A 72,089-nucleotide genomic window follows, 5' to 3' on the forward strand; every position below is an offset into this window, starting at 1 on the left:
GGGGAAGAGAACTTTGGGAATGAGGCATAAAAATCTCCAGTACAGAAGAATGTTATTGCTATTGGTGAAATCTGTTTTGTTTGCATTCATGTCCAGCATCTACAGTTAGAGATGAGTGATCATAAAGGAACCAAATAACTAGAGTTAGGTAAATCTTAAAAAAATTCCATGAGCACTCCCTTAACTTTGAATCTGAATTGGTCTTTTGCTCCTTTTGTGTTTGTTTTCTGCTAATATTTGAGTTATCGAGTTTTACAAATCCAAAGTCAGAAACAGATTCTTACAGGTACACATCTGAGTATTCACTCTAGAAATGGCATGTTCTAGTTGGAATAGGAGACTGCTTTCACAAAACAAGGGGAAAAGTTCTCAAGATGTCTCATTAGAGGACATGAGCCAGGCAGGGTCACACTGGGCCTTCCCAACCACGATCATACATTTGAAAATTCTTTGGGACAAATTCACCTCTGGGGTAATCCCAGTGATGTCACTGGGGTTATACCAGGAATGAATTTAGCCTTTTGTGTCTGTAGACCTGCCTACACTTTTTGAAATAGTACAACCTCCTCCCAACCCCACCCCACAAGTGTACATGTAGTTATACCACTATATAGATAATTATATCTGTATAGTTTCTTTCTGTAAATAGCTGACAAGAGAATATTAATTTTAAGCTCCACACCCAGCCAATGTAATTTATAGTAGTCTGATTCTGATAGGCATGGTCTGTGTGGTTCATAAACCAGGGATTTTTATTTTTTTCCTTTACCTGCTACCTCTTCCTGAATCATTCTCATCCAATCAGACAAGAGAAATGATACTTTGGGATTTATATGACCCATCATCCTTAACTGATACATTCATATTTTAAATTGCAAGTAGACTGAACTGTTTATGATCAAACTATGGAGTATTAAAACCTGCTAAAATTAATTGACTAAAACTAAATAACAAATAAACTTGCAGAAATCATGATTTGCTTGCAGCCATTCCACCACTGGGAGAAGCGGGGCAAAATGAAATTTTTGACTGCATTATTAGCTACAAATTATTCCCCAGCTCCATTTTATAATTCAACCTGCACAGATGCCCAGGGTGACCCTTCAAGACTGATTTATTCTTGGACACATTTAAGAACCTGTTCTCTGGTGTCTGTGCCTTGTCATGGTAGGACAGCTTGTGTGCTCTATTGATCCCCAGAGTCTGTGTCCGCGGGGGCCTTTTGCGCCTCGTTGGTTCAACTATGCTGGATTGGTCTGTGGGGGAGGGGCCAGACAAAACAGATACCCTAGTCCTCCAGGTTGGGTGTTAGGGTTATTAGCCCTGTGCCTGTCCCATAAAAAACAAAATATGTTGCAGAAACAGCGACGGTGAAATTAACCTTTACTGTGTGTGATAGCCTTCAGGAGTCAATGACCCATATGACTGCCAGTGATGAAAGCCAAAAGGAAGCCACTGGCGTGAAGACGGAAGTGCTCAACCCCAAGACAAAAAACAAACTTGGTTTTTGGAATGTATGGACAATGTGCAAAACACGGAAGCTAGCTCAGGTCACAGCAGAGATGAAATGCTACAGCTTACACATCCTGTTTGTCAGCGAGAGCAGATGGATGGGATCAGGAAGATAAACAGCAGCCTCGGGAGAAATTTTGCTGTTTTCTGGGTGGGATGATGACAACACCTTGAGGGTGTTGCCATCCTTTAGAAGAAGGTACTGAAGCATTCCCTGCTTGAATGGAAGTCCATCAGCAGCAGACTTATGAGTGGTAAACAGAAGACACCAACAAACACTCTCATCAGGGACAAACAAGGCCACCTACTAACAACTGAAAAAGAACAAGAAATGCGCTGGACAGAGCATTTCAAAGAATTGCTGAACAGGGAGCCACCTAAAGAGGAAACAGACATCCAGAAGGAAGAAGAAAATCTTGATATCAACACAGATACCTCAACTAAGGAAGAGATCATTCAAGCCATCAAATCCTTAAAAAATGGGAAAGATCCTGGTAAGGATAACTTGAATGCAGAATTGTTCAAGGTAAATTCTGAGTTAGCAGCATCTATCCTGCCCCCCCCCCTATTTACATCAGTGTGGGAAAGTGGAAGAGTGCCAGATGAATGAACCAATGGGGTTATAGTGAAGATACCAAAGAAAGGAAGGAACTCTCAGTGATTGTAATAACTGGCGTGGTATCAGACTTTTATCTGTGCCAAGCAAAGTATTGTGTAAGATCATGGTCCAGGGTATATCAGAGGCAGTTGATAGCATTCTCAGAAAAGAGCAAGCTGGTGTTTGGAAAGGGCATGGATGCACAGACCAGATCTTAACTCTATGAAACATAATAGAACAATGCTTAGAATGGCAGCGGCAACTCTACATAAATTTCATAGACATTGAGAAGGCTTTTGATAGCATTCATAGGACCAGCCTATGGCACATTCTGCAGGAATATGGAATCGCTCTCCGTATAATCAACATAATCAAAAGCTTTTATTTCAACTTTACAGGCAGTGTTGATCACAGCGAACTCTGTTTTGAAGTCAAAACAGGAGTATGTCAGGGGTGTGTCATGCCTGCAATCCTCGTCAACATTGCCATCAACTGGGTAATACGACGTACAACAGAAGACATGCCAGAAGGCATTAAATGGACACTCTTCTTATCCATTGAAGACCTGGACTTCACAGATGATCTTGCTCTCCTATCACTTACCCAGCACTAAATACAAGAAAAAACAACTCAACTCAACACATTCAGCCAGCAAATTGGACTGAAAAATCAACCACAATAAGACAGATATTCTGACCTGTAATATTACCTCACCATCGCCAGTACGGATAGAGGATTATGTTCTCACCAATGTAGAAACATTCACATACTTGGGCAACACCAACATACAAAACCAAAACCAAACTCAAGATTTATCAGAGCTGCTTACTTTCAACATTACTTTATAGTGAAGAATGCTGGGGAATGAGAAAGTATGACATGCCCAAACTGTCTTCATTCCATAGAACCTGCATCAGAAAACTCCTCTGTATCTTTTGGCCCAGAACAATCTCATACCAAGATCTATTAATACCATGCAGCCAAGAAGATGAGAGTACCATCATTATCAGGAGTCATTGGAGATGGATTGGCCATGTGCTTTGGATGAAAACTGATTCCATCACCAGAGTAGTAATAAGACGGACACCTGAAGGCAAGTCAAAATGAGGCTGCCTGAAAACAACATGGCAAAGAGCTGTGGAAGCCAAGCTGAAAAACCTAGGGCATAGCTGGGGAAAGACTTGCCAGAAACAGACACGAGTGGAAGAGCTTCGTCACTGCCAGAGGCATAATGGGAACATCATGATGATGATGATGATGATGACATGTAAGAACTGTCATGTTGTTGCATCTCTCACTGTAAGCATTAGTTCTAAACAGCAGCATTTCCAGAAATGTGCACAACAAAATCAGTCAATTCTGTCATGTCACTTTTAGGCAAAGTATGAGTGTGGTGCGGGGGGTGGTAAAAAGGAAGGTGTGCTTTTGGGACATTGGGGACTGTAGTTTCCAAAGGACAGGAGTGTAGATAGGAACACAACAGGAGTTAGAAGGTAACTTATTCAAACTATCTGATCTGCTAACACCTCTTAACATCATCTTCTTTGTTTTTTTGTGATACTAACATCTTGCAGTTGAGCTCATCTCTACTTATATTATTATTGTTATTTATACAATGCCATAAGTGCTCATGACACTTCATAGACAGAAGATAAGACAAGGTCTGAACCCAAGGAGCTTCTGACTTAGTTGAATATTCTCCCAAAGTTCAAATCAAGGTCACCGTATGGCAAAGCTTTTATAAATTCTGAGCTAGTCAGTGTAAGCTACAACTGCATTATATGTGTATTAATTAAAGTTCAAATGGTCTTTGAGTTTTGTGCTCCAGGCTGAGATTGGTAAGTCAATATTTTGCTATCTCTAGAACAGAGCTTCAGATGCAGTGCAGTCCTGATTTTAATATTGATTTCTCCATTGTATGGGAATTAACATATGTCTCTCTTCCTGAATCACAGATCTTATTTCCTGTGTATACTTCACAGGAGAACTTTAGAACATCAGTGAGCAGTTCATTATTTTAACAGTTTGTATCAGAGCTGGGGATATGGCAAATACATACAATGTAGCAATATATGGGTTCCCCTAAATGTATCATGGACTCACATTGCATGTTAGCTACTGGAATAAATAACATTTCTAAACCTGGCATAATGATGTGGGACAATTCATTTAGAGGGGGAAATGTGGTGGATTGAACAAGGTTCATTTGTTGTTTAATCTTTACTTTGAATGTCTTCATTTCTAAGGGAAAAAGAGAGATTCATTAATAATGGTTTAATATTCTGAGCAATGTTTTAGTTCTGCTATAGACTATTGATATGACATTGTGATTTTTAACCAGTTTGTTTGCTTCTGCTGTCAACCACAGTATATTAGAAGGGTAGATTATGTAGCTTTTATCATTATCCATTTGAGACTAAGGCTGTCTCTGGCAAGTTTCCACACTGGATATGGGCTCAAACCAAAACTTTAGATCTAAACATCTTTGGGGGGAAAGCTTTGACCCTATATTCATAATGGTATAAATCAGAGCTATGGATCTGAACACTCCCAAGCTACAGGGTTGTAGGTATCTCTTTCTGAATATTCTGGCTTGTAATGTCTCTATCCCAAAATAAGTTTTGCCCTGTGAAACTCAATCCTTAATAGAACCTGCTAACAGTCTGGTCCCATAAAGCTTTATACTGCCTATAAGTAGGCAGCAGATTGAAATTAAATTCTGCAGTTAAATTCTTGGGTTTTGTTTTATCACACCATGCACTAAATTGACATCTCCCAATCTTCTCTCCACCCAGTCTACTCAGATGTTGTCATCTTATGGATCAGTCAGGGTATCGATACACCTGCTCTGAGGAAGTGTGGGAGTCTCTAGCCCCCTGCAACATTTTGGTGTTTTGCCACTTTAAAAAGATAAACAAGACGGAGTTTCTGCCCCAGAATGCCCTGGAGGCTACTGAAAGTCCACCTTCCATTCCAGTGAGAACAGCTACTCTTCTGGGGATGAAGGGAAAGAAGAGAGTAGAAATAAAATGAATTGTTCTAGAATCACCTCCTGGAGACACCATGTGAATGGTGCATCTGGAGTTAAATACATTTGGGAGCCTGGAAGACTCCCAAAGAGAAATAGTTTAGTATTTTAAACACAACAAGCCTCACTCAAGTCACTTGTCAGAGGTAATTCTATTGTCAAAGCTGTAGATGTATTTCCGCTCATCACTCCAGAGTTTATATTGTGGAATGCTAACAGGATGGTAGCTTTCATATAGCTTAATGTTTCAATCCAAGAATGCCTTGGTTCTATAATTGGCACTACACATTAGATACTTTCAAACATACTTCTTTATTGTATCTCTTGTTTGTTTTTCATTAGGTTGTTATGGAAATCAATGATTCATAATGGTTTTCTTTCTGAAGCTCCGCAGATATGTAAACAGAGGTTGAGAAGTATCCTGGTTATGATTGATTCGACTATACTATACAATGCTACCCCCTAGTTCTTTTACAGTACAATAGCACTTTGGTTTAATTCATTGTCCAGGCTTAACATTTCAAACACCATATTTAATAGTCCTGGAGTGACTGTTGTTGTCTTCCCAGGGATTTTGGCTATCAAAGCTATGGACAAAATTCAGGCCTGCTTGGTGCACCTTGACAAGGAAGGCAATGTGCCCCAAGAGGGTTTGACCTTATTTACAAATTACTGGCACCTACTGTGGGATGGCAGCTTGAAGTCGCTGTCAGGGTTTCACTGTCAGAGATTGCCTGAGGGGACGCACTGACCCAAGTCAGTGCAGTCACTTTAGGAGCTGTGCTGAATTCTGGGTATCTTGCTCCTCTGCAATCCCCTCTCCTGTCTGACATTCTGATGCAAGACACAATTACCTAGGCTTGTAAGTGGGAAATGTGTAAACACAGTAATGTTTAGTTTTGTTTAATATAATCAAAATATTTTTGTCAAGGCTTATTATATAGGGCTCTATTTATGGAGTGCTACAGATGGAATTATGACTAAATTATCTTGTGCCCATGACCAGTGCTACCCCCATAGTGGTTCTGCTCTGGTCTTATTCCCCCTTGCCATTGATTCAGTATCCCAGAACTGTGGCCGATCAGTGCACATACATATAATGCAACTTGAAATGTTAAGGGTGCACGCCCCTGGAGTGGTCTCCCTGGTCAAAAGCTTGTCATTTCATTTTGTTCATAAACCAGAACTGATAGGATATATTAACAAACTTAGTTCAGAAGTACTATTTCCAGTTACAAAAAGAGCAGAGCAAATATACAGCAATTACAATGAAATAATCACATTGGCTTATCCAGACACACACTCAATATATTGGTGTGTAGAAAATTTTGTGTGTAAAGATAGATCTTTAAAACACAGACACAACGGTCACCATGTTAGCTTTTACTGTAAATACCATAGACATTTCCTGTTCCAAGTAAAACATAGTACTATACCTGTGATACCATTGTATGAAAACTGATAGCAAATGCTGACAATTTAAAGATAAAATCTGCCTTCTCTCTTTCTCTGGATATATACACATATTAATATCAGCAGTACTCCCAAGAAGGTAAACAATTTATTGCACATCTTCTATTCTATTAAATTTCAGAAGACTTAAATCAATATCATAAATTTGATGGTTTACCCATCACTATTATAAGTAATAGTGATGGGTAAACCTCAGTTTCAAGTTTGTCTCAAACGTTTGTCTGAAGTTTATTCAAATTCTCTAAACCTCTTTGGACTGATCATTTTACAACAAGAGACTTTGTTATGAGATTTCCAGTGCTTCCTGCATCTACCTGAACTGGAAATTGCATGTTAGAAATTCAGAAACTTTTTTTTATAATAGGAGGTGGAGGAAATTTCATCTCCATAAATTTACAACTGATCTATTTACAAAGAATAACACATTTTTAAAACACAACTGGATATGAAAAAGCATCATAGAAATGTACACATAGGAGGGACCTCAAGAGGTCATCTACTCCATCCCCTGCACTAAGATAGAATTAAGTATGCCTAGACCACCCCTGACAAATGTTTGTCTAACCTCTTCTTTGGAAGATACGTGAGAATTCTTCAGAAACTGTCATGTGAGCATGTAGAATTTCTTAGAATAAAAATTCTGCTAGAGCAAAGGATCTTCAAAATAGTTTGATTTATCACCACTAGAGGTTGTGAGATTGCTTCCAACTGAGAAATGATGAGATAACTCTGAGAACTATCATGGTAACTTGTAATTCATTAGCAATAAAGAATAAGTGCCAAATCTTGGGGAAAGACTAATGCTCACATAGAAGGGGTTTGCTCAGTGCTAACACACCACAGGGCCAAAGGACAGCATCATTAGCCCAAGCTGCTTGTGCAGTAAGGTTGCAGGCACTAGTATAAATTGTAAGAAGAAGATAGGCTCTTTTCCTTGAGCTGAAACCTCCCACCTTATTCTCCTTTCAAGCCCACCTTAAAAACTATTGCTATATGAGGACCAACAAATGACTGACTGATTGGTATTTGTTGAGTAAGTTGCATAACTTGATTTCTTTTTTTCCTGCTAAACTTTGTTTATTTTGTGAACTTTTCCTTCCACTTAACCCATTCCCATTTATCTGTGCATGTAGTACAATTGGTTGATCCTTGACTGAAATTCCTAGGCACTGTCCTAACAATACAGAATTTGTTTAAATACCACAGCTTGATTGTAGAACCTACCTTCGTAGTATATAAGAAAGAAACTGATAATTACTGCCTGCAACAATTTCCTTTATCTCCTGCCCCCAACTTATAAATATGATCATGTGCTTAATTGTGGCAATTCTTGATCATATATAAATGGTCAAACAAGATCTCTATCTATGGGGTCCAGAAAGAATTGTTGCCTTTGGCATATTAGCAGTAACCTTTGGGTTTTTGGCTTCCTTTGGAGCACTGAGTGGGGATCAGATGGGCATATAGCCCGTGGTAACTTGTCTGTGATTGCAAGGGGCAGGATCAGGTAGACCTAAGTCAATGAGGGTCTTTCCATTGACTTCAATGGATTTTTCATCAGGCTGTAGTTGAACGCTGAAGTTTAACATGTCTTCTCAGTCCCATGACATAATGATTTATTTAAATAATTTCAGACATCTCTTATTAATTCTTCCATGTGGGGATCACTAAGATTTATAGACCTATTGGAAAAAGGTGTTCTAAGGATGAATCTGAAGGAGAGAGTAGAGAGATGGTGGACAGGGCAATATATCATAGCATCAATAATACTTTATATGTAGTTCTAATGTTCACTTTTCTTCATTTTTTGTTTATGAAATCACTTCTTTACAGGACGATATTCAATATGCCACATTCTAAAGCATTTCAAGAATCATAATGTAAAAAACCAAGTGTCTTGCCTGAAAATGGATTGCAGGACTGGTCTTTACATCTTACTTTTTGTATCTTGCACAAAGGTAAATACTTGTTAATAATATCAACAATACTAATTGTAATACTATGGTGAATAAGGAGAAACTGCAGTATTCTAGACAATGATATTACAATGCCTGCAAAATTCAGATGGCTTTGCAGCTTCATTTTTCTCTCTCAAATCTCTGCCATCTGGGCCTGCTCTGACAGTAAAGTACATCTCGTCTCAGTTTACTAGACAGCATCCTGGCATCTCAGCTTATTGTACATTTGTGATATTTTGCATTCATTGGCAGTATTGCTAATGCTTAATTTCCATTTTTTTCATTAACAGTACAGACCAGACTGTTTCCTGACCCCTGGATTATTCCGTTACAAACTCCTCTTGAAGGTAATCAGAGTTTTGCCTGAGTAAAGACTGCATGATCAGGCATAATATGAGTAACTAATTGCAGGATGTGCTAAACATTGTGCCAAAATATTTTTGAATTAAGACTTCACTGAGTAGGAGGCCAATAATTTTCCTCCATTGGTGGAAAGGACTAACCCTTAGTAGAACTGAACCAGGGAGTGAAGAAGTGGGGAGTGCTAACTCCCCAAATCCTGCTGTCACCCTTTTAAGGGTTTTTTTGTGACTTCAGGCTTTGCATTGTGGGAGGGCATGGTCCAGTACCAAGGATACAATTACTTTTCTCTGCCCCTATTCCTCCAAACTATAGTAGGTAAATTGATTATGACCTCAATATGGCTAAATCCTCTGAAATGTCTAACAATCATGTTTTACAATTTAAATCAAAACATTTGTCATTTTTATGAATCTTGATCATCAAATATTCACTGGAGTTTACATAGGTCCAGATTCTAGTAAATGTGATGCATTATCCACAGTTGTAATGATTTCTATTTTATTCCAGGTTATCAGACTCTTGCAAATTGCTCTAGATAAAAGGTAATGATCCCTTAGTCTTGGATATATATCGACTCCTTTTAAAAATGTGCTAATTGTCAAAGAAGATTACTTCAGTGCTTGTAGTAGTCCCTGAGCTCGGGAAGTACAGGAAATACTACAAATTCTGAGGCAACATTATCAGTTCATCTGAGACCATATTGTTACATTTGTAAATGTGACCATTGTATATGCATGTACCTATAGCACAGTGCCAGTTTAAAGTAACATTATCATTGGTACATCCTGTTTCCATACCTACAATATTGTAAATTGTTTCTTAAGATAGAAGGTTCAACCACGAAACTGAACAAAACCAAAGATGATGTTTCTTCCCGTATTTAAAAAAAAATCCAGAAAATAAGTGGGTATTTTTTTTATATTGCATTTTAACTGTGTGTGTTTTGCAAAGAACCCCTGGTCACTATTGAAAAAGATTGTAATCTCAATGTGTTTCTACCTAGATAAAAAAGATAAGAGTGATCAATAAGTGGGTATCTTAGGACAAAACCTAAATAACAGATAGACTAGTTGATGAGGCAAACGTGAACAGAAAACACAAATTAACAATCTGTGACAGGAGTTGAATTAGTTTGTATCGTATTTGAGATATTGATCCTGAAGTCTGATTCATGTGATTCTGGTGTCCGCAGATTGGATTGTAGAATCAGGCCCTAAATGCTGACAGATAAAACATGGGAGACTAGTTATTGTGGCAAAATATTTTGATGCTGTGTTTGTCAGCAGGAAAAAATAATTAGGAAGTTACAGTAACTCCTCACTGAACGTTATAGTGATGTTCCTGAAAAAATCAACTTTAAGTGAAACGATGTTAAGCGAATCTAATTTCCCCATAAGAATTAATGTAAATAGGGGGGTTAGGTTCCAGGGAAATTTTTTGCCAGACAAAAGGCAGTATATACATTTTAAACAATTTTAAATAAGCAATTTAATACTACGCTGAGGGGGAATAGTGTGCACATGCTGTGTGTTTACAAACATACTGTACATACAGTACAGTACTGTAGTTGGGAGGTGCCCCTGCCTTACCCCACACAGGCACAGCCCACTGGCACTGGAGATGAGGTAGGCAAGGAGGCTGAAGGTGCTGTAGGCTAGAAGAAGCACATTGTGCAGCAGCAGCAGCTTCCCCTACTCTGCAAGCACCAGGGCTGGGGGTGGGAGCTCAACCCTCAGCCCACCCACTCTCCTCACCCTTGACCTGCCTCTTCTCCCTCCACCTCCTCCCCTTTCCTTCTCATGCTGCATCCTTGATCCTCCCCCCTCACTCCCCTCCCTTCTAAATGATGCAAGCCAGCTGATTGCCACCAACAGGAGGCAGGGGAGGGAGGGGGAGCCTTCGCGCCAAGTCCTCGCTCCTCCCCCCTCTCTCCTGCCCCTGAAACGCCGCAAGCCAGCTGATTGCCATGGGCGGCGGAGGAGGAGGGGGAAGGTGCTGATCCGCGGGGTTTGCCAGAAGGCAGAAGGCGCTGGCGGGGGGAGGGGTGTAGGGAGGCTGCCTGATTAAGAGTGTAGCATTGCACAACTTTAAATGAGCATGTTCCCTAATTGATCAGCAATGTAACAACGTTAACCGTTCTTGCAGGTATTTTTCTGTGATTGGCAAAGTACTAAGCATTGTATTTACAAAAACTTATAAAGAACTTTTCCTATATACACTCTTCCCGTGGTGTGTCTGGGATTGGGGTCCCGGAGAGTGCACCAGGTTTGGCAAGATTCTTCCAAGGTACGTGCGCAATCGAGCTCTGAAACCTTATGAGTCTCATTTTAAAATGTTGTATCCTTTCCCAGGTGGTAACTAGATGTTTTGATCCTAGAGGAGCAAGTAACGATTTTTGGTCAGTTTCCACATGAAATTTTGTGCCCACTAGAAAGTCTCTGAAATGTTCACAAACCCACGTAGGAGGTAGGGCTTCTTTTTCTATTTGTAAGTAGCACTTCTCTGCATTGGTGAGTGCTTGTGAGGCTACTGGGTGCCACAGGGACGTTGATTATTCCTGAAGGACTGCTCCTATCCTATAGAATGAGGCTTTAGCTGAAACTGTGGTAGTTTTATTTGATTTATTTGAAGGACCAAAACTAGTGGAGAGCTCAGGTCTTACTTTATTTCTCTGAGTGCCTAACTGTTTAGTTCCCCTATATTTGGGATTTTGTGGACTCAGGAGATCTTGTAGTGGCTTTGACTTCTCTGCCAAGTGACGTAGGAATTTTTCCTGGTGCATCACCATGCCCATGAATCAACATACTTCACTGACAATCTGAGGCTCATCCATCTGTGTAATCACTTAGATTGTTTCTGGATCTGTTCTGGCCCCTGCTTCGTAAATGATCTGGCCTACCACCTTGATTCTATCTCTGGAAATTCACACTGTCATTAATTGCTACGCCTGCTTTCTACAGCCTTTCCAGGACTGCTAACAGATGTTGGGTTTGAGTTGATTTGTAGATAAAGAGAACCTCTTCCAGGCCCTCTGTCACATTTTCCTCTGGAAGTGTTCAGGAGCAGATGATATACCAAATAAAAGAGTATTGAAACTAAACCATCCAAACTCTGTGATGAAGGTCATTAATAGAGGAGATTCTGGAGCAAGTGGTATCTGTCAAAACCCAGAGGGCATCCAGTTTTGAGAAGACTTTGCTTCACTAAATTTTGGAACAACTACCATTCCTGCACACCATTCAGTGGCAGTGTCTATTCTGGAAATGAGACACTTGCCCCATGAGGCCGAGCTCTGCTTTCACCCTGGGTGGTTGTAGAGCAAATGGCTTTGCATTTGTTATAGGCTGAATGTTGTATACTTCCTCTAATTTCCCCATTCCTGGGAATAATTTTCAGTCTCTTCCTGATCTCAGGTTCTATGTCTATGATGACTGCTTCTACTATTATAACCAAGCCTAGGGAATGTGATTGATGGGTGGACAAGTAAAGCATGGTGTAAGCCATGTACAACATAGATCTCTTGGGATTTAGTCTTCTCTCTGAGTTTTAGAATGGGCAAACATTTTCCTTTGACATTGAATGGAGACTGTCCTAGCCTCTAAATATCCTTTTCAGCTCTTGAAGTGTAGGTGCTTTCATCATTCTATAAAGTGATTCTGGAATCGCTGTTACACCAGTGCCTGTATTTGTTTTGAAGTCTATTTTATATTTTCCCAAGGTAATTGTGGTGACACATGATGTTCCTTTTGGTCATCTCTTGTGGCTCCCAGGTGTGCAATCTCAGTGTCTTTTAGGTCCTCTTCATGAAAGACATGTACTATGATGCACTTAGAGTGGGAGCCAGCTGTATTGTCCAATTTTTAGACATTTTCTTCTTGTAATGTCCATTGCTGGAGAAAGCCGTTTGTTGTGAGGGGTAGTTTGCCAGATCATGGGCATTCTTTCATACTCTTGTATTCCTTTTCTTTACTCCATTTTAGCATAGCCCTCCTGGATCCTTTTGTGCTTGTACTGGTCTGAGTGAGTAATGTTTCTCGGCATCATGAGCTACTTTCCTTCCCATGTCTATGGCTTCTACAGAAGGTTCCTCCTCAGAGTTATTCCTGAGAAGAATCTGTTGCTTCTTTACATAATGACTGTGGAGTTTTATGTTCTTGGCTGTCTAGTGTGAGTTAGGGATCATTTTGGAGACTTTCTGATAGTTGGCTGCCCCTAAAACAAGCCTGTCTCTGCTAAATTCTTCACTCCTCTCCCCAGAGACAGTGTTGGATTAGGTTGTACAGAGTTGTTATTAAATAATTTGCTGACTCACCCTTCTCTTGATTGTTAAGTGAAATCACATGTGCTCAAAAATCACATTGGCATGATATTCTTATCCAGTCCTTCTTCAACTGTATTGAACTGTTTCATTTGAGCAGCTTGAAGCTTCTGGAAAGGATAATTACCTCTGCTGCAAAGAGCAAGGTATTAACTTGTTTCTCCTCTGATTGCTGATCTAAACCAGAAGCCTGATAGAAGCTATGGAATGTGTTTATCCATAGTGGCCAACCCACAGAGTGCTGGAAATCAAATTCTGTTAAGGATGGTATTAGGAAAAAGCCTGGGTGAGATGTATCCATCTCTGCTTTTTACCAGACTGTAGATCTCCTCCCCTTTGTTGCTTCTGTGTGGAGTAGTGATGTGATGTGGCCCTTGCCTTTAAGGAAGCAAACTGGTGTTGCTGTGGGCTTAGCTTTGGCTTCCATGACCCTTACTTTCCTACCCTCACTCCCTGTTACAGCCTGGATTCACCATAGCAGTTCTTTCTGGGATTTCTGTGTTTTCAGGCCTCTTCTCTGCATTTTTTGCTGCTAGCTCTGTGCAGCTTTTTGGCTGTTCTGGTGGGCTGTTTTCCTGCCCCCCTTTTCTCTATTTGCATGAGTGTCCTATGATTGGTTATATCTTTATTCAATTCCACTCTGATACCATATAGAGATGAGAGACCCAGCACACCTTGGCTGGGGTGATTGCAAGGCTGGGGTTTTATTTTCTATTTACACAGGCCTGGTCTACACTAGAAAATGAGGTTGGCATAACTAAGTCACTAAAGTGTGTGAAAAATCCACCCCTCTGAGCAGTGTTGTTAAGCCAACCTAAATCCCCATGTAGACAGTGCTAGGTTGATGGAAGAATTCTCTGTCAACCTGGCTACCATCTCTCAGAGAGTTGATTACTTATGCTGCTGGGAGAACCCCTTCCATCTACGTAGGTAGTGCCTACACTGAATCACTACAGTGGAGCAGTTGTGCTGCTGTATCATTTTAAGTGTAGAAAAGCCCTCAGACACTTATGTCCTTGCCCTATGCCCATTTGTGGCAGCTCTAAAATTCACAAATAACACCACTGTGCCAAGATGTCCCCATTGCACATAACTCTGGATATTTGCTCCACTTTTAGGTTATTGGTGTTTATTGCTTATGAGCACAATACTCACTTCTGCTTCCGTTTGAAGAAGAAACAATGATTGGCTGGATCCTAGCTGAGGGGCACATACAAAATGGAGTGCCAGCTCCACTGTATCCTCCCCCCAAGTATTCTAAAGAAGAATCTTTAGTAGAAGTATGCATGATCGGGTCTTCAGAGGGTTTTAGAGGTGATAGAGGAAGGGAGAGGAACACATGCTGTCTGTGACATTTTCCCCTGAATTCATAGCAGATACCTGAATAACTATCCATGCTCAAGTCAGTGCAGTAAAACTGCAAAACCACAAACTGGCCAGGCATGGGAACAGAGCTGCCTATAGATTTCTACTCCACGCTGGGGAGCTCCAGAATGGGTTAAGCCACTGGAGGCTGTGCATATGACAAAATGCATATGACATTTTCCTGCTGACAATGTGGTGTACTGGGCTATGAGGTAGTCATTCAAAGGAAGTAGTAGAATTTCTATAGACTGAGTCATTTGAAACTTTTAACAGGAGAAAACACTCTCCTGTTTAAAATTAAATATACTGAAAGGGAAAAACCCTGCATTATTAGGGGGTTGATCAATATGACTTAATAAATTGGCTTATATTGTATTTCTCTGTCTTTGATTCTACGGGGTTTTTTTTCTGTAGTACTGTGTAGCTAATCAGCCTGTCTTCTCCAGACCATCACAGCTGTTGGAATTGTCATAAGCCTCCCTTTATGGAGTTTCTTCTGGATTATCCCCTCAAAGGATGGAGGTTATCTTCAGAAGAAAGTGGGGTGTTCTGCTTCCAAAACCCAACAGTCTTAGGGGAACAAAGTGGTGATAATAATAGAATAGGAGGGTTGGAAGGGACCTCAGGAGGTCATCTAGTCTAACCCCCTGATTAAAGCAGGACCAGTCCCCAGACAGATTTTTGCCCTAGATCCCTAAATGGCCCCCTCAAGGATTGAACTCACAACTCTGGGTTTAGCAGGCCAATGCTCAAACCACTGAGCTCTCCCTCTAATTTGACTCTGTATTCCCCTCCAGCATTTCCCTGTGGCTGTACAGAACCTGATTTTTCCTCTCTAATCTTGGAAAACAATACCAACCACTGGGTGCAATCCTCTTGGAATTGTCAGGAGATAGTGCAGTGTGTCCAGCTTTCCAGTCATATCTTCCTGTTGACTTGAGAAGACTTCTGTGCAAGCTAAGGGGAGTGGGCTGAACAATGCAGAAATGACATATTCCCCCAACTCCCTTATGCAGCCCCAGGTAGGACTCAGCTGGCTTTTAAATTGCAAAGTCTTTGAGAAACTGTCTTGCTATGTGATAAGTTTGTAAAGGACAGAATTAACATACAGTTCTGGATGCATGTTTTTTTATGAATAATAACAAACTCTTTCAGTCCTTTGGCTGCCAAATTAAAGATATTCCATTCAGTTCATCTGAAGGACACAGTGGAATGAGATAGATAATGAGCCATCTGTGCATATAGATAACACTTTTTTAAAAGTATATTTACTCCCTTAGGTTGAGTCATCAGTGGAGACGTGTATCACTCTGATGGTTAGAAAAGAGATTGATGAGGTCTCTAAATATAAAAATAAAGGAATTTGGGGATTAATATTTTTAAAGGAATGGAAATTATCTAATGAGTGAGGTATTATAAAACAATGGTTTGCAGCTACACCAGCTTTGTCTGTGATCCTGTCAGATCTTACAAGCCAAACAGGGTCAAATTGTGGTAGTATTTGGATGGGAGACCTTCGAGGAAAAATGTTATTACTGAAGTATGTGTTAATTGTGATTCAGTAGGTGCTACTGTTCTGTTTGACTCAATGCCTTGGTATGGTGTGGTTTTCTAGTCAACAATACCATGGTGGTTGTTTGTTTGTTTGTTTTTTGCAAAATGAGATATAAAACCAAAGACTTGACTACTTGTGATCCCTGAAGGCTCCAGGGGACCTTTTCTAATGGTAATTCCTACTTGGTTAATTATATTTTGCTTACCTAAAATTACCTATTTAGTTTCATTTGCTTAAGCCATTCTTCACATTCTTCCATAAAGGTTTGTGTAGTGTTGCTGTGCACTGATGAAGGGCTTCCATGTTTCATCCAAGAGGCAATTGTATTTAGTGGATCAAGGGATCCTTTTATTTATCTGTCAGTTCAGTTTGGATAGTACTCTGATATTTTTCCTGTTTAAAGGTGCTGCTGTATAAATGTAAGATATTATTACTATTGTATTTTTAATTAGTTTTTAAAAGAGGAGCACCATGAAGCACCAAATCGCAAGTTATTGTAGCAAAATAATGAAGCAATTGATGGATGAGAAGACAGTAGAAAAATACGGGGTAAATTAATCCTGGATGAAATATACTCCTATGCAAGAGGGCAGCTCCAGGTCTATGCATCACTTCTATTTCACATACACCATGTTTTGAGGATTTAACTTGAACTTAAAATAGTATATACACCTTGTCCTCTCTGGAGCACCAGCAGAATTTCACCTAGTGTAAATTAGTGAAACTCTACTGAGGTAACTGTAGTTGCAACCACTTATGCCAACAGTGAATTTGACCTCATTTCTTGGATCCAGAATTTGTGGGTTCCCTTGTAAAATCTATTAGTTGAATGATATTATTAGTTCAGTATAAAAGAACTTTATATCTATGTTATTCAGAAACTTTTTACGTGCAGAAAATTGGCACCAAGGATAGGTTATGATTTAGCCTAGCTTTATGTGAATTTTATACATGGAACAAGGGGAAAGCACTTATTTCTGTGAACGTGGAATCATTTCTACTCTAATTTGGTTTGGATCAAAGGTACAAACAATATTTTTTTTTCTCAAAGAGAAGTCAAGATAGTCCAACCTGAATAGTTCATGGGTTATTTAAATAATATACATCAATCACATTTGCTATCTCATTTAATCCCACTGAAGCAAATTGTCTGGATTTAATACCAAGAAATGTAAATGGACAAACTAAGTGTGAGAATATTCCTTAAAATATCAGACAGAAACAATATTCTAAATGCTACTTCTTTTCACTACAACCTACTAATTAATGGTCTGCCATATAGCAGATTTTTCAGGGGCAAGAGGATTATTAAGAATCCCCAAGAATGCCCATTAAAATTAAAGACAACGACAGATACTTTTTATCCTGAGGGGTTATACATAAAGCAGATTGTTAGAGCAGTAGTGAAACTAGAAAATATAGCCTGAGAAATGATAGTCTAAAGAAGCCATAGGAGAGAGAGAGGAATTCCCTTTTCCCACTGTAGCAACATTAACCCTTTTAACAAAACAAACTGAGATAATTTCCAATTACTGTCATTCTGACATAAGGATTGAAAGGATGCCATATATTCTATGATGCTGTAATACAGGTATATTGCCTTGTTTAAACTGCTACAGCCTTAACAATATGCTGAAAGAGGATGTTTTCCCTTATCCGCACAGGGACATAAACAGTGGATGACATCTGAAAGATATTTGTCATATATTTTATGAAATGTCAATGCTGATTTAATTATGTGTGAGAGACACTGAGACTTCTGAAGATGAAGACTACACAGTCTCTAGCAAAAAAATGTGATAAGGAAAGGGAAGTCCAAATGCAAGCATAAAAGGGGGGGGAAAGGCAGTACATTTCATCCTCTTTAATTTTGTCTCCTTGCTTGTACCTTTATGTGTTCAAAATGGAATCCATCTATGGTGAAATTAAATAGAATGAAACTCTGAACCTGAGACATTGTTTATTATATACTGCATTGCAATATATAAAACACAATTCTGATGACAGAGACCCTTCTCTTATAGTGAAATTTTTCTGTGCAAATGCGTTCACTATGGCTCCTCTGTCCCTGCATCTGTATCAGATAGCTAGACCCAACCATGAGGCAGATTCTCAGGGAGAGTGATGTGGAGAAATACACTGGCACCATAGTTGTTCCCAGAGCCTATTCCTACTTAATGGCTGAAGTAGCTTCCATAAGCCATGCAGTGGCTGCTACAGCTCATCCTGGCATGCTTCAAACAATCTGTGCTCTGTTTCCTGGAAGTCGCTGAGTGGGAGAGTCTGGGTGGGAGAGATTTACCGGATAGAGTGCATATGCACTAGAAAAATATGATGATACATTCTTGAGACTAGAGTCAACAGTGATATGAAGTTGAATATGTGAGTAGAGGGAAAGGAACACTTGGTAACTGCACTAATTAATTTGGGTATTTGCTTTAGAGTCTGCAATGACAAATTATAACACAGAGGAAGTGTAACATATCATCAACCCTTTCTCTCTGGTAGAAATGACATAGCATGAATGAAATATTAATTTTAGATTTCTGTGGATTATGCTACGAGGACTGCAAATTGGACAACAGGGAGAGTTCAAGCCACAAAAGGTGAGGGAATAAAGGTCCCATCTAGGATGTTAGGAAAAGCCTCAAGTGATACTGTAAGGTAAACTAAGGATCTCCCATTGTTTCTTAAGGGGAGAAACTTTGATGTGTTTCACATTAGATGGATATATATATATTTGGGAACCATGTAGAAATCTGAAAAGTAACATATTTCCAGCTTTGCATCTGTACTCTCCTTAGTGGTCTGAGTTTGAGTTCTCTGTTAGTCCAGTTTTTCTTTTCATTCTTACATGTGCAGTATCTGAATGTTTGGATATAGCTTATTGAACATTTACCCTGTTTTAGACCCTCTCTGTACCTCCCTTTTTGGCTGTGACCCCTATACTTTTTGTGTGGATTAGCAATGTGTGACCTGCTTTTGGATAAAATAAGAACTGGCTAAACAACCTTGCCTACAGTTAGAATTGTATCAGTTTCTATGATTAAAAAAGGATTGGCTAACTCTTTTCCTCATTATTTTTTACTTTAATTCTCCTTAGCATTCCTGGTTCTGCTTGTGGCTGGAACTGAAACTTCTGCAATACCATAAGGGAGGCTGGTCTTGTGGTGTGTATTTATAATCTGACTAGAATTAGGAAGAAATAGATAGATATAATTATATTGACATAACCTCCTATGTGGACACTCTTATTTCACTACAAAAGTGGCTTATTTGGCTTAGTTTAAACAGCCTCCCAAATAACATGTTTGTTTATTTTTTTATTTTAAAAAAAAATACATCACTCACATCATAGTACAAGTGTCTACACAGGGTACAATTATATTGGTTTCAAATCACACCTTAGCTTATACTGAAAAAAAAATCCACGTACACAAGACTTAATTCTCTTTCCCAGATGATAAAAATATCTCCTAGTTAAGTACATTCTGTGACTCTCATTTAAATATTAAGGTTCATTTGAAATATAGTATGGTAATGCCGTTATTGACAGAATTTTTGTTAACTGAAATGCCTCGAGTCATATTTGATTATGCCCGCCCTCCCCCCAAGGTTGAATTTTACCCATGGATAACAATGATAAGCAGATTTGTCAACTGAATGATTTTACAGGGGCCACGTTCCCTTCATAGCCCCTCTAAATACAGCCATCTTGCAGTATGGGCTGGCGTTCCCTTTACTATCTGGGTTCCAAGTTCCTTGAAAATGTCCAGCCTTTCCAAAGCCTGCCCTTTGGAAAGGCTGGACATTTCTCTTCACTATACTGTCGTCTTGGGAATTAGGAAGCCATAATTTTCAGAGCCTCCTGTCTGGGTTGCTGTGATAAGGTATTTACCCCATGTATGTCATGAAAGTTTTTCTATGGGCCTGCGAAGCTAATTAACCTGCCTGCTTGCACCTGGAGGGCGAACCAGGCCTAATTAGAGATGAAGCCCAGCTGGAGAAAAGCCTCACCCCACACATGTTCACAATAAAGAGCTGGGTGAGCTAGCTGTGAGATGGAATCTGATGGGAGATAGGGGTCCTGAGGAACTGCAACCTGCCTGAACCACTGAGTGAGGAGAGGAGAGGAGAGGAGAGAGTGTGGTATAGTATGCCAACCCCTTTGACCTGGAATTGATCAAGGCACAGAAGCCAAGTGTTAGAGAGGAGGGTGGTTTAGAGCAGCAGAGCACATGTGTGATGAGGTGACTGCCAGCTGAGCCCAAATGGGGTAAAGGTTTTGTATACATTTCGGTTGGACTTTGGAAAAGGACTCTGGGATCCCCAGAAAGGGGAAGGACTTTGTAAAGTGGCATGGCTGGGGGAACAAGACTCTCCTATAGCTGGAGTAGGCCAAAGGACATTGAGGGACACTGAGACAAGGGTGCTGCAATGCCACAGCCAGCCAGAGAGGAGGTGAGTTGGGTTGGCAACTTTGTTACACTTTCCTACTGAGGTTTTGCTGCTGACTCACTGAAAGTTTTGGAGGCCTCCTGGAGTTTTTGGGAAATTGGGAATGAACACGTGTATTTCCTTTACACTAGAATAGAATTGGGTATTAGAGCATTTGGATGGTCAATTACTTCAAAGATATAAGAAGATTATAGATTATAATAGCATATTGCTCATGTGTTAACTAAGTATTTATCGATATGGAAAGTGGTGGGACTGGCTGGAGGAAATTGCTCAAGGTGTTTTTTTTTTGTTTTGTTTTGTTTTTTACTGCTCTACATCACTAAATTGTGGTTTGGCCACTCTGTCTCAGAATCACTGTCTATCTCCCTGTTTTCCATCTACTTGGCGTGGCATGTATCGTGTGCCAGCCTTATACACAGACACAGCATACATCCCCCGGCATGCCAACGCAACTGCAATGGATGGTACACTGAGGAGGTGGAGCCGCTGCTCTGCCCACTCCCCACCTACCTGTACTGGAGGCAGAGTAACAGCTCTGTTGAAGGGGCATATAAAGACGTACTTAATGCTCCTGCATGGACATGCCATAATCTGACCATAGGTAACAGATGCCTGGTATTTTTGGAAGATTTTCCTAGGAGGTTTATATAGGCTTTTTTTTTTTCAAGGAAAGCTAGGAAATAATAAGCTTTTTATTAAACAGGAGGAAGAGAAGACACCGCTCTTCCTGCATTTATCATTTGATTGTGTGCAGACTTGTTCAGTGTTCAGATAAACACAGTCACGTTAAATTTGCTGTGAGTTCAACCTTCCCAGCCTGTGACAGTGCTCATTTTATCAACAAAGACAAATGAAGGGGCAGAAATTGTAGCCTGGTCCCTTCCATTTCATCATTGTCAACCTTAAATGAAATAATTCACTGAAGATGGGTGTTTTGGTTTGGTTTTTTTTCCTTTTTTCTTTTTTCCCTTCACCCTCCAACACTAAACTGTGAGGCTCTCTCCTGATACGGTGAAGAGCTCCAGTAGCACTAATGTAGAAAAAAAAAAAGACAAAAAAGACTTACATTAGCTTTTTAACCTCATTCTCCATAAATATTCTATTCTCACAGAAGCAGCTCTGAAATTGTATGGGTATTTCCTATTGTAGATGCCATTTTTCTTATAAAGGAAATGAGGGGAGGGTTTTCCATTTTTAATGGAAAAAAGACAGAGTTTCTATTAAAAATAGCTCAGTATTTTTTAAATATAGTGAATACTAGGCAGCTAAAATTCATCTATAAGAAGAAATCGTTTTCTCTATGGCTTTGCATATGCAACTCAATTCATACAGAGTTATGAAGGGCCAGACTTTGACCAGCCTCGCTGACCTATTGGCTGCAGTGGGATTACTCATGTAAAAGCTCCCCGGTCTGAGTAAGGAGGTTGCAATCTGATACTAAATAAAAGTGTTTAAACTAAACTTTAAAATATTCTTGGTTAGAACGTCAGGGATTGCATAGGAAATAACCACATTGTTATTCAGCATTTGTGAGTAGGTTTTGCTGAGTGGTGATCTTAATGATAAAAAGTACACTGTTTGCCCATAAAACAGCTTCAAATATTTACATGATCTGAACAGCTATTAAGCCTTGCAATTTGATACTTAGTTGCATAAAGGAGGTTTGATTAGGTCAAATTTGAGATGAGGCAGATTAAATTAGGTCAGGCAGATTTCAGAGATACCTGCCTTTCTTTTCCTTGCAAAATAGGATTAGATTACCCATCAAATTGCTCTTGTCTTGTATGAAATGACTAATCTACAACCCAAGGAGAATGATTTATGTAAGCAAAGCAATTTATAACAGAATAAAACATGCACAGTGAGATACAATGAAAGTTAGAAAATGTGCGCACGTTTTGCAAATCTGAGGAAAGGTCAAAGGAGCATCCACTGGAAGGACAGTAAGATTGCCGGGGTAAACTACTATATCCCATAAATTATGATTTAGTAATACGGTATCAGAATACAATATAATTTAACTCATCAATCATTACTGAGAATATTTGGAGGATTTTTCCTTCACAAATTACCAGATGTTGGTGTAAAATGGATTTCTGCAAATGGCATATTACTCAAATTTGTAATCTATTTGATTAAGATTAAATACAGCATTATTTCAGTTGTTAATGTTTAATTTATAGTAGTTTCAAAAATACAAGACAAAGGGAATAGTAGTGATGCAATGCAGATACACTACAGTTGCATACTGGCTTTTAGTAATGCAATCCACCATATTTTGACAGAGCAGAGGAGTCCTGGCAAACTTTATTGTAACTATTTCACTAGAGAGTAGAACTAATAAAGTTACAATAACTCTTTCCTTCAAAGATTTACAGAGATTGAACAGATTAGGGATGACATTCACCCCTTGTGCATAAGGCCCATAAGGCTGCACACCACATAAATCCCACTTAAACTTTCTCAGTCAGGTTTAAGTGACATATAGGCCTTGTACAGGCCCAGTGCACTGGCGTGGATTTCACTTGAAGGGCCTGATTCTCAGTGGAATCGCACTGTAGAAATATTGCTGTAACAGAGTGGAGAACCAATCCCAAGGTCATAGTTACTGTGAATCAATGCTTATGTAAGAAGGGTGTGAATGAATGCTCCCCTGATAGCTAGCTGGGAGCAGGGGAGACTTTGGGTGTGTTTATGTAAATAAAGTTTGTTCCTGCTCTGCTTAGATATTCAGCACATAGAGCGGTGCCAAAGCAATCAATTTTGGCTGGTGTTGGGTACAAATCACATTAGTACTGAATGCAGGGATAGTGAAATGCTGTTACAAAAATGTTGTAATTATTGTAGGAATACAGGGAAGCAGGACTGTGCTTAACCTGTCCCAAATGAGAGGGGGTCACTTTCAGTGGAAAGTACCTCGTTCCCCAGACTGGTTTGACCTGTTCCTTCCCACTGTTCAAAGAATAGAGCTAAATAGTCTTCATTAGGAGCCCCTTTGTTATTTGAAATGCTCAATTCAAGCTACAAATCAGTTGTGGTGGGACTGTGTTTCTGCCCAGAGCTGAAAATCACTGAGGGCTTGGCTACACTTACGGTTTGCAGCGCTGGTCATCCAGCTGTGTAGGAGCAGCGCTGGTGTGTGGCCACACTCACAGCTACCAGCGCTGGTGTGTGACCACATTTGCAGCAATTCCAGCGCTGTTGGGAGTGACATTCAAGTGGCCGCAACGTGCTTTTCAAAAGAGGGGGTGGAGTGGGGTCTAGGGGGACCGGGAGCGGGGGGAGAGAGAGAGTGGATTTTTGGAGCCAACACTGTGTGTTAGCTTCCTGACTTGAACTATTTGATTGTTTACAGCCAGGTACAGATGATCACAGCAAACAGGAGCTTTGTTTGTTTTTTAGATAGCAGCAGCGGCAACGGAGGAGCTCCACAGAGCTCGTTCACAACAGGGAGGAGGATCTCATTTGATTGTTCACAGATTGATCACAGCAAACAGGAGCTGATAAACAGCTCCGGTAGAAACGGAGCTCCGGAGGTTCACAACAAAACAAAGAGAGGCTGCATAACAAAACAAAGGGAGTAATTTAGTTAAAAGCATTCTGGGATATCTCCTTATTCCCTGGAGGCCAATAAAAGCGCTGGTGTGTGTCCACACTTGATGAGCAGCGCTGGATCACCAGCGCTGCAATCGCTACACCCCAACCCGGCCAGGTGTACAGCCAGCGCTGCAGCCAGGGAGTTGCAGCGCTGGATGTGCCTTGCAGGTGTGGACGGTTACTAATTGCAGCGCTGGAAAGCCTCTACCAGCGCTGCAACTTGCAAGTGTAGCCAAGCCCTGAGAGATGAAAACACTTAAGATGGGGCAGTGTTTCTGCCCAGCCAACAAAGAGCTGAAAATCACTAAGAGACTGATGTGCAGAGGTCACAGCAGAGAGAGTCAGGTGGCAGAAGAAGGTGACTGACAGTTGGCTGATGAATGAGGGACTGGTGAGGCGGAGAGGCGCAGCGAGCAGCAGAGCGAATAAGGTGCCTCCTTCCTTCCACCCAGGGTGGGAGGTGAACTCTGCAGATGCACCTTTGAACTCTGGGGCTGCACTAACCAAGGACAGCAACTGTGATTGGGGTGCAGAGAAGGGACAGGCACGCTAAAGGGCCTTTTGGGTTGCTTGTCTTAAAAACCTGATGGGAAAAGGACACTTACTTTGGGGTGGGTCTTGTTCATGGTTTATGAACCCTGTTTGTGGTATTTTCCCAAATTAATGCCAAGTTACTTCCCTCCTTTTATTAAAAGTTTCTTTTCTACACTCAAATTCTGTGCTTGTGAGAGGTGAAGTATTGCCTCTCAGAGGCACCCAGGGTGGTGTGTAATTTTCCCAGGTTACTAGGTGGGGGCTCGAGCTGGTTCTGTGTTGTATCGATGGAAAGGAACCCCTAGATATAGAACCTGGCCCTAGTTGCTGCTGGCTTCACCTGGCAGAAGGGTTACACTTATTATTTAAACAGTTGTAATATGACTACACAGCAATAAACTGTAGTTATGTAAAAAGGTTTTAAGGGAATTTACAAGAGCATGAAGTTCATCTGATTTCAGGTTTCATAATTAATTCAAAGATCAAATCATAAACAAACCTAGGCTAACTTACAGTTGTACATCAATATCATGTAAAAATGGTATTCTCACATGGCTTGAACATATCAGTTTCAGATTTTTGGATGACCAGAACTTGAAATGTAAAACCTTTAGAGGGCAAGTTCCTCAACTGTTGTAAATACTACAGTAATTTCTTCATTTAAATCAGAGCTGTGTTGATTTACACCAACTGAGAAACTGACTCAGAGGGTGTAAACCCATGTGAATCAAAACTGAATACAATGTTCCCATGTAGCCATGTAAAGTTACGCTGCTGACTTTTACCCAAACTAATGAATGTTTGGTAGGTGAAATAAACACGGAAGTGAAACAGATCCATTTACCATATCTGAAATCAATCTACTAATAGTATATTACTAGTTTCTGAATATTTTTACACAAGGCAGCACCAGAATCTTATCTGATTTTTCTTCCCATTTGCCTAAGGTTATAATTGATCAAAGGCAAAGTGTCAAACCGAATAAAGGATCAAAGGTGTGGCTTCTGCTGAAAAAAGTGATGCAGTTGTTCAAGAGAAGTGTCTGTCTGTCAGATTTTAGTCAAGGTCTGAGAGGACAGGACCTTTTCTAGCCTTGTGATTGGCTAATGGGAGCCTTTTCATACTGATGCAGTGATTCCACTGGAAATATGGTCATTAAGTAGAATCATGATTGTAACTACCAACAGCAGACATGGAAATCATGTGGGTAATTGTAGACTGGGGTTAATAAGTTGTATGTGCTGAATTCAGCACACCAGCCCATAAATCTTTATGGGCTGATATCAAATTTTGCACATAAATACATATGCAGTGCAGACTTCGACCTGATTCTGGGTGTAACCACCATCCTAATTAAACGTAGGGAGGATAGTTAGAAAATGTTAAAATAGGGTGTCTTTGATCACTGCAAACTTTTTGGAATTACTTGAGTTCTAAAGAATTTTAGCCATTACTGTAGCTCTAGGTTTATATTAAGGGCAATAAATAGATAAGACTATGCAAAGCGTCCTACAGAAAATTAAAGTGAGATGCATGGTTGGAGAGACAAGGGTAAGCAAGGTGTAAGAAGAGACAATTAAGAAAGAAAGCTGGGATAAGAATGAATGGATGCAACCAGGAGTGAAAGAGAGTTGGGCAGAAGAAAATAAGTGGAAATAAAGAGATAAAAAGGGTGGGAGGAGGAACAGATTGAGAGAAAGGAAGGTAGTGTTTAAAGAAATATTCGGGCATTTGAGGATGTATCCAGTCAGACTGTTTCCCTTTCAAAGCAAGAAGATTTAGTAGCACAGCTTCACATTAATAGACGTACATCATGCACAACATTACAATAAGCCTGTAGCTTGAGCTGACATTACACAGTATTACACACTTCCCCTACTCTTCAGTGCCATTTATGAGATTTTTTTATACCTATATAAGTCTTGTTATCCATAAAATTGTGGGTCTATGAGCCTGCAAAGAAGCATGATTTTGTAGCATGGCTATTGAAAGATGACCTGAAGAAGCTGTGTAAGCTCAAAAGCTTCTGTTTCTTACTAACAGAAGCTGGTCCAATAAAAGATATTACCTCACCCACCTAGTCTCTTAAAGAGATAGTGTCATAGAAATGCAGTTTTGATTTAGAACGATTAGCCTGACTTCAGACTCTCTCATTCATAATATTCTGCCTTATTCCCCAGCAAGAGAGTCCACACATTTCAGATCCAAATTTTATATACCCAAATTTCAGGGATGTTTAGATATGGGTTATTTAATTAATGTACTGTATTCAGTTGAGCCATTTCTAAAGGAATACTTTCTGAAAACTAGAGTTACTGATGTACTAAGAGGAGGCCCTGAGATATAAACCTTGGTATCAGAGGCCTGGTATGAGGCCTAAGACCTGAACTAAAGTAATGGTCAAGACTTTGCTAACATAAAGCAAAGTTAAGCTGTGAGCCAGAGGCAGGCCCTGCTCACAGAAGCTGGCAAGGAAAGGGCTGATGCTGCAAACAGAGACATACCTAAAAGGTACTGGACATCAGATATCAGAACATTTGCATACTTGTACACTCCACACAGATAACAAGGAACAAGCTGATCCATCCCAATGACAGGGCCAAAAGGGTAATATGATGGATAGAGTTGTTTTGTTCGAACCAACATGTACAAGGTGAGAGGCGGCACCTTACTGTGTAGAGGGGTTATACCTTGCTACGTAGAAGGGTTGCACCTCAATATGTCAGGAGTGATGTGTAACTTGTTTGTACCTGTGTATAAGAATGCATCCCTGGGGCAGTGTCTTTGTCCAGCCTAGGGGGCAGTGGAAAGTCCCGCCACTGACTGAGCTGAGTCCATTGCCAGGGGGCACATACTCGTAATATGTCCTGTAGAGTAAAATCTAGAGGGAACTATCATTGTGCTTCGTTTGACAATAAACCTGGCCGAACTGCCTCCGTACCTTACTAGACTCTGTGGTCATTGGGGGTTCTCTCAGGATCTGCTGTGTCAGCTATCTGCGCAGAGCTGGGACAGCACACAGAGGGAACACACACACGCAGCCGATTGATATCAACATTGAACAGAGCAGAGCACCACACCGATAGCATCTGACAACAACTGAAACCACAGCTTTGTAGTAGAAAAGTGTGTTTGTAGTCATAGTAACCCAAAACACACAAAATCCAGGTTACTCTCTCTCTCTAAATTACTTCCATATGTAAGAGCTACTCCTCCCATGCCCTAAGTCTAAATAAAGTGGCATCCAAAATAAATATACCAATAACTTTGTTTAAATTAAGTTTTATGTATTGCAAAGACAGTGTATTATAATGGAGATTTTAGGCCCCTGTAACTATAGCACGTCTCAGCAACTCTTTTAACATTTGATCTTGCAATGTGCTGAGCACACACTGAATTTGGTGGGAGATGAAGCCAACCTGCATTTTGCAAGGTCAAGCCCTTAAAGCAGCTTTTGTTTTTTTGCTGCTGAGCCTCTCACCATTGACCAGACTTTGCAATGCAGTAGACAACATTGATGTCATTTAATAATAATACAAAATTACTGAATTTGAAACAATAAACAAATTGTACAAAAGACACTGAAGAAATTGCAAAGCTCATATTCAGTGTGGTATTGGATCTCCTTTACCTTGTAGGTCCCTCTTGGCTTAAAAAAAATGCTGAAAGTAGTTTTGCCTGCATTGGGACTGCAGAATCAGACCCAAGGTGAACACTACCCAAGATGTCAAAACATTTTGAATGAAAATGTTTGTTAAAAAATAGTCTGTTGTGGGGGGAGATTATACTTTTTATTTATTTTGGTGACAATTTTAATGAACATTTTTTATGAAACACATTATCAAAATGATCATCAACATTTTTTGTCAGACTCCAGATTTTGATTAAACTATCTACTGAAAACTGGTTTTTCTGTAAATGAAAATTGTATATGAGCACTCTGGATCCAAAATTGTATCTGAACTCTGGATCCAAAGTTCACAAAATCATTTTAACGATGTCCATTTTGATGCTTTCACATAAAAACAAATTGAAAACTTCAACTTTGTGAAATTGTTTCTCCATTTTCTAACATGCTCTTAAAACAATGGGCCAGATTCTGGGGCTTTGAGCTGTGACTAGTGCAGGATCCAGAATGGGTGGGAAGAGAGGTGTCCCAAAGTCCTCTTTCCAGTCCCTTCCTCTGTTCAGTTGGACATCACCCAGCATTGGCCTAATTTAGACTAGGTAGGTTATGCTCTACTAGTCAGGGCTATAATACAGTGGCAATTGGCTCTAGCATCTTCCTCCTTCTCCCAGCCCAGCTATGCCTGTGAACAACCCATTTGTCTTGGTTAGGGAGTCAAATGACTGACTATGTTAGCTTTATGCTTCCTGGGGATTTCTCCTACATGAAGGGTTTCCTCATTAATGGAACCTCTATGTCTCCTCTTTTTTTGCTGCCAGAAAGCACATGGGCTAGTTCTCCACTACCTTGTACACCTCTACCCTGATATAACATGACCCGATAGAACATGAATTTGGATATAATGCGAATTTGGATATAACGCGTACTTTGTGTAGTCATTTTCACCTGTGCTAAGTGAAAGCAAAGTTGTGGTGCACTCTGATTTGGCAGCATTTTAAACCTACTTAGCACTGCCGTAAATCACTACATGAGGTACAAGGCAATGGAGAATCAGATACACTGTGTTATGCATTTTGATAGTCCAAATAACCTCTTAAGTCTGGCCAGAAATGTGGCATGTTTCCTCATTCTTTCTGTTGTTTTGCAGCCAAATTCTGCAAAATCTTTATGCATGGGAAAATCTAACTCCCTTCAAACCCATGCTCACTACCAAATAGTGCAACTCACCTAAGTCAGGGCAATGTGTGAATTGCTTTGGTTGTTGTATAGTTTTCAAAGACTCTATTGACAAGAAAACATTTTTGCTGTATCTACCTTCAGCATTGAAAGAAAGTCAATAAAAGCAATTTAACATTTTCATCTTATGTCTCAGGGTATTATTTCTTGCTTAAAAAAAATAAATGTTAAAAATTGTAGTTAAATGTGTAACAAGTCCCCATTCAACTGTTCTCTGGGGAGGCAAAAACGTGACAGAAACTGTCTAGTACTTTCAGCTAGAAATGTTGTGGCCATGACTTAAAAACTGTAAACTCAGATACTGTTGCATTTAGGGTGACCAGATAGCAAGTGTGAAAAATTGGGACAGAGGGAATAACAGGCACCTATGTAAGACACAGCCCCCAGTATCAGGACTGTTCCCGTAAAACTGGGACATCTGGTCACCCTAGTTGCACTCCATAATGGTGATAAAATGTGGATGTTGAAAATGACTTTGGCTTCAAATGGAACCTGCGCAGGGGCGACTCTAGACATTTTGCCACCCCAAGCACGGTGGCATGCTGCAGGGGGTGCTCTGCTGGTCGCCGGTCCCGCGGCTCCGGTGGACCTCCTGCAGGCGTGCCTGCGGAGGGTCCGCTGGTCCCACGGCTCCACCGAAGCCGCAGGACCAGCAGACCCTCCGCAGGCATGCCGCCGCAGGCATGCCGCCGTAGGCTGCCTGCCTGCCGCCCTCCCGGCGACCGGCAGAGCGCCCCCCCGCAGCATGCTGCCCCAAGCACGCGCTTGGCATGCTGGGGCCTGGAGCCGCCCCTGGACCTGTGTGCTCTAATATCTCTTGTTATGTTAAATACAGAATGAGATCTTCAGCTAGTGTAAACTGACAAAGCTTCACTGATACCAACAGAGCTATGCTAATTTGCATCAACTGAGGATCTGGCCTGTGCAATGCATTGTAAAGACCAGAGAAATTTTCATATTTCAAGCCTTTTCACCCCCTCCGAGAACCATCTCATTATCTATCTATTTCTCCCTTCCTATGACAATATCTAGTTGTGTTTGGTTTTTGTTACGTGTAAAACTCCAGCAAAAACAGCATAAAGCGAGCCCATGAAAACAAATACACCTCTATAATGTAACACCCATTTCCCCAATGAGATGATTTTTGGTTTGTCAGAGTGTCTGTTTTGGAGAGAATCTTCAGGGTCATCGTCCTAGTGTCAGAGCAGAGGTTATCTCCGTTCCCCTAGTGGAATGACACTCACAAGAAGAGGTCGGAGGCATCGGTGTTAAAACTAGGGGTGCAGTGGTGCTGTAGCACTCCCTGGCTTGAAGTGGTTTCCATTATATACAGGGTTTTACAGTTTGATTCAATGGCTCTCAGCACCCCCACCCTCCTGGTGGGAGGAAGCATCTGGGACACAAGGAATGGGGCCCTCACCAGGTGAGGACTGGGACAGAAGGCAGCAATGTAAGGGACAGAGGATAGCACATGGAAATGAAACTGATCTGAGAGATTAGCCAGCATGAAAGCAAGGGCATGACAGTGATGAGCAATAGGCAGAGGCAGTAGCACTTCCTGACTCAAGTTGGAGTGCTGCCACCTTTGCCAGCTCTTTGCTCCATTTGAAGACCTACCTCCCATGGCACAGTGTAGTATTCAGGGACCTGATTAGATCCATACTGGGTTTTATCAGAACACCCTATACGCATGTTCCTGTAAAATCTGCATATACACACTTATGATCATGACTAGCAACTTAAGCATCAAACCATGTGACCCACAATCTCTGGGGGTTCAGAAATTATAAGTGCTGTGGTATACAAGTCAGGCTAGATGATGATTGGGATTCTTTCCTATAAAATCTATGCAACTGCAGTTGCTGGAATAGAAAGAGAAGTGGCTTGGTGAATGTAGTGTGTTGGGAAACCACAAGTAAGCTGGCCCAGTATAAGCTCTGCTTTGGGCCAGCACAGCATGTTTACAATGGGGGTTTGTACTGGGATAGCCCCTTCTGTGTAGTTACACCAATATGAATTTCCGTAATATAGACAGAGCCTCAACCTCTTCTAAATAGGAAGAAGATTAAAGAAATATCTGGGTAATGACACAGACTGATTTGACACAAACGTAAGTATGTGTAATACATTAATCAGTAGGTGTTATGTCTCCCCCTCTGTGTCCAATCCCAGAAGATAAAAGTCTCTGACAGCTCTTGGCTTGAGAAGTGGCTGTTTAGCTCGTAAGATTATTTCTTTTTTATGAACCAAAGAAATCATCCATACAAAAGTACACGGAATACAAATTGAAAGGACATTGCAAGTACCACTGAATACACAAGGCTTTTTTGAATGCATGTGTGCAGATTTTTTTATTTTATTTTATTTTGGAGGAACTTTCCCACTTCCAGTGGGGGGGAGACTTTGGTCTCATTTACACAAGATTTTGAAAGAAGAATAGAAAAGTAGAATTGTTTGGATCAATGTGTTTCACCATCAAGAAGAGAAAGAGAACTTCCCTTCACAATATATGAGGTGAAAGCAGGAAAATTTACCAGATTCTTATTAGCTGGAATTATTTGCTGCTGCTTTATTACACCACAAAATGTTTCAGCTTGAAAGAGAATAAGTGCCACTCTCTTCAAATCACTCTGGCTTTTTATCTAACGATCCAATAAATTAGTGATTGTTTGAGTATGTATTGTGTTTCAGGACTTAGTGGGAAGTTGCCAAGACTTTTATTGGGTGGCAATATTTTCTTCTGGTTCTGTGTTTCTCAGAGGATCAGCAGTTAATATAGCATTTTGTGTTACAATTAAATTAAAGTGCTGGAGATATGTTTCTTTCTACCTTCAATCTTTTTAATTGAGTAATGTCTTAAAAGACCATTTTAATATAGTAAGTGCACTACTTGAATGAATGAGGCTTCACATGTTAAATTATGTGTGGGTTTCTGCTATTAGGGCTTCTAAAAAGGGCTTATTATTATAACATTTACATATTGACAAAAGAAATACATCTAAAAAAATCTATTTTGGAGTGAATTATACTGTGTGCTGTTCAGCAGAAATAGAATTGCTGGCATCAAACCTTTTAAAATCACCCCAATAAAGAAAGAGAGTTTAAACTGGTATATCTCTACTTCAGTCAATGGAGCTATGCAGATTTATGCCAGCTAAGGACTTATCACAGTGTCCAATGCAAATGATTGTTTCACCTTCAGTCTGCCTGGATTCCATTTCAACCTGTGAATAAATCCTAACATTCAAAACAAAACTCATTTGTAACCTGCTTTTACATCTAGGACACTGGCAGACTAGGTGTCAGATGAGAACTGACAAACTCACAGATGGAAGCCAGGCTAATTCACTTGTATATTAGTGTAGATCAAAGTGATTGTTAAATGTGTAAGAATGTATTTGGTGTTTAATCTTAATGAAACTACTGGAAGGTTGTAAGCATTGTTTTCATGTGTCTGTATCCTGGTAGAATGTAATAGCAAATATTTTCATTCTGTACACCCCCGTACCTAAATAGCCCATCAAACAAGAAAGAAATCTTGTGTAATGCAGATGAAGAATGTTAGCAAGTCCTAGAGGAAGGGCTAGTTTTAGAGCATTGTGGGTTTCATTAGTTTTATTTAAGTAATGTGCATTTTCTGGCACATCTAAGAAGACTCAAGAAAGGGAGGGAAGAAACAAAGACACAATACTCCAGCTACCTATGTAGACTCCATTCGAATTTCACTATTCCTGAGATAAACTATGATCCATATTTCCCCTTCCTGTGGAGAACCCCATATAAGGGGGACAGGAATATGTTACATCCTTCTGACTAATTTTCCTACAAAACATCTTCGTAGGATGAGATCTTTGCCTTGTGGCAATTTTCCACAGACCAACTCCCAACTGCATAGATACTGAGGAGCCACAGAGGCAGAAACTGGCTGTATGATGGTTGTTTCTTCATAGGCTTCACTGCCCCTTTCTCCATGGTAACTCTATGGAGCTCTGCTGCCATTGGCGGGGTCTGTCTTTGGTTGTGCAGTAGCAACCATAGCATGGAGAATTAAGAGGGGCCCCGGTTTAAATTTCTGACCCAAATTCTGTGAAAAAATCAGACCGACCACTGATGGGTGGTGCCAGCCAAGCTGGTATCACTTACAAAACCCTGCAGCCCAAAAGGTTCCAGTAATGGTGGGAGGGCAATGCCACTGAGACAAAAATTCCCAGTCCTTCCATGTAAATCAGCATGCTTCCACTTAAGTGAACAGATTTAGGGTTAGGGAACAGATTTATGCTGAGTTACACCATCTGAAGATCTGGCCTTTATACTGTAAAAGGTTATTAAGCAAGTAAAGAATTTTATGGCTGATCATAAGGGGAGTCTGCTTAGAATGTTATATGCTTAGAATTATACACTAAAACTAATACAATAGTTTAAAACCTCCTACCAAGTTTAGGAAAAACTTGACACTAAAAGCCTTCTGGATATTTTTCATGTAATTTAGCTGTGCTGGATGGGGCTATTGTAAGTGACACGCAGATATTTTCTTCCATGTGATGCCCATCTTATATTAAGGAAGTAAACAGATTTGAGTGGTATTGAGTGGTAGTATTTCATATTTTTGTCATATTATATTGCAACTTGGAAAGACAGAGAAATCATCTTCAGGTGAAAGGCATCTGAAGGATATTGTTTTCAAGATAAATTAGAAAGTGTGTTCAGCATAAGGTTAAATCTTACAGTATCTATTACCACTATTAATACCCTGTAGCAGGTTTCTGCTCCTCACAGCAATAGCCAGAGGTTCAGTAGTTATAATAAACTGTAGAGAAGGTGGGCACAACAGTTAAAACAAATAGATAGCAACCTTCTTTAGTGCATCTGCTGAGAAGGGACCAGGATCATGTAATACCATTTATGTGTAATTTGGTAATCAGACTGGAGAAAAGTAGTCAAAAAAGAGTCTATTAATTTAGAGCTAAGCCATTTTAATATTTAAAAAATAGACGCTGCCACTAACTAAGCCTTGACAGCACTAAGTGATATCACATCACCAGGAGGGATATTGCTGTTTGATGCCTGATGAATAGCATTAGAGAAGTTGAGTGTTATCAGTTGAAAATAATAAAAGACTTGATCTTTAGTCTAAGTTCCCTGTAAGCTGCATGGTCATGCAGCAGCCTATTTAGGGCCATGCAGGTGCTCAAGGAACCCACCCCGGGGACCTGCCACGGCTAGGGGAGGGGCACCTATCCTCCAGCCCCAGAGCTGCCACGGTGCAGAGAGGCGCCTCTTCCCAGCAGCACAGGTGCTGCTGCAGGGAAAGAGAGATGGGAGAGTCTTTTCTCTCCCTGCCGTAGCCCCTGAGCACACTTCTGCACCCCAAACTTCTCATCCCTGGCCCCACCCCAGAGCCCGCACCCCCAGCCCTCACACCTCTGCACCCCAACCCTCTGCCCCAGCCCTGAGCCCCATCCCACACTCTGAACCCCTCGGCCCCACCTCCACCACATGAATTTTGTTATGCACACAATATGAAGGTGATGTGTCTAGAGGCAGTCTTTGGGTGACTTACTAATGGGGCCAGAAACAAAGAAGCTGACTCATATTCCATCTGTGGTCCATTATAACTCCCAGATTCTTTTCAGCAGTTTATCCCCATTTTGTAGTTGTGCATTTGATTTTTCCTACCTAACCAATCACTGAAGCTTTTAAAAACAATTTGGACAAACACCTGTCGGGAGTGGTCTAGGTTTACTTGGTCCTGCCACAGTTCAAGGGACTGGACAGATGACTTCTCAAGGGCCCTTCCAGCCCTACATTTCTATGATTCAAGCCCAGCCCAGGGGAGTTGCAAGCTACAGTTACACAGAACAGTAGGGGATTTTGTTATTTCATTGCTATAGTTATCTGTTCACAACAGAAGGTTTATCTTGGATCCAGTCTACTTGTCAGTAAGGTACTACATGGTATGAAGAGTGGCAGGTACGGTGTGCTGGAAGACCCAGTGAGAGGTGACATTGAATTGGCTGTTACAGAGCTGGTGCAACTGCACATAACTCCCCCCGCCCCCCAAGCCCTGAGAATCAGGGGAAATGTTGCATGTGCCTAGAAATAGTTCAAACAATAATTTGAGCTGTATATAAATGCCAAAGGGACAAATAAACTGGAGGGTGAGCGAAAGATTGCTCCGCTCTTAACAGTGGCAGGCACAGACACCCTAGATGGGTACAATGCATTTCACACAGACTGAGGGGAAGGGAGAGAGAAAGAGGAAAGCTTTGCAGATATAATTAATATATTGAGGAGCACTATATCCCTAGAGAAAAAGTTACATTTTGAAAGATATATATTCAGGATGAGAACACAGAATGCAGGGAAGACAACAGAAGAGTTTGTCAGAGATTTAAAAAAATAAAGCATCAGTCCTGTAAATATGGAATATTAAAAGACTCTCATTAAAGACCAGATTGTCCTGGAGTAACAATAAAACAGTCTCTGAATGATTGCTAAGGGAGATGGAGTTGATGCTAGAAAGGGCAATATGCATATGCCAAGCAGCAGAACAAATAGAAAATAAATAAAAAGCCTTGAAAAAATGTACAGAGCACATTACTGTGAGTACTATAGCTAAACCAGCAAGGGAAAAGTTAACAGAAATTACATTGGCCAAGTACAGAAACATAAAAAGCAGGAAACAATTGCCAGCAATGTGGCAACCAGCATGAGTATAGGAAATGTGCAGCTCTCAGGCAAATATGTGGAAAATGTAATAAACCCAACCATTACGCTGAAATATGCAGAGAAGCAGGAAAGTGCATGTATTAAGCACAGAATGGGATTCCTCAGGTGAAGAGGACGAGCTGTTCTTAAGTCCAATAATGGAGAAGGCAGAAAATCAAGATTGGCTAATTAAAATTGTGTACAAATGGCACTTACATGACATACAAAATAGACATGGGGGCAGAAGTAGATGTTATAACAGAGATTGGAAGAAGCACATAAAAGAGGAAGAGTCAAAAATGTCTTTGAAAGACTATAATCGAGGGACAGTTCCTGAGCTGGAAGAGTACAAAAGGAAAACGATAAGCAAAGAGTTTGTGGTGGTACAGAAAGACAAGCAAACCGTCTTGGATCTATACACATGAGGTGCTTGGTCTCATTAAGTCAGCGTACACCATAGCGAGACAGAAAGACAACATAGAACCAGATATGGAAGTATTAATAACGTCATATGAAGATCTATTCACAGGAAGTGGGTGCCTCCCAATAACATAAACATTATGATTAAGTGAAAACACAGAACCTATGGCATATGCTACACAAAACAATTACACAAGCCTTAAGAAAGAGGGTAGAAAAAGAGCTGCAAAACATGACAGCAAGTGGTATCATTTAGAGAACAGAAGACCCAAAAGATTGGGTTCACTCAGTAATTGCAGAGGAAAAAAGGAAAAGGACTATGGCTGTGTAATGCAGTCAACAAAAACATAAAAAGAAAACACTTCCAGCTACCCACAAGAAGTGAGCTGTCAGGAGCCAACTACTTCAACAAGTGAGATGTGTGGCCTGGATTTTGGCAGATTCCCCTTGAACATTGAGAGCTCCAAGATCTGCACTTTCAAGACACCCCGTTTGTCCAATACCATTTCCTAAAACTGCTTCTTGGAATGTGTCTCCCGAAGTATTTCTGTGCTAAAGGGTCTAGATGGCATGAAAGGGTACATTGATTGTGACATTTGGGGCAGCAGTGCTACTGAACATCAGGAAAAATTGAGAGGAGAACTGGAAATTGCAAAAGCTAATATCCTTAAACTGAATAAAGCCAAATGATATCTTCAAACAACGGAAATATCACATTTGTGGGAGAAACTGACTTGCAATGGAACCTTGCCACTGTGTCAAAGAGTCAAGAAATACTGAACATACCAAGACAGGAAGATTAAAAAGGGAATTAAAAGGCTTCTTGGAATATTGAATTACATTAGCAAATCATACATAACTATACATCTGGTACAAATCACCTAAAACTTCTCCTCCACGTGGTTACTGACTGGACATGGATGCCAGAGCATAAATGAGAGTTTGGTGATTTAAAGCAAATTCTGATATAAGGTCCAGGGCTACAATTTTTTGACCCACTGAAAGACATCACACTGTCCCTGGAGGCCTCAAAAGGAGGACTGGGAGCAGTACTTTTACAGTGTCAGGAAACCTGATTGGTGGCATACACAACTAGGGCTGTTACAGCCGCAGAGAATATTTATGCACAAATTAAAAAACAAACAAACAAACAAACAAAAACAGACATTAGATCTGGCAAATGTCATAACTTTATGGTCATAGCTTCAAAGCAGAAGCTGAGCACAGGCCACTGATTGCAGAAAATATGGAAGTATGATGTGACCCTGGAGTTCCAACCTGGATGCCACCTATTAATGGCAGACACACACTCAAGAGCATATGCTCCCTCTGACAATACACAGTCACATGACCTACAACTAGCATTAAACATACATGTGAACACGATGAGTCATATGCTGTTATCTCCAGGCATATGCGATGAATTGGAGACAGAAACAGCTAAAGATGAAATGATGCAAGCAGTGATGCAAGTAATAAGAAAAAGAGGGAAAAATCAACATTTCCCACCCACGTATTCCTATTATAAAATGAGCTATCAGTGATCTTAGAAGTGCTCTTGAAGGAAACGTAGATCATGGTTCTTACAGTGATGAGAAGGAAAATTAATAAGTACATGAAGGGCTCCTGGGAATGACCAAATCAAAAGGAGAGCAAGAGAAGTTGTATTCTGGCCACAGATGACTAGCGGCATCAAAGAAATGGTGAGTATGTGTGGTACATATCAGTACGGAGATTTCCAATAGAAAAAAACAATACCACATAAACAACTCTCAGTTCCAAGGGACAAAATTGAAATTGGCATGTTCAATTTGAAAGACATGATCACCTAGTTATAATACTGGACTAATTAATCAATTTCCCAGAAGTAGTCACACTTGAAGATACCACTGCAGCAACAGTTGTTAGGCACATTAAATCTGTATTTGCATGTCATGGAATTCAAAGAACAGTAACAGATGACAACATAACATAGTTCAAAAATGGGGAATTCCTGGACTTTGCTATAATGTACAACCAGGGGTGGCTCTAGGAATTTGGCCGCCCCAAGCAGGGCAGCACGCCGTAGGGGGCGTGCTGCCGGTCGCCGGTCCCGTGGCTCCGGGGGACCTCTTGCAGACGTGCCTGCGGAGGGTCTGCTGGTCCCGCGGCTCCGGTGGCACATCCGCAGGCACGTCTGCGGGAGGTCCACCCAAGCCGCGGGACCAGCGGACCCTCCGCAGTCATGCCTGCTGGAGGTCCACCGGAGCCGTGGGACCAGCGCACCCTCCGCAGTCATGCCTGCGGGAGGTCCGCTGGTCCCGCGGCTCCGGTGGACCTCCCGCAGGCATGACTGCGGAAGGTCCGCCGGAGCCGCCTGCCGCCCTGCCGGCAAAATGCTGCCCCAAGCGCGCGCTTGGCGCGCTGGGGTCTGGAGCCGGCCCTGTGTACAACTTTCATCATGAGACATGTAGCCTCAAATAGCCTCAGGATAATGGATTAGCTGAATGTGGAGCATGCATAGTGAAGAACTTGCTCAAAAAAGGAATGGATGCAATAGAAAATCCGTATTTAGCACTACTCAGCTATAGAGCAACATTACTGCAATGTGGAAAGTCATCTACTGAAATACTCTACAGTAGAAGTATATATTGAATTACCAGATATGGGACCAAAAATGACTGATTTAAAATAAAATCTCTGGAGAAAATGAAATGAATACCAAATCAAAACACTTGAACATTTTCGTTTGAACAGTATGTTAAATTTTGTGCATGGGAATCCTCTTGAAATTCAAAATAACACTTCACACCTATCTTGCATATGGTCTGCTGACATTGATACTTAATTGGAATATTTACAGATGGGAGTGAAGAATTAATGGATTCTTGGTAATACAAATTAATATCCACGAGTCATAAAAGACTGTGTTGGAAAAAAAATAAAACAGGGCCAAATTCCGCCTTCCAATATGCACATGGAATTCCATTGATGTGCAATGTACATCTGAAGGCAGACTCTTGTTTACATTCTGTGAAAGTAGTATTCTAAGTCTACCTGTTAATGAAAAAACAGTTGACCTTATTCTCCTCTCATATATCTCTCTCTATACATATCTCTCTATATATCTATATATATCAGGTTACACTAGACTACCTAGAAAGATTTCAGTTAAGTTACTTCTGAATTAAATAAATGTGAAAGAGAGGAAAATCAGGCCCTCAATATATTGAACCAAATTCAATCATTGTATAATTACACTGACTTCAGTCATGTGGTATTAGGGATGAATTCTGCCCTCAGCTGGGCCTGTTCAATCCCACTAAATTCAGTGCATTTCTTGAGTGTAAACAAATTTGATTCAGTATTTTAAAGTAAGTATTACCAGAGACTACTAAGGGTCAGATTCTGTCTTCATTTACAGCAGTATAAATCTGGAAATTAAAGTCAAGGAATTTACTCATGAATTATTTTTGTGCGGCTGTGATCAGAACCTGCCCCTAAAATATTTTACATTACAAGGTAGTCCACTCAATTTTAGCTTCATTTGTACATTGGGATACCTTACTCCTATAAAAATGTCATTGTTTTTGCTCACATTTCATAGTTTGTCTGCCACAATGGTAAATTGTTCTAACAGAATAAACTTAATCTGTACATAAGAACTCGGGTATTCACCTACAGGAAATTGCTCTTGGCAATGTCCCAGAAAACAGAGTATTTTATCGCACAATTAAACTGCGGCATAGACATTATTCTTTTATTCATTAATATTGTGATAGTATCCAAAATATATTAGGTTCTTTGTGGACTCAGAGGACTAGACACGTGAATGGTGAAGTTTCGTAAAGACAGGTACACAAGAGATCTGTTCATGAGAATCAATAAGTTCTTGAGAAAAGCCCTCAGCTCTTAATTAAGTTTACTTTGTAATGGATAGAAAATAAGATGGCTAGGTTATAATTTAGCTTCTAGTTTTGATTAAAAGTTAGGGATGTAAAATGTATAATAATCAAATTTAAAAGTCCTTTAATTTACCATATGTGTTCGAAGTGTAATCATAGAGATGGAACGTACTTAACATCTAGTTCACCTCCCTGCCAAAAAAGGATTTCATGTGATGCATTTCTAGTGTTTTGTCCAGACTAGTTTTGAAATTCCCAACAGATGGAGGTTTCTCTTTTGGGAGACTATTCCATAAATTATTTATAAACCCATGCTACCGATTGCCTATTGCTTCTGGTGACTTTATCTTCTAGATGTTAAGTGATCTTTTTCATTTTCATATTCATACTGTTGTTTTACTAGGGAAGGAAGTTAGATTTATAGGACAGTAATTTACAGGTTCACACTTCTTTTCCTATTTCTAAATTGGTATTATATTTGCTTCCCTGCATTCTTCTGGTTCCTCCCCTGTTGTTCATGTTCCCGCCCCCCCCAAAAAATAATCATCAGAGGTTAAGTAACAGGGACGGTTCTGGGTATTTTGCCGCCCCAAGCACGGCAGGCAGGCTGCCTTCGGCGGCTTGCCTGCGGGAGGTCCCCGGTCTTGCGGATTCGGCGGCACGCCTGCGGGAGGTCCACCGAAGCTGCGGGACCAGCGGACCCTCCACAGGCATGCCGCCGAAGGCAACCTGCCTGCTGCCCTCGCAGCAACCGGCTGAGCGCCCCTGTTCAGTAAGTCCCAGTAGCCAGTTCCTCTTATGGCCTAGGTTGCACATCATTCAAACAAGCCAAATTATTTCCTCCTCTTCTTGTAATATAAAGAGGGAAATATTCCCCTTTTTACCATTACTTATTGAAAAGGCAGATGGAAAATTTGATCTTCATTTCTCAAAAGAAATGTAAGTATATGTGCCCAATGTAAACGAGCAGTGTAGTTTTGTTTAAGAAATTTATAATTTGGAAGATAATTTCTCTCAGTACCTTATTTCTTATGGGAAAGGTTACCTATATGCTTTAAAGAGTTATTTCTTATTTTCCCAATATCTATTATTTTTGTTATATTTTTCTTAAATTGATCCCAATTTAGTTTATTTAATATGATGTTATCTTCGTTTAAATGTACACTGCATCTAGAAGGTATTCTAGGATTTTGAGGTAATTGTTAGACATCTCTATACAACTATCTTCAGAACAAAGAAAGAAGAAATATAGTGTGGCTAGGCCATGTTATCTATATAAACAATTCAGGTACTGGATGATTCAAGGTGATAAGCCCTTGAGAGCACCATAATGTGATTATTCTGCAGAGAGGTAGTAAAGTAAACAAGATTATCAATAACAAGCTTATCCACTGACGAGTTCACACTGTGCTGATACAGAAAGTCCTGACACAATTGTAAGGTAATAGAAAAAAAGTGTATGTTTGCAAGGGAAGACTTGTGCTTGAACTATGAAACTTGCAGTGATCAGTGCAACATCAGCTAGACCCCTTTGTACACTAGCTTCATAACATTTTATGAACTCTTCACAATGTATAAACTAACCAGGCCTTAAAAATCTCCTAACTTATGTCTCATGTTAAGCCTATTTATTTTAAACTTCCTATCATTCTTAGGGAACTTTGCTTATTTGGTTGGTTTTAAGAGTCTTTTAACATTTCTTTTAACTTGATTTATCACTGAGCTGTGATTGAGATGTGTCACAAACACTCTCACAATCATTCACACCTCCATGCCACAAGTATACTAGCCCTGGTGGCTTAGTCTGTCCTTCCCTTGGGCAAGTAGCTAACTCATACCCTCATTCACCCTAACCTTATATCATGGTAAAGGATTTATGGAGTCTGTTCTATTCTGGAGACATAATGTTATATTTAATTGATTATTCATTAGGTAAAATCTCTTTCAATTAGATGTCTGTTTTTGAAGCCCTCTTGGTCCCAGAAAACATCACAGACCTTGTTTCTTTTCTGTTATCTTTCCTGCTCCTACTGTGTAGATGCTGGTAATAAAATTGTTTCCTTAAATATATAGTCTAATCTGCACCATCTAATTGAGCCTATGGATAATAGGGGATGTTCTCAACCTGGGATTTATTTCAGATAATGCACTGAGCTGGCTTTAAATCTGTTTTATTGGAATACGTGTGAGGCCTCATGATGGATAATAGGGCAAGTTATAAGCTGATTTTTTAATAAGCCTTTTACAAGTGTTGATGCAAAAACAAAATACACAGAAAAAGTTCCATAAATACCAAAAGGAAGTATATAAGTTCAGACTATACCAAATGCAGTATCCTAAGAGAGTTTTCCAGGTCAAGATTTTAAAGACTGCCTAGTGATTTTGGGTGTTCAACTTTAGACACCTTAAAGGGGCTTGATTATCAGTGGGTGATTGCTCTACTTTCTAAAAATATTGGCCCATTTAAGGTGTGCCAAGTTGGATACGCAGAATCACAAATCAGTTTTGAAACTCTTGCCCACACAGTCCAGTTTTGAGTAATTGGAATACAGCAGATAATCCTCCAAGTCATAATGCAATTGGTCAGGTTTTTCTAGCTAAATGATAGCTAAACTGGGAACCATTTATTTTGAAGACATTGCTGCCTTAGGCAAAATATCCAGTAAATTGTGCCATTAGTAGAAAGTATTTAATTAATAGAAACAATTGCTCTACGGTTGGACTATGTGCCTAAATCCAACATTTGAGAATACATCTATTAGTGATTATAATAAAATGTAATGCAATTTTTTCATCAGTGCTTCAATCCATTTGCCCAGAAATCCACCTGAAGAGAAAGTTTGGGATCCATCTTAAAGAAAAAAATGAAAATAATCAATATTATGTTGTTCAATGTTCCACAAATCTTTTTCCAAAAGCTTTGGCTATTATGACATTGTTATATCAATTGACAGAAAGAGGGGGACATATTTACATGCTGTAAAAAAAACAAATAAATTCATGATGAAATAAACTACCTGTAAACTGTGGACTTTTGTGTCTGTCACAAGTTTTATGCGCAGCTTTCGGGCACATAAACAGCATCCTCAATTAATGCTTCCACAGTTTATATTTAGATCACCCATGTATGCTAGTTTGGGTTTTCAGGGAAATCAAAACCCCTAAGGGCCTGATACCATACCAAATGTATTTCATTTTGTTGTCTGGGAGCTGATAGCAGTTTCTCCAATAGGTTTACAAAGATTAGAGATTTGCTAATAAGAAAAAAAGAACCAATCTGCAGATTTGGAGATTCCCAAACCTGAGCCAGCTTTTGTAGGTGACAAATCTGAGGAACTGTCACAGATTGAAGTGTCACTAGGGGAGGTTTTGGAATTAATTGATAAACTCAACATTAACAAGTCACCGGGACCAGATGGCATTCACCCAAGAGTTCTGAAACAACTCAAATGTGAAGTTGCAGAACTATTAAAGGACAGGTTACAAACCCTAGTTAAATCGGCTTCTGTACCCAGTGACTGGAAGATAACGCCAATATTTAAAAAGGGCTCTAGAGGTGATCCCTCCTTACAGAGCGGCAAGTCTAATGTCAGTACAGGGCAAATTAGTTGAAACAGTAGTAAAGAATAAAATTGTCAGACACATAGAAGAACATAAATTGTTGGGCAAAAGTCAACATGGTTTCTGGAAAGGGAAATCGTGTCTTACTAATCTATTAGAGTACTTTGAAGGGATCAACAAACATGTGGACAAGGGGGATCCTGTGGACATAGTGTACTTAGATTTCCAGAAAGCCTTTGACAAGGTCCCTCACCAAAGGCTCTTACGTAAATTAAGCTCTCATGGGATAAAAGAGAAGGTCCTTTCATGGATTGAGAACTGGTTAAAAGACAGGGAACAAAGGATAGGAATAAATGGTAAATTCTCAGAAAGGAGAGAGGTAAATAGTGGTGTTCCCCAAGGGTCAGTCCTAGGACCAATCCTATTCAACTTATTCATAAATGATCTGGCGAAAGGGGTAAAAAGTGAGGTGGCAAACTTTGCAGATGATACTAAACTGCTCAAGATAGTTAAGACCAAAGCAGACTGTGAAGAACTTCAAAAAGATCTCACAAAACTAAGTGATTGGGCAACAAAATGGCAAATGAAATTTAATGTGGATAAATGTAAAGTAATGCACATTGGAAAAAATAACCCCAACTATACATATAATATGATGGGGGCTAATTTAGCTACAACTAATCAGGAAAAAGATCTTGGAGTCATCGTGGATAGTTCTCTGAAGACGTCCATGCAATGTGCAGAGGTGGTCAAAAAAGCAAACAGGATGTTAGGAATCATTTAAAAGGGGATAGAGAATAAGATGGAGAATATCTTATTGCCCTTATATAAATCGATGGTATGCCCACATCTTGAATACTGCGTACAGATGTGGTCTCCTCATCTCAAAAAAGATATGCTGGCACTAGAAAAAGTTCAGAGAAGGGCAACTAAAATGATTACGGGTTTGGAACGGGTCCCATCTGAGGAGAGATTAAAGAGGCTAGAACTTTTCAACTTGGAAAAGGGGAGACTAAGGGGGGATATCATATGATAGAGGTATATAAAATCATGAGTGATGTGGAGAAAGTAGATAAGGAAAAGTTATTTACTTGTTCCCATAATACAAGAACTAGGGGCCACCAAATGAAATGAATGGGCAGCAGGTTTAAAACAAATAAAAGGAAGTTCTTCTTCACAAAACGCACAGTCAACTTGTGGAACTCCTTACCTGAGGAGGTTGTGAAGGCTAGGACTATAACAGCATTTAAAAGAGAACTGAATAAATTCATGGAGGTTAAGTCCGTTAATGGCTGTTAGCCAGGATGGGTAAGGATTGGTGTCCCTAGCCTCTGTTTGTCAGAGGATGGAGATGGATGGCAGGAGAGAGATCACTTGATCATTACCTGTTAGGTTCACTTCCTCTGGGGCACCTGGCATTGGCCACTGTTGGTAGACAGGATAATGGGATAGATGGACCATTGGTCTGACCTAGTATGGCCATTCTTATAATAAAAAAAAACCAAAAAACATGATCATGCAGGCCAGAATTATTTCACTTTAAAATGAGAGATTATCTTTTCATTAAGTAGGGGATCTTTGCAGTGGCATATTCCTTTCTTAAATCAAAATTTGTTCAATCTTTTCTGGTTGGCTTCTGTGCAGATTTACTGCTGGCAGCCCCTGGAATTTGGCAGTCCCATAGTTAAACATATGGTGGTGCTCTATTATGATTGACCCAGTCTTGCTTTTTAAAACTGTCTTTACCACAATCATGTAGGGAAGCAAACCTCTTTTAGGGCTAACATTGTTTTGAGGGGAGAATTGAGAAGAAAAACTGGGCAGAGGCAATGGGTACAGGAGATCTCCAGGAGCATTTTCTACCTTGATATCCTCCCATATGCCCCTGGAAATCCTGTGTGCAAATAGAAGAGAAATGAAGTAGAATTGTAATTTCTAAAATATATGATAGAGACTCTGACAGGCTCACATATATAAAATGCATGAGACAAAGTAGGTTATAAACTGATAGTATGATCTGGCCCAAGGACCTGCGTGCGATTACTCTAGATTAATTCTATTGTAAGTGAGATCATAATCAGGCTCCACCTATACAAATCAGTTAACAAGATACACTTCGTGGATCACTTCTAGGGCCGGCTCCAAGATTTTTGCTGCCCCAAGCAAAAAAAAAAAAAAAGGAGCCGGTGTGCCGCCCCTTGGAAAGTGCCGCCCCAAGCACTTGCTTGGAGCACTGGTGCCTAGAGCCGGGCATATGATGCCTGTTCATTAGTGTTTCTAGAGAAACATATTATATAGATGACATAACTGCCATCTGGTAATCTAATGAGATAGAGAGTAATTAAAAATAATTACTTCTGCAATCTCATTAGAAATCTGTAAGGCTGTTCAACTTTGGCCACCGTAATCTACTGCAGTCCATTTTAAATACACTTCACTCAGACATTAAAATAAAACTTAGATCCCAAGTTTCAAATAAGAAAGAGAGAGTAAGTGCCCAAAATTCATGTTGAGTAGGCGGATGAATCACAAAGTAATACTAAAATTTTATGCTGAGGGACAAAAATCAATGAGGGACAAAAATCATCTAACCAAATTAAAAACACTGACCATATCCATTGTCCTTGTTCCCTGATTAGCAGCATATATATATTTGGTCTGTCTACCTGGAAAAGTAAACTTTCAAGAAAATATAACAATTATTTTCCTAGTTTCTGCAGATAAGAAAAAAATGCAATTAAAAAAAATAGTGTGTACACTTTACCATAGTAGTCACTATTAAAATCTTTACAACTACCCTTTGCAAGTAATGTTACCAATGTGTTCATAGTTCTCCCCTGTGTAAAGCTAGATTAAAACTAATCCTGACAGAGCCACAAAAGGGAGTAATGAATGTGTAAGGATTTTGATGATGACCACACTAGATAGCAAAAAAGTACTGTAAGAGCTGTGCTCCCAATTCCTCTTACAATTAATTAATAAGACGTGGTTAAATAATATAATAAATTATTCATAGTAAATGTGAGTGTTCATCATACTGCTCTTCAGGGGTCATATTATTTATTCATTTGTAAGTATTAGGATGACCACTGGTTTATTTATGAAGACATCTACTGATTCTAGAGGACTCTTTTATCTAGCAGGCAAAGGTATTACAAGAGCCAATGACTGGAAGTTAAAGTCAGCAGTCTATGGCCTGTGTTATGCATGATCTCAGACTAGATGATCATAATTTTTCCTTCTGGCTTTTACAGTCTATATTTCTATGCAAATCTCAGAAGTTTGAGCATCTGAAAATTGAAGTGCAATATATCATTTTTATTCTTTTATTCTTGTTTAAAAAATCATTCTCTAGTCAGGGAAAAGAAAATACACCATGTGGTTAAGGTGATAAAATATACATTGTGAATTGTGACTAGTCAAAGGCATAATTGAAATTAATAGTCTGAAACAACTGTACACTGAAATTTGTGAACTGAAATTATTCAGTTTTTGAAAAATTGCAAAAAGCAAAATTAGGCTAAATTTGTTGGATGACTTAATTTAACCAGGTCCAATAATAACTAAATAAATTTCACTACTGTGCAGTCCTCAGATGTTTGTGATTTGAGCTGCTTGGGAATTTTCACAAACCATTCCTGTTTCCTAGAAACTGAATAATTTTAGTTCATAAATTTCAATGTACAATTGTTTTCAGACTGTTAACTCCAATTATGATTTGACTAGTTACAATTCATGGTGTATATCAGGGGTAGGCAACCTATGGCACGTGTGCCGAAGGCGGCACACAAGCTGATTTTCAGTGGAACTCACACTGCCTGGGTCCTGGCCACCAGTCTGGGGAGCTCTGCATTTTGATTTAATTTTAAATGAAGCTTCTTAAACATTTTAAAAACCTTGTTTACTTTATATACAACAATAGTTTAGTTATATATTATAGCCTTATAGAAAGAGACCTTCTAAAAACATTAAAATGTATTACTGGCACGTGAAACCTTAAATTAGAGTGAGTAAATGAAGACTCGGCACACCACTTCTGAAAGGTCTATATTTTATCAAACCAAGACTGCTTGTGAAACAGAGTCAGATTTGATACATTTCCCAACTAAAAAAATAAATAAATTCAAAATTATTAAAATGCTTTGTTTCAACATTTATGCAATGAAAAATTCCAGTTTTGGGGTTTGAAAAACCCTTTTATTTTGAAATTTAAACTAATTAGTTTGAAAAAGGTTTTTAAAAAGTCAAAATTGAAATAAAATGTTTTTCAGTTGAAATACTGTTGAGATTGTAATATATATATATATATGTCCTGATTTGAGATTGGGAAGAAAATTTAAACTCTCCATAACATTAGTGAGATGGGATAACTGTTTCCCAATCAGTTCTGTTTGTGACATCTGCACAGCAGGAAAAAAAAAATCTGTTAGTGTCCTGACATGGTTCTCTGAAAGAAGAAGGATGTTCATGGTGTTGAGGCACAGAAACAAGGACATGGAGATGTGGGTGAAATCCTGGCCCTGTTGAAATCAGTGGAAGTTTTGCCATTGACTTCAATGTTGCTAGGATTTTACCCTGGATGTGATTGCTGGCTGGGCCACAGAATTCCTGTGTGACCTTTGGCAATCACTTAAGATCTCTGGTTCAATTTCTCCATGGATAACATGTGGATAATACTTAACAGACAAGAGTAATTCAGATCAGAATTTTCTCCAGTAGAGTTACACTATTGCAAAGCTGCTGGAGTTGAGATCAGAATCAAGCCCACTATGTCAGTACTGGCTTTAAGACTGTTTAAGAAACTCCAGTGTTTATTGCAATGGAATCTAGTTACATTATCTTTTGCATTATTTGAACAATGATATATTCTATGGTATTATAGAGATGGCATATATTAAGGCATATAAATGATAGATCAGATTTTAAGGAATATGAACAAAATAAGTTCAGGAATTCTCTGACTTTTGATGCTTGTTCCCTCAGTCATAATATTGCATTAATGCTAGTTTCTCACATAAATTGAAGCATGTGCTATGGAATTGAGAACTTTCTGAATGTTCTGATTTAATTTTCCTCTCCTAGTTTCATTTTCTTATTAATAATGGTCACAAGGATTGTTGTTTTTTTTTTTTTTTTGCCTCTCTATCCTATCCTTAGGTATAATACATTAGTCTCCATATTAGCAGGAGACAATGCCATTGCACTGCAAAAGCATAGTGTAATTTGTCCCTACAGGACACAACTGTGATAAAAAGCAATAGCTTTGGGTTTGGCTATTGGCTTACAGGGCATCAGGTGTAAAATCATATGCCATGCTGCAGTAGCCAGGAAGATAATGCAGTCTCACTGCAGGAGAAGAAAAAATACCCCAGCAACCTTGTCTCATTAGCAGTATGTGTAGATCAGAAGAGCGAAATACTGCTTTCAGTGGGACTCAGAATTTATATTCAAAATGTTGAGGTTGCTGTGAGAAAACACAATAACAATAGTGCAGCACAGTTTCAAAGGTCTAATAAATTAGATTTTCCTTGGCTCAGTCAAAAATACTATATTCAGCAGTTTCAACAATGGCAGGCTCATCTAATTAAATTAAGTGCCTTCAACACCTGTGCCAGCAACACTTCATAGGGCTGATGTACTAAAGTTTTGCAATATTGCTTATCTGGCATGCGTCCCAAAGAAACGATCACACACATTTCAGAAAACAAGTCTAGAGCTGCAATAAACAGTTGAGACTCACCATAGGTACACACCAGCTCTCCTGTCTGTGATACAGGCTAAGAAAAAATGGAAGAGTTTCCTAGATGGCTCACAGAAATATTTTTCTACGTTCTGTAGCATTATGTGATTAATTTAAGACCACGGTTTACTATGCCTGTTCAGTTTGAGTCAGTCATGTTGAGTTGAGAGGGAATTCTCACAAGGAAATGTATTACTCAGTGTCAGAATGGGTGGCAGAACCTGACTCTTAGTTATAAAATAGCTGAATTATGCCACCTTAACCACACTGAATAGTACCTTACTCCACCAGGATTCTTACTGATTTAAATGAGATGGCTTGTAAAGTCAGGTACTGCTCAGTCTAAGAAAGGGAGCAGAATGAGGCCAATAATATTTTGGATACAATTTTTATTATGTTGAAATGCCAGCACAAAATGATATGCTAATCTTATATACTGACCTTTTCTCGAGAAGTCAAAAGAGCTGTGTGCATGAGCTGAGAACCTGGCCCATCATGTCTTGTTCCACGTTTCTCATATGTGTAAGGGTTGGAGGTGCTGTAATTCAGTCCTCAAAAATCCTAGAATTTACCTTTAGCCAGTATTACATGTACGGAACATGCACTCTAATAACTTGTTTATTTACCAGGATATCATCTATATGCACCCTGTGAAGTCACAATGAATAATTAATTATTTTGAAATTACAAATAATTTGTTTTATATTGAACCTTTATACAAGCTGTCGGTGTCAAGCATCAAGAGGAAGAGAGTAAAATACAAGACGGCACACTGTACTTTGGATAAGAAGAAAAAGAAATGTGTGCATGCCAAAGGCTGATCTCAACTTATTAAGGTTGTAGATGAGCAAGAAGGTGGAGGAGGTAATTATCATAGAGAAAACTGTATCCCCATGATCTCTTACTGCAGCTTTAGGAACACAGAAGAGACTTGCTGACTGAGAACAAAAGGGCTAAGATGGAGTCTAGAGGGACTAGAGGATCTGAAAAACGATCCGGTAGATAGGATGTGGCTGGCCTATAGAGAGCTTTAAATGTCAGGACTCAGGAGTGCAGCTTTAAGAACAGTCCTGAAAAAAAAAATCAAACAAAAAAAGTGAACTGGTGAGAGTGGGATGCTGTAACAATCTTTATTTTTTAAAGCATGATTTAACGTAGACATATAATGAGTGGTCAATAGAGATAGCAGGCTACAAATGTCAAATATCAATCAATATCAGAGTCCTAGGCAGATAGCAGACAGCAGCCTGAAGGTTAGTTTAAGATCCTGGCTAATGCCATGATCACGGAAAGATAAATAAGGAATTAAGAAAAACCATCAAAACAATCGTTGCAAACTATGCAGCCCTTGCTAAGCTTTCAAATAAGAACAGGAAAAATAAAACCCAACCTGGCTGATTTGATATTAACCTTCCATTCTGCCCCACAGGTCTGATATTATTGAAAAACAGTGTCTCAAGCGGAAAGGGGATGAAAATGAAGCCAGAGTGATACAGAACATAGGCCTAGGAGAGATTCATTGGGAGCGGGACACCTAACAACCCTTTGTGCCTCCGAAAACCTTCCCCCTTGTAAATAAATAAATTAATTATATAAAATATTCTCACTGTCCTATGGGGTGGATGTTTGGATTATGGGATAGTGACCCATATAAGGCAATGTATAGAAGACCCTGCTAGGGGAAGTGATCATCCAGCACTCTTACAGACCCAAGAATGAGGGGACCACACAACTCAGGAGGAGGATGTGGAGGGGTGCAGACATCAGGCTCCCATTAAGACATTCAAGGCCAGACAGGGTCCCCAGGAACTGGGCAGTGTGCTGATCCCCTGTGTGAATACACACCTTGCGGAGAAAAGAGAGATATCTGTATTATTGTGTATGAATATTGTATGCACCTCAGGTTACCTGCTTGATATCATTGTCTGACTGAATGGAGTTAAATCCAAGGTAGCAAAACCTGTCACCTGAGTGGTGCACTTATGAGGGACTGCAAACGGGTGTGAAGTACCTTTTGCTTTGTATCCATGGCAATACGGTGTAAATACAGGATGTTGAAGCCTAGTGACCCAGTCTAAAGTGGGGTGAATGGCTGAGTTCCAGGAGAGAGACTAGGGGACAAGTCATAGGTGTAGCTTGCCCCTGAGCTGTCACACAGCCACTGAAACCCAGGGATTATAATGTAAACATACATATTTTTTGCCAGATTAGGAAGTAATAAGTATTCCAGAATCAGCATCTATAACTTATAATGCTCAACAAAGACTAGATTAATTTATAATTAAAGTTGCTAAGCATGATACCCTACCTATGCAAACCCCACAAAGCAAGAAAATTAGCAATTAAATTCCGTCAGACTAGGGCTCCATGCTGGCAAAGCACAGGAGGCTCAACAGAAGAAGTAGCTGCCTTTGTAGGAGAACTGCAAACCCCCACGTCCATTGATGCCAACGAAGCTGTTCTGATTTACTTCAGCTGAGGATCTGGCCCTAAATTCAATTTTTGAATGTGAAACAAGGATTTTAGTCCTGCTTTCAATACAAGTCTCAGTGCAACTATAACTACAACATAGGATAAAATGAAAAGAAATACAGATGCCACCTGTAAACCCCCCATTAATTGCAATGAGAATTTCACATGTGGGCTGAGGGTCACTGTAGTTGGTCTGCATCCATGGGAAATTCCTATAGAATTTAATATATGTAAAAGTGAAAGGTTTCTATAGAATGTAATGGAATTTTCTGGAAATTACTATTAAAACCTAGTAGAGAAGTGGAATGATATCTGTCCCTGCCAGCAGGTAGGGGATCTTGGGGGACAATTATTGCACTGGTGGGGTGCAAAATAAACTTTATTAAGCAAATGCAAAAACAGAGAAAATTCAATAGTGAGGGGTATGAAGTGGGCTGTAGCCCACTAAAGCTTATACTCAAATACATTTGTTTGTCTCTAAGGTACCACAAGTACTCCTGTTCTTTTTGTGGATACAGACTAACACGGCTGCTACTCTGAAACCAGGTAGCTTAGAATATTTTTGCATCCCTACTTTTAGCTGCATTGAATGTGAGTGTAGCAGAGTCTAGGGATATGCCCGGAGTACTCAATTAAACCATATAAAGTGGTTCAAAAATCTTATATAGAAAGGTTCTCATTTTCCATTAAATTGGTTACTAGTTTTACATAGGGTGGGTCTGATCCTGCAAGGTGTTGGTGCCTGAATTCTCATTTTCCTTAATACGAGTGAGGCATTCATCATCTTTCAGCACATTGCAGGTTTGCACTCTGTTTAGGAAAAGCTTCACACAAAAAATGAAATCCAACAGCCCATTGTACTGAGAAAGGTTCAGGGCTTTCTCTTCCAACTTTCAGGAGTTTTAAACTATTTTGAACTGTCATGTGATTTCCCTGAGGTAACAAAAACATAGAAATAAAAGATGCCAAGTTTGTCTGTGTGTGTATACACATGCAGTGATCAGAAATTATGGGAACCCCAAAAGACCTTGGAGTCTTTACACTATTGTTTTGAAAGATAAAGAGCAATCTATGTCTGTCATTTATTCTTTCTTCTAGAATGACTGGGAATGTTTGTAATTGCATGTGTGATTATAATACTGATGTGAATACTAAATATTCATGAAGTTGATGACTAGGAAATCTCGCTCTCTGCTGTAATTATTTTCAGTTTTATGTTGCTCACATGGTGTTCCCTGTAGGGTGTCTTTAGAAATTAGAATCTAGTAACAAGAGTAAGCTCAATTTTGTGTTTTTGATCAGGAAATAAATTTATCACTGATTGGTAAGGGTCCCAATAGCGTAATGAGTCAAGCTTCCTCTGTCTCCAGTGTCTTCCGTGGGAGTTGAGAGCACTCAGTGCCAGTTATTTAAATTAGGCACCTAACTCCCACTGATTAAAAATCTTGCCCTTGTAGAATTGAGTCCAAACACCTCCAATATTCAAAACTTTCCTGACAGCTGAAAATGAACCAAAAATATAGCATGGAATTCAGTCCTTACCTTGTATTTTAAATACCGTATACATGCATGTATAAAGTCAATCCATATATGTTGAAAAAAAACCATTAAAATGTGTTGGTTTGGCTTGGGATATTGCCGTAGAAGTATGGCTTGCATTAACAACAATCAATAATTAAGGATAAACCAGTTTGTATTCCTGCAAATTTCCCCACATTTTATTATTTTTTAATGGTCAAATTAGGATAGTGATGTGGTATTTTCCATATAAATCAGGGAGAAACTTATGTGATAGTAGATAGTGAGAGACAAACCAATCAGGCTCCACTCTCCCCATTATGCTCATTAAAACATGTATACATGAGAACTTACTGCTCCTTACACCAAGGGGCTGTTACTGCTCGTTAAAGTTAAAGACAGGCAGGTAGTATGCAAGTTTCCTCATATCTCTGGCAGTGTTCCTAAGTCCTGGTTTCTTACACCCTCTGTGTTTTAGACATGGGAACCTACTGAACAGAATCTGTAAGAAGTGTTCAATTATGCTTTAGGTTTTATGATGTGAACATATGTTTGCTAGGGACCATCACATTTTCACTTTCCTTGTGAAAAAAAAAAAGAATTGCATTATTTTACAGCGATGGCCCAAAGTACAACATTGTACAATAGCAATATTGCAGAGTTTGGGATAATTATTTTAATTATTCCATCATTTTTTTTAATAAGTGCTGTTATTTAAATAGAATGGGAACATAGGTCGCCAGAGATGAAATGTTAGAACATTACACTGTGGGCTAATGTTAAGAACTGATCAAAAAAAAAATTTCAATTGACAAAAAATGGCCTTTTCAAAAATGAAGGTTTTTCAGGAAAAATGGACCATGTCAAAAAATTGTGAAAAATGCTGTACCTCAATTTGGTTTTTTTTCAGATGTTTATTGAAAATATTATTGAAAATGTTATCAGAATGGTTAACCTTTTTTCATTTATGAGATTTTCCTTAACTAAAAAAGAAAGATACCGTATTTGTAATGTTTTAAATGTCTTTTTTTTAAAAGGCAGAGAAAAAAAGAAAAGAAAAACAATGTTTGTTTTGTACATGTCAAAATGACAATTTCTAAATTTAATTTTTTACACAAAAATAGGTTATTTTTTACTAGCTCTAACAATTATGAGTTCTTCAGCATGAAGCCCAAAGAATGAAGCTAAGTATTGCTGTGGAGAAATGTAGCTGTATAAAATACTTCCTTATTCTAGTGCTTTAACTCATTGCTTTGTTCTGTTATACTCTTGGGATATTGGCTTAAGAACCAGTCATGAAAATTCATGAATACTACAGTACATAGCCAACCAGTATTAAGAAACCACACATTTTGTAACTCCAGTGGAATGTGAAAGTTGCTTGTTAATAAGGAAATGAAAATCTATCATCCTTTGAGCTTTTTTCATGGAAGTGGAAGGAACTAATACCTTTCATTACCCTTCTGTTTCTGCTAGTGTATGAAAGAAGATATGCACATATGTCACACCTAATAACTGGCAGGGGGCACAGATCAAAATGGCTTAGGAAACAGTATAAAAAGTACTGCAGATTCTGACCAAGTTTACTAATCAGATATAAAACAACTGGTTTGCAAATCTTGGTTACTAGAGATTTTTTGTAACTTGTAAATTATTTTCTTGTTTATTGGTTTTAAATAGTGAAACTGAAAATTATTATATTCTGAATAAGTATGGATTTTGATGTCAAACATATTTTTTGTTAATCTTGAAGATTCCCTGAGTTGCTGAATGAAGCATATGGAATCTAAAAGCCACTATCTCAAAATGATAACATTATATAGCATTTGCATTGCACTTTGTATCTTCTAAGCCCTGTACAAAAAGTAACTATAAACATTTGTTCATAAATTAATTGCAAATCTCATTAAGATATAGAATAGGCAAAGAACAATCAGAGATTTGGTTTTAATAAGCATTGAAAACAGCATCTGGTTCTATTTTCACTTACACCAGAGTAGTCAATGGATTTACACTGGTATACAACTGGTGAGAAGAGAAATATGAAGCTAGTCTAAATTCTGGTATTATTACAAATCATCTACCATCCTAAAACTCAAAAGTAAAATCCTAGCCCTATTGAAGTCAACAGAAAATCTTCTTTTGACTTTCAGTAGGGTTGAGACCCAGAGTAACCAGCATTCAGTCGTGGAAACATAATAAAGCAAAGGGTGGAAACAAAAAACAAAACAAAAATGGTCACCCGAGTTTTCAATAAAATTACAGAAATATAAATATTAAGCATTGGATTTCCTAAAGCACTGAACTTCTGTCTATTTACTCTGCTGCCACTAATGCCAATGCAAATTTTATCATTAATTTCACTGGAAGAAGTATTAGGCGAGTGCTGAGTGATTGCTTTTTAAAATCCCACCCTAAAGACATTCCTATCTCATTGTTCAGACCACATTACTCATATATTCAGATATGGGTAACATCCACCCATTGCTTGTACTTCAAGTTCAAATTCCTTAACTAGAGCTAGGTGGGAAACAGTTTTTTTTTTCCATCCACAAGAGTTTTTGAGATAAAACAAAACAAAACAAAAAACGCTCTATCCTGAATCAGGGCAATGAGTTAAAATCTCAAATTTTTGTGAACAGAAAATGTGGGGAAAATTCAGATTTGATCAATCAAAGTATTTTTATTTTGATCATTTCAGATTTTGATTTTGACCCTTTTTTACTATAAATTAACATATATTATTAAATGAAAAGACGTATCAGTCCAAAAAACCAGAACGTTTTCATTTAAAAAACATCAAAATAACATGTTTCAAAGATTTTGAAATTTTTTAAAAATGTTTTTCTTCTAAAACAGGAAATTCATCAAAACCAGCTTTTCCCTGCAAACAGTTTCAGTTTAGACAAATGTAGCATTTTCTAATGAAAAAATTGTTGAAAAATTCCCAACTGGCTCTGGTTGTCACATGTAAAGCCTTGCCTTCCCGTATTTCTTCCTACTCACAACTTTGATCTTCCCAAGCTTGTCCTCTAAGGGTTCTCTGCTCACAGCCTCTACACACCCCCATTCCCTTGATTACACTCTCCTTATTTACATGCCGCCTTAAAACTCACTTATGCAAAACTTTTCAAGGCCACTCCATCAGTACAGGATACTACATTCATTTATGTATGAATAAAAGTAACAGAAAATAAATAATGTAAAATGAGTAATGAGAAATCTATGATGCAGGTTTAATATTCATTTATTATAGATATATACATGTTGGCCAAGATTCTCCAAAATAGGAACCAAAAATTAGTCATCTTCTTGCATCTATACTAAGACACCTAAAGAAGCTGCCTGATTTTCAAAAGTGCTGACGACCCAGCAGAATCCCTGTAAGTCATATATAACACAGAGATGTATGTTAAATAGCAGGAATATTTCATGGATGGAGGCCTGCCTATTACTTGGATGAGCTTTCTTATAAACCAAAGCATACCTAATATAGAATTACTTCGTACTGTGATATAGTCCTTCTGTGAGTAATGAACATAGAATATACTCTTCATCTAATAGGAATAAGGAAAAGGGGTCATGGAATAATATTTTTTTCTGCAAAGATGCTGTTCTTAAGAAAACTCACAAACCTATAAATTCAACATCAGGCGTAAATCAGTTCTGCAGTGCAGCCTTCAGATAAGCAGCTTATTCATGGCTTCAGCACATGAATGAAATCCTAGAGCTCCTTCTATATGCCAAGATAGTGTTGTAGTTCAACTCTGCACCACTTTTAACTGAGGCTAAGGCTCTTCCATAACAGAAAATAGATTTTTTTTTTTGCCGTAAAACAATTTAAACTGAATTTTAATGTCCTGACAGAGAGTTAATTGAAGGTGTTTCTCTGTAATGAAATAGATATTCCAGACATTAGCACTGATACATTCCTATTTCTATATTGTTTATGCTATCTAAAGTGAAACTGTATGAGTTCAGTGCAACTATTCTAATGCGTAGGTGCTCACCAATCTTGTGTACAGTTTGTACAACTGGGCCTTTAATGCCAACTCAAGTATATGAAAATTCATTTGAAATCACCCTTTGAAGCATCATAGTTGAACAAAATGGTTCTTTTTCTCTCTTACACTCATTGTGAACACAAACCACTCACTAATATAGAAAACATTTTTTTTTCAAACTTTGAAAAGTGCTTACATCCTTTTGTATCCTGTAGTAAAGTAACAAATTTAGGATTAAATCATGGCTCCACTGACATGAATTTCAAAACTCTTATTGACTTTAGTGGAGTCAGGATTTCCGCCAAAGTCTTGAAATCAATATTTAATGCCTTTCTAAAAGATAACTTCTGGTTTGAGCTAAAGCATATCAACTTGATTCAGGAATCACTGGGTGTAATTCTATGGTCTGTGTTATACCGGAGGTCAGGCTTGATGATCATAACAGTCTCTTCTGTCCATAAAAATCTCTCTCTCAGTTTGGCTATTGCAGGCTGCCCATTTCACAAGTTAGTGTAGCATGACACGGGCTACACAAAAACATGTCATATCTGAAAAGCAGGTGTGTGATATGCTTTTTACTTTACTGCCATGGATACAATGCACACAATTCTGCAGCTCATTTCGCTGTCCTTTGGAGCTTAACTACTTGATGATAGATTTGACACAGCACTCAGTACAAGAGTTGCATGCTCTTTGGCCTTTTATATGTCATTTTGATATAACGTTGTAAGATACTACACCAGGGAGAAATCTTTCAGATTGTCTGTGCTGACCATGGTCTTTCAGGTTAGATATACATGTGCTTCAGATAATATTAGTCTCAGCTATTGTCATATTATATGCATAATGTTAGGGTATAGAATAATTAAACAGTTACAGTATTCAGAACAAAAATCTTTTAAGAGGAATCGGTCAGAATCTTCCTGGTTTTTTTAAAGCATCTATGAAATTGGAGAATCAGTGGTCAATTTGGAAAATTTCAGCCTTAACCTCTCTGACCTTCAGTTTCTCCTTCTGCAAAATGACAAAAAGATGTCCACAGCCGTACCTGTGTAGATAAGTATTACTATCTTCATTGTATAAATGAAGAAAGTGAGACATAGAGGGATTAAGGGCCAGGCTTTTAAAGATACTTAGGGACCTTAAGATGTAGTTAGCTACCCATTGGAGGGGACCTCTGGGGTTAAAAATTGTCAAAGGTTGAAACATTCCCTTTACTTCTGGAAAAACACATGTACAGATGATGGATTATATGTTAATAGCTGTCAACAGAAGTCTCTTTATTACCATTATAATTTCTGTGTACTAAATAAATCAGTAGTCTCATCAATATCCTAACTTAATGCAAAGGAGAGAGGAATTGCATCCAAACCTGGAATGGCTTGTTTGAATGCATGAGGCAAAGTGACTCAGTACAGCCCTCTTGACAAGAGTCGCAGGAAGCACCCCAAATTCCTTATTCGTAATAGGTAATAGATTATGTCATAGCAACATTTGTACAATTGTCACTATACTATTTGGTTAAGGCTTTGTCAGTGTATGTACTGGTAAGGGCAGGTATGCTTTCATCCATTGTCTTTGTTCCTTCATGTTCTCTATTTTTAACAGGTTAACCCCTTTCATTATGGCATTACGGAACAACAGCACATATACCTAGTCTGAAGGGTAGCAATAATGTGTGTTTTGATTTATGTGCTAGGTACTTTCAGTAGTATACATGCCATTGATCTTTTCCTTTTCACTTCTGGGCACAGCCTACACTGGTGTAAATCAACATAGCTCTATTGACTTCAGCATCATTTTTTGTCAATGACTCACCATTAAGTGAGAAAAGCCAGAGTTTAAATTAAACTTTCTGTGTCACTCAGTTTTAATCTGAGTTTTTCCCAATTATTTGCCTGTGCTCACAGACATAAGACAAAGGTCCTGGAAAGTGAAGGGCAGCATGTCTAATGAAAATCAATAACAATAACTTATTTTATCAAGTCACTGTTACTACACTAATTTAATCAAGCTAAGAATTTCAGCCCCTTTTATTTGCCTATCTCATTCTAGACTTCATGGTCCACATATCCTCCATATGTTCTTCGCTACCAAATAAGTGGTGTGTGTGTTTGATGCAAGAGGTGGAGATTGCAAATAAGTATAAATATTATAATTCATCTTGTTTACAGCACAAGTACAGAGTAGTCCTTCCTCGAAGAGCTAAATAACAATATAAAAATATAACAATGAAACCACAGAAGTTAAAGAATGTTTGACCCTTTTTGAGCCATAGTAATAATAATAATAAATCCTTCTGATTGTTCTCTAGAACTCAGGCTGCCTCCTTTACTTTCCACAGTCATAGCCTTGTGTCTCTGAGCACAGGGGACTAGTCGGGCAAAACTCAGATTAAGACTGAGTAACACAGAAAACTGGATTTAAACTCTGGCTTTTCTCCCTTCCCTGTGATTTACTGGAGAAAACTGCTTTTTGATGTAAACATAAATCACAAACAGCATTGTCTGAAGAGTGATTTTCTTTGCCCTTTACCGGTACATTTTCCTTTTTGTTTAGTTTAGCCTTTTACTCCTACTATATTCTCATTCACCTTGAAGAATGGTCAAGTAGCCAAAATTAAGTAATGACCATTCAAATCATCAATAGATATAATAAGTAAGTAGTCTGTCATTTAATTAGTGGATGAATATTAAATTGAATCTTTTGAATTAATAACTGATGATATATTGTGTATTATGTACCATTAAAACCTCTTTCTGAACACATTTTCAGTCACACTTTTATACCTTAATATAATCAATACAATCTGACAAGCTATTTACTGTGTTATTAAAAGTGTTGCTATAGTGTTAAACTCCATGATGACCAGCTATCATTAATTACTACAGGGAAAATATATATGTCAACACTGAGAAATAGTGCTCTTACGAGTCCATACGAACAATAGCTCAGAAAAAGGAGTTGAAATTTGTATTAGATCCATAACACTTTCTCATATAAAACAAAAGCGATGGAGAGTTCTTCTGTGTAAATTGAGGATAGCTAGAAAATCAGCCCAGCTGGAAAAAGTATAGGTGTGAATGTGCAAGTTGAACAGTTAGTGCTAACTTGAGGCCCAGTTTTCAAATTTAGACATGAATGCTAGACACTTACATCTGTATTTAAACGCCTAATTGTGCTTTTTAGGCATCCAAATGCTAATTTATGCAAATGAGCAGAACTGGAATACCTGAATACCAGATTTGGGAGCAGAGAGAGGAATATCTATGTGTCTTATATTTTTGTACTGCTGCCTGTGACCATTTTATCTGAGTGCCTTCCATGTAAAATAGATTGGCAATATCAAAATCTCTAGTGGACTTCATGGATTCTCTGGCTCTTCTTTTTTATGTTATAGAAAGCTCTGAGGTAGGGTTTTTTGGTCGGTTGGTTTTGGAGAGCTGGTGGCAAAGAGTCAGACACTGAATGCATCTATTCTCTTTGAAAGTTTGTTCCACAGCTGGATCTCATTCATTGAGAATACTTTGTCCCCAGCTCTGAAACATCTTGTTCTAGGCTTTGTGAGTGACTAAGACTTCTGTTTGATTGTCGGACAAGAAAATATAATGGTCTTAATTTTGGGGCTATGGTCTCAATCTCTCAGGTAAATTAAAATGAAATGTTATTGCTGGTTTGGCTAGATAAAAGCATTTCCTTACACTCTGGCTGTTCTGTTTGGATCATTGTTAGGGGGTCCTTATTTTTATTCTGTTGTGTTTAGGGGTTTTGACTTCACAGGACTTTATAATGTTAAGATTTGTCCTTGGTGTAATATAATTAACTGCCTCTGTCACCACCAGCCAGAGATACTGAGTCAGAGCTGAGACTGTAATAATTTATTTCAAATTAAATTTAAAAAAACCCCACCACACAATTGAATATCCATTTATCTTCAGTACTTATGCCCCCTATTACAGTAGTATCTGAAAGCCTCATAATCTTTAATGTATTTCTCCTCACAACACCTGTGTGAGGTAGGGAAGTACAGTTATCCCCATATTACAGATGGGGCCAAGGTCACATATGACGTGTAGCAGAGCAGGGACTCAAACCCAGGTCTCAGGCTACGGTTCTAATAATATTATGGCTAATGCCTATCTGGTTTGAAATCTAGAACTGATCATATTCAACAGCACTTATCTAATCTTCTCCTTCTGCCTGCTGTTTGTTGAGTGCTCACTGATTGGACCCCAAAATAGGTTTTATTCCTGATCCCCTTCAAGCATGTAGAGAATAGCCTTCTCTACCTTGGCTGGAAAATTAAACTGTTGCTTGCTTTTCAGCCATATGTCTCACCATTATTACTACTATTATTATCCTTATATCCTTCTTGCATCAACGTTCTTGCACAGGGTGGAAACTAATCTTGTCCATCCCTCTCTATTATTAACTGCCACTTCCATCTGCTCTGTGGTGTTGAGATTGGCTGTTCTGCCTGCCTGCTAAGAGTTCTTCTTAAGGTTTCTCTTGGGTGTGCTTGTTTCCTCACACTAATTGGTTTCCACTTGAAAGCTTCATTTGGGAATCTGTGTGTTGGCATCTGGAGTACACGCACCAGATATGTCCAGCATTTCCTTCTGACTCTAGTGGAGACGAGCTATTGGTAATTTCTTGGATCTCTTCATTGGTGACAATGTCTCCATCCAATGCCCAGAATTTTTTGTAGGCACTTATTTTCCAAGGCATCTCATTTTCAATCAAAATGTTAATAGCTATCCAGCTCTCACATGTTGTGTGATTACCTTTGAGTAGAAAATTCCCTTTTGTTTTGGTACTTTATATCTTTGATTTCCATACATTATTGAGTTTAGTTAATGCTGTGGGTGCCTTTCCTATCCATGATATTCCTTTTTTCTTGAGGTCTCCCCTGGGTAGTATGGTGCTGCTCAGGTAAGTAAATTGTTCTGTGTTCTTTGTTTTCGCCTTCTAATGTGACGTTACAACTTGTCTTCTGAGTTTTAAGGATGTTTGTTATAGTATGACTGGTTTTGAGCCCTACTTTGCCTGATGTTTTTGCAAAGGTGTTGGTCTTTGTAGCTTTTCAGGGGTGTCTCTGAAAAGCACAAAATCAGCAAAATCTAGGTCTTCTAAGGCATTTGCTATCTATCCATATTATACCAGTGTTTCGGTTTCTAATACACATCTTTATTATCCAATCTACAGCAATGACATACAACAGCAGACATAGGATGCAGCCCTGTTTCATGCCAGTTGAACCACTCTGATGTCCGGTTGTTCACCCTTACAGTACACTTTGCATTGCTGTACATAACCTTGATGATGTTGACGAATTTAGCTGGAATTCCATAAGACAATACATGCCTATGTAGGCTGTCAAATGCCTTTTGAAAATCAATGAAATTGATAATAAGGGGAGCCTGCTATTCTGTACATTCTTCTATGGTGGCACTTATCTAATCTCTACAGGATCTCTTGGTCCTGAATCCAGCTTGTTCTTCCCTAAGATGTATATCCACTGCCTCTTTCATCCTGTTTAGTATCACACTACAGAATACTACAAGTCAACCTTTTTGGTATTCTGATAATACTTCCATGTTTCCACAGGTCAGGTGGGGTGTCTTCTTCCCAGATGTCATTGATCAGCTCTGTCAGTTTCATTAGGGTGGTGGTATCAAGGGCCTTAAGCATTTCCACTATGCTTTGATCATCTTCCACTCCTTAGTTGTTTTTCACCTTCTTCATTCCTGTCTCTAATTCTAACATCTCTATTGGACCAATGTTGATCGCATGTTGATCAGAGTCATATGTTTCATCAAACTAGTGTGGAGGTAGGGCTCAGTTTGTTTGGGACTTCTTTGTCCATCTGTTATTCTGTTCTACCTCAGTTGTAAGCATTTTTTCCATATTTACTTTTGATTGGCCATTTTCTCTTTTGAAGTTTCCACAGACAGTTTTATTTACTTGGTAAATGTCTCTGTAGTTGCCTATTACAGTAGCAGTTTCAACTTCAGCTGCTAGGTCTTCAACATACTTCTGTTAATCTTTCCTTGTTGTATGCAGTGTAGTTGTAGCCATGTCGGGCCCAGGATATTAGAGATACAAGTTGGGTGAGATAGTATCTTTCATTGGACCAACTTCTGTTGGTGAGAGAGACAAGTTTTCTAGCCATACAGAACTCGTCTTCAGGTCTCTCACTGTGTTGCTTTTCAGTGCTTTGTCTGTTCTCTTTTTTTTCCCCCTCATTTGTTGTTCCCATATTTCTTTGGTCTTAGCATTCAGGACTTTTCCTTTCAGTGCTTTTCTTTCCTCGCTAAGATATTCTTGCTCTGTTTATGTTGATATCAACTGCAAGTGCTGCAGCTTGAATCACAATGTCTCTGAGAACTGCCCATTTTTCTTCAGGACCAGTCATTGTCTCACCTTCCTCCACGTTTGGCAGTGCAAACTCTATTATCCTGCTTAAAAATCAAATCTAGTTGTGTCCTGCAGTAGCAACAGCTTCTAAGTTTGCCAGGCTCAAAAAGTTGCTACACAACGTACTTTCGTCTGTGGAAAATTAACCTGTTTCTTGACTTTCTATCAAAGGTAACTACTTTGAACTATACTATACCAGACTAAGCATGAAACACCATACCCCATCTCTCTCTTGCACAGTCACCATAGGCCTCCAATCACAGAATTAAAAAGTCAACTAATTCAAACTGAGGCTCTGCCTCAGGCACACTAAATGTCTTTTCTCCCAAAGCTTTATTAATGTGGCAAATATCAACTAGGACTGTTCCTAACATCTTGACTGGCAGCTCAATTCTGCTGCTCTGTTCAGTGCCTCTTTTCTTGCCTAACCCCTGGGCAATTCTATTATCTTTGCTTCATTCCCCCTTGTCCACTCCTTCTCCTTTGACTGGCAGCTCAGTGTTCTTGTGTTGCCTGATGTCACTCAGTCCGCCCCCAGCCATCCCCGTTCTCTTTGTCTGCCAGGCAGGAAAGCCTACACTTTTACTTAACCAGCTAGCACTTGAACTTGTACCCAGACTTCTGGGCAATAGGATTTTCTCTACCTGCTAAATTTAGCTTTCAGCCCATTGCTTTAGTTTAAGCCCCACATCATGAAAATTGGGCCATTGATGTTGATCAACAGAATCAACATATTAAAATGTTAATGGTATATTTAAAAATAATTACAACTTGTTCATGGGGGCCCCAATCCTGTGATGGGTTTGATAGTGTGGTCCACACGCAGAGATAAACCTCGCTATCAAATACATTTAAAAAAAAACAAAACAGTGCCTGGACTTTAGAAAGTTTGCCAGTGTGTCTTGTCCTGTAAACATTTATACTCAAACGAGTAGATCCGTTGCAGTCAATGAGACTGCTTGTGTGATAATAAAATTGAATGGGTATAGAAATGTTTGCAGGATTGGGACCTAAATTCGCCCATTAAATTCCCTACTGCTTTGAAATAATAGATCATTCTCTACAATCCCAAATAATTTTGGTCACCTGCTCTACTTTAACTTTGTGTCTCTTACTTTTTAAATATTATTATACATACTGGCAAATCAAAGTAAGACTTTTAGAACACATTTTCTCTTAAATGAATAAAATTTCAGTATGTCCATACCACATAATGCAGGATACTTCACTGTGAAAAAAGGTCCAAAGGGTCTGCACAACATAGCTATAAATTCAGCACAAAGGGCCAGATCCTCAGCTAATGGAAATGGCAGAAATGCCATTGCAGCTTTTCCTTGTGATGGAAGCTCCTTCCCTGGCAGGATCTGTGTGTCAAATCATGATAAGCAGAGGTAGCAGGAATATGGCTCCACCAAAAGAGATTCTGAACATGGTAATGACAAATAGCAGGAGGAATCTTCTGAGACTTCTCCTGCCAAATATGGAGAAAAGCCACTGTGACAAGGCCAACATCAAAAGGGGTGTTCTCTACTGAAAAGCAGTTGGTGAGTAACAGTTTATAAAACTGGCAATGAGAGACACATACACAAAATAATGTTTTTGTTTACCCAGCACCTCCCTGCCAAAGTGTTCAAGGAGCTGTACAAAAGTATACAAAACAATGCAATATAATGCAGACTTACTAAAATACCAACATAGCAGAGGAAAACAAAGGAGAGGCTCCAATTGCTACAGGGAAAAAAAAAAGAAAATGTAGATGAAGATCCAGCAACAGTAAGTCTTAAGAAAACTTCAACTTTTTTTGCAGGGGGAAGTGAACTTTAAGGTGTTCTATTAAAAGGGGAAAGATATGATATGGATTTTATGGGAGGGGCAAATTCAAATATGTAAGGCACACCCAGCAAAAGTGAAATCTTTAGTCAACTTCAGATGGTCTGAGCACAGATGCCTATCAATACTCAGTTCAATGAAAAGTCTTTAGTGTAACCATGATAAAACCAATGGCTTAAAAAAACATAACATCAACGGGTAGTCACTGTAAAAAATACAGGTGGCTATAATACAATCACGGTGCAGTCCAAGAAGTTGTGCACTGCCAGTTGCAAGCAATGAAACAGCCCCTCTGAGCCCATGAAGAGGATATGACAGTAATCCAGGATCATGCCTGAAGCAGCATGTATTGCTGTTGCAAGGCTGTTACCAACTAAATAAAGCAATAACCCATGCAAATTCTGTTAAAGAACACACTCATGCCTCATCCGAGTGATGCATGACTTTCCAAGAAAAGGACTAAAGCACATCTAAGGGCCTAATCTATACTTAAAGTTTCACTGGCATAGCTATACCAGTAATACCCTTATAGTGTGGACCCCGTTTATACTGGCAAAAGAGTGCTTTTACAATTTTAAAATTCTTAACATTGCTTATTATTGTTGAATAAATTTCCTCAAACGGAGAAACAAAGGAGGAGTAAGCTTGCCTGTATAGATGTCTTCTACTGAACAGAAATATTTTTGTTTTCCCAAGCTGAGAACAAAAATAACTTCTTTTGTCTAGCCAGCACTATTTTTCAAGGATTGTGCTAAATTAGAGCATAGTCTGTGTGACATATGTAGCTGTGTAAGTATTGTTTAAATACTTACATATCATTTAAAATATGTAATGATACAGATAGAGACATATAAACATAGGGGATGTGTGGTGAGGCAGATTCCCCATCCCAGTCAGGGAGGAGTTAAAGAGTCCTGCCACAGAGAAAATCAGCCTCAACCTGGCACACCTGTAAATCTTGCCAAGCCTAGTGATGGGCAGATCCTTAAAAGGGCGGATCCCCGCTTATTCTGCGGCAGCCTTCTGAAGGAGGACTGTAACTCAGTGTAACCTGCAGCAAGGTTATTGGAGTGGGACAGTTACCTCCTGTGTCTTACATATGAAACTTCTGTTAATGCACCCCAAAATATTAGGCTTTTTCACAACTACATGAGAATGGGGAACTGAATCTGAACATTCTAGGATATTAGACATGAGAAAACTATACTGCTTTTGAAGTGCCATACTCTTCCTCATTGATCACTAAAATGTATCTTCTCAAACTGTGATCTCATAATCTCTCATAAACTAAGTAAAACTTTGCCTTGTCAGTGCCTGTAGAAGATAACTCTAAGGGGTTGGGGGGAGGGGGGAGATGCTCCAGGAACTGATGCTCTCATACTGAACCAATGTCCCAGGGCACGGTTCTGCTGCAGGTATTTTAGTCAAGACCTAAAACTCAAGTCCTACCCACCCTGTTCCCTGAATGGATGAGTGTAACATTTAGAATCAGATTTTCTGTGCAAAGACTCATACTTACAATCACTTTCAGGTTATTGTCTAAATTTTGCTTTAAAATGCTATTTTATGTCCATTAGTCTGCTAGAATCTTCAGAGTGAATCCAATAGGCATGTAAACACGGCCAAACTGAATATTATGCTCTAAGGCTCCAGTTGAGAAAATTACCTAAGCATCTGCTCAAGTCTGTCTGACTTCAATGAGGGTTAAACTAAATTAGGCATTCAGTAGATAAAACATTGAAATGGCATAGGAAAAGGTGCATGAAAAACACAAATTCCAATAGCCTATTTTGTAACATTGACCTATTCAGGCTGTGTATAGAGACAGGTGATCAAATTGATAATTCAGAAGCAAATTACAGAAATCCTAGTCCTGTGTACCACATTAGTTAAAGAAATATCACACTAACCTAGCTCCTAACTCTTTTGCAATATGCCCAGCCCCTAATTTTCAGTTCCACAGCTATTCATCTGTTTTCTGGGAGCACACTAAATTAGGCATTCTTGGGAATAGAACTTGAACACTTTTTTGTGGATAATGTAGAGGCATTGCCTTTGTCATCTGTTATACATGTATGTTATCAGATTTGTGCGCGAAAGATGGATTGCGTATTGCTAATAAACAGTATCTAAGCCCTTAGAAAATATCTTCTCTAATGTGAGCTGTTTTTGCACATTGTCAGCATCAATGAACATCAGCTGGCTCTGTGTGTGTGTCAAGAATCTACTTTCTCATGGAATGGGTTAATAGAGGTTAGGAATCGGATGAGTAACCCAGGTCTAATTGTATATAGTTCAATGAGAAACTGGCAGAGGTTGTTTTTTTATCAGAATGCTGCTTACAGGGGCCCAGATGGGTTAATATATTAGTGATTCACCACTGGACATCAAGTTCATAACCTAATTAGGTCACAATTTGAAAATATGTGATAGTTTCTTTTTAGTCCTTAATTTCCATGATTGGCAGTCTAAATCAAGGAGGACTAACACTGGAAGGCAGAGGTGTTTCAGGTCAGGATTGAGGTGCACTGGTAGATATTTGGGAGGATGCTCTGTCTATTATTCTCTCACTATATTCACTCACAAAGTTTTCTTTTAAAGAACACTTCACAAATATGGCTAAACTATCCTTAACCTGACTTGATACCCAAGTAAATACAGCACATTATATTTCTCTCTATAAGGAATGGAGATTTACCATAATATCAATCCAAGGGTGAAATTCACACGGCCTATACAGCTCTGAAGCCCTATTTTAAGAGCTCTGGTGTGACCTATGTGGTGCATTTGCCTTGTGCTGGCCTGCTGCCAGGAGATTAATTTCACCGTAGATGTTTTGAAGGTGGAGGGATCCACATAAGGTGATATATACTACCTGGTTGTCCTGTGATAGAGATTTTATGAGGAGGCTCCACCACTCCCAGAGATAAGGTGATCAGGAGGGAAACCATTAAGACAGACTCCCATGTATGAAAAGCATGTCCCTTCTTCAATACTCTTCAATGTTCAGTCAGCTCTAAATACACCTTCCTCTCATGTGCTCGCTCTGTTGGTCTCTCCCCATAACCTTCACACTCTTCAGCTAGTTTGGTAAAGGACCAGAAAGCTTCCCTGCGGAGAAGGTGAGCCACCATATGGATTGAAATACTGGTGTTGCCGGCCCAAAAGGCCTGAGGCAGCAAACAGTGATTCGTTGCCCGGAGTGCCTCGCTCCAATTAGACACACCAGGGTGGAGAAGCAAAAAAAGTTTATTTGAGATCTCAAAGCACAGGATGCTTGGAGGAACACACCTCAGATCAAGCACACCCCAGACAAACAGCTCTCTGTCTTTATACATGATCTTAGCTAAGCATGTCTATTACCCCCAATGCCCAGCTCCCCCCTCCCCCCCCTCTTCTCCCTCCTTTTCAGTTCCCATACAGCAAATACATTATGAAGCAGCAATTACTCTAAACAGGTTAGATCATACTTGGCAAAAAAATATATTATCTCGTTAGTAACTTTTCTTGACCGGTCATTCTGTTTCACTCCCTTTAGCCAGGTGCAAGCAGGCTGTAAAATTGCCTCCTGGTACTGATAACTAGTTGCCACACATTCCATTCTTTCCATCTAGCCTGTGGAGTTAATTAAAGTCTAAACATGGACGCGGTTCGGACAAGCAGAGGCCTAATACAGGGAGCCTTCATTGGCACTGTCATTTTCCACCCCTCTGTCAACACTGGGTCATGCCTGGTGCCACCAACACTGGGACAGACTCTCATTTTGCGTAAATCAATGTAGTGTCATTTGCTTGAGAAGAATATAGATAGATAGATAGATATAGGTATATGTATATATTTTCTGCATAAAAGGTCAGGAAATTATTTTATGCCAGTGAAAAATGTCAACATTTTTTTTTTAATCTATTTTTCTTTAGAATATGTTGGGGTTTTGCCAAAAAATTGAAAAACCCTCAAATGAATTGGTTTTGGCTGAGGCTAGGAGCACAACAATAACTCTAATTTAGCTACCACAGTTAGCCATGTTTAAACAAAGACATTCTACAGTTTACTTGTTTCTAATATATATTCTGTCATAGTTCTCCTCTTTCCTCCTGCAGGCATTTTCTGTCTTTGGGTTATTTCTTTCCCAATAGTTCCTTCTTTGCTAGCTAGCCACTTCCATGGACTTATTTTGGATTTTCACTAACAGCAGTATTTGATCTGTTGTGTTCTAGCACTGCATTACAAGAGCCTCACATTGAAGTCAATGGACTTGATTTCAGTGATACTGCCTGATACAGCCAAAATGTAGGGACTAAAGACTGTGCTGCAGATTCTCTGAATTAAAATTGGGCTGGTATTTTCAAAGGAGTCTAAGGGATCTAAGTGCCTAAATCATCATGAAATTCATAAGAAAGGCCACATTGGGTCAGACCAAAGGTCCATCTAGCCCAGTATCCCATCTTCTGACAGTGGCCAATGCCAGGTGCCCCAGAGGGAATGAATAGAACAGGTAGTCATCAAGTGAGCCATGTCCTGTTGCCCATTCCCAGCTTCTGGCAAACAGAGGCTAGGGACACTATCCCTGCCCATCCTGGCTAATATCTATTGATGGACCTATCCACCATGAATGTATATAGTTCGTTTTTGAACCCTGTTATAGTCTTGGCCTTCACAACATCCTCTGGCAAAGAGTTCCACAGGTTGACTTTGCGTTGTGTGAAGAAATACTTCCTTTTGTTTGTTTTAAACCTGCTGCCTATTAATTTCATTTGGTGACCCCAGTTCTTGTGTTATGAGAAGGAGTAAATAACACTTCCTTATTTACTTTCTCCACACCAATCATAATTTTATAGACTTCAATCATAACTCCCCAAATGCCATGAGTTTCAGTTCCTAAATCCCATATGCTAATTTGTATCAGAGTCAAAATGCCTAGAAAAGAACAAATAAAAGAGAGAACATGTAAAAAAATCAGTGCCAAAGAAAATGTCAGTGGAGCTAAGCTAATTTGTACTGAGGGTTTAGCCCTTTGTTTTCGCCCTCTCTGCATCTCTTTCAGTGAAAGTTGTCTTCACTTTTAACTTACACTTTAAACTTTTTTTACACATTTTAAATTGTTGGTTCTTTTACTAAATTAATTATATTGATTTAAACATTTTGAATTTTTTTTTAAAATTGAATTAATTTCAGATTTATCTTATCTTCAGAGAAATATGTTGCTGATTCAAAGTATTGACAGCTTGTCCATCCTCTGGGGATTCCATAGAATCATAGAAGATTAGGTTTGGAAGAGACCTCTGGAGGTCATCTAGTCCAACACCCTGCTCAAAGAAGGACCAACCCCAACTAAATCATCCCAGCCAGGGCTTTGTCAAGCCAGGCCTTAAAAACCTCTAAGGATGGAGATTCCACCACCTCCCTAGGTAATCCATTCCAGTGCTTCACAACCCTTCTAGTGAAATAGTGTTTGCTAATATCCAACCTAGACCTCCCCCACGGCAACTTGAGACCATTACTCCGTGTTCTGTCATCTGCTACCACTGAGAACAGCCGAGCTCCATCCTCTTTGGAACCCGCCTTCAGATAGTTGAAGGCTGCTATCAAATCCCCCCACATTCTTCTCTTCTGCAGACTAAAAAATCCCAGTTCCCTCAGCCGCTCCTCATAAGTCATGTGCCCCAGCCCCTGGATCTTTTTTGTTGCTCTCTGCTGGACTCTCTCCAATTTGTCCACATGCTTTCTGTAGTGGGGGGCCCAAAACTGGATGCAATACTCCAGATGTGGCCTCACCAGTTCCGAATAGAGAGGAATAATCATTTCCCTCGATCTGCTGGCAATGCTACTACTAATGCAGCCTAATATGTTGTTAGCCTTCTTGGCAACAAGGGCACACTGCTGACTCATATCCAGCTTCTCAGCCACTG

This window comes from Mauremys mutica, chromosome 1 (assembly GCF_020497125.1).
Source record: "Mauremys mutica isolate MM-2020 ecotype Southern chromosome 1, ASM2049712v1, whole genome shotgun sequence".
In the NCBI taxonomy this organism is placed as follows: domain Eukaryota; kingdom Metazoa; phylum Chordata; order Testudines; family Geoemydidae; genus Mauremys; species Mauremys mutica.